The sequence below is a fragment of the Heloderma suspectum genome, chromosome 10, assembly GCF_057233095.1.
Source record: "Heloderma suspectum isolate Gila_16-S chromosome 10, 16-S_ref, whole genome shotgun sequence".
NCBI classification, from domain to species: Eukaryota; Metazoa; Chordata; class Lepidosauria; order Squamata; family Helodermatidae; genus Heloderma; species Heloderma suspectum.
Genome location: NC_139467.1, coordinates 13,904,158 through 13,971,250, shown reverse-complemented (window position 1 = coordinate 13,971,250; position 67,093 = coordinate 13,904,158). Strand labels below are relative to the sequence as shown.

General features: G+C 47.3%; 1 protein-coding gene across 1 annotated transcript; it reads right to left on the bottom strand.

The window, feature by feature from the left end:
* Nucleotides 1-35,223: 35,223 nt before the first annotated feature.
* Nucleotides 35,224-46,206, bottom strand: LOC146337747 (phospholipase A2 inhibitor PIP-like). The gene is made up of 5 exons (XM_084815211.1): nucleotides 46,075-46,206; nucleotides 44,937-45,056; nucleotides 40,362-40,508; nucleotides 39,393-39,542; nucleotides 35,224-38,143 (listed from the first exon to the last, which is right to left on the bottom strand). The coding sequence occupies exons 1-5, from the start codon at nucleotides 46,121-46,123 to the stop codon at nucleotides 37,938-37,940; spliced, it is 672 nt and encodes a 223-aa protein (XP_084671337.1). The 5' UTR covers nucleotides 46,124-46,206; the 3' UTR covers nucleotides 35,224-37,937.
* Nucleotides 46,207-67,093: the final 20,887 nt, after the last annotated feature.

Below are 67,093 nucleotides of genomic sequence, written 5' to 3'. Positions count from 1 at the left end.
ACAGTCACCCTCCATGACAGTCACCCACCCCTAGCCCGCACCCTCCATGAGAGAGTGCTTCTCTTCATGCATTGATATTAACCCTTTTTTGAATGCCTGAATTGGGGATGCTGGATAACTAAGCAGCAGTGACAAATGAGTTCGGATTTCTGTAGGATGTACGAAAGTCACTTACCTTTTCGACAGGATGATTCACGGTGGGGGGGAGGCGCTCCGCACCTCCCCCAAAAATCCTAATCCAGCCGGCTCTGCTCCGCAAAGTTTCTGTGGAGCTGCTGGCCGGGGCCACCCACAACCGGACATCCGGCTGCTGGGCAGCCTTCCGGAAAAACAAATAAACCGCGTATGCAAATGGTGGCGACTACGGCAGCCGCCATTTGCGTTCCCTTTTTTTCGCAGTTTTAGCTTACGTAAATATTTATGTAAGCTATTATGGCGAAAAAAGGGGAATGCAAATAGCGTAGTGGGCGCTATTTGCGTTCCTTTTTTTTCCGCCGTTTTAGCCTGCATAAATATTTATGTAAGCTATTACGGCTAAGGATGGACGAAAGTCCCTTACCTGGTCCCGCAGCTGTGTTTGGTGGGGGGGGAGACGCTCCGTTTCTCCCCCCGAAATTCAGGCCCAGGGGGGAGGTGCCCCATCCCTCGCCACCGAAATTCAGGCCGGGGGGGGAGCGCCCCATCTCCCCGGCCGTGAAATAAAAAAGTAAATTGAAAAAAAAAAACCACGTGATAGACTACGTAACAATTTACGTAGCCTATCATGGCTAGATTTTCAAAGTCAGCCGTGATAGGCTACGTAAATCTTTACGTAGCCGATCACTGCTGACTTTGGGGGGGGGGGAAGTGCGTACTCAAATGGCGGTGCCCATGGGCGCCACCATTTGCGTTCCTTGTTTGGGCACACAGAGGGACCCTTCCTATCATTCATTCATTCATTCACTCATTCATCACGCAAACAATACACATACTTCCCACACATCCCAAGGTTGCTCCCCAGATGCTCCCCACTGGCTCCCTCCTTGCTGGATTTTCTACCTTTCCCTGACTGTTCTTTCTAACCACCTCCCCCAGCTGCTGGCAAGCAGCAAAGCTCAGCCTGATGCTGTCCCACTGGCCTCTTCCTTTCAACTAAACAGCCTTCCTCAATGTGGTGCTGTCCAGATGTTTTGGACGATAACTCCTAGCATTCCTGTTGGCTGGGTCTGCTGGGAGTTGAAATCCAAAACTTCTGGAGGGCACCAAGTTAGGGGAAACTCTAGACCTATCTGGGCCCCAGAGGCTTTCTGGGTGAGGAGAAGGAAGAGACCACGGGGGGGGGGGGGTGGAGTGCTGCTGCTTTCAGTCGCCCAACCTAGAATAATGTAATTTTGTGCATATTTTCATGCATCTTTCCCCAAATATATGCCAGCCAAGACTCCTTCTTGCCGATCCACTGCCAACCAACCCTTCAACTTGCTTCTCCTTTGTGGGCTTCTGAACAGTTTCTCTCCAACCCCAACCAAGCTGCTGGACAGTGTCAAATAGCAGGTAGCTGCCACTCATCAAAGTCATCATGCTACACCAGGGCCTAGGGAGTCAGTCAGCCCCAGACATGACACTGTTGCACTGTTATTCCCATTTCAATATATTGGCACACAGAAATTACACAGTTGGAACCTTCAGAAGTCCAATAGCCTGTTTATGTTGGTGCCATTAGAATTCTAAGTCAAATGTCTGTTGAAGTTAATCAACACATGCAGCAAATTTTCTGAGACAATGGCAGGTGTGGAACCCATTCACCTCAGAAGCTTCTCAGTCTCATCCAATCACCTGTGCCTACAAGGACAGCAAGGAGGCAGATGTGCAGCAGGGTCTCCATAATTCCAGTTGCTGCTTGGGGCTTAGATCAGAAGTGAACTGGAAAGCCAGAATGAAGCAAAGTCGTTGATTGTGTCAAATGCAGCTAGTGTGTTCTAAGAAGAAAAGACAAACACTTTCCAGAAAGAGGGAGGAGACTTAGACAATACTCCCACCCCACTCTTTGTCCTGCCCTCAAGGTTAAAGGGACTTGAAACAAGTAAGTTTGGCAGCGGAGGGGGCGGGTGTGTCAAAGCAACTTTTCACAGTAGGCCTCCAAATAAAACCAATGTTCCCTTATGTAGTACAATGTTTTCCTGATTCTTTGTGAAATATTAGAGGTACTGTCATTTTTCACTCAGGGTAAACACACAACAAGAGAAATCTCCTTCCAGCCAGACCCAGTTTTACATATTGCCTTATAAGTCAGTCTAGACTTTAAAGTCATTTGCTTTGACACTAACAATTTTCCCCAGGACTAAAAAGCTTGGGAAGATAAAGAGTCAGGAATCAGAATGGCAACCACAGCACACCATAAAGCACTGACATTACACGATCAAATTGGCCACTCATACATCCCAATAATGGGGAACAATTCCCCACACTGATTTTCTTTGGCTAGAAGCAATGCTTCAAAGCAATCCACCATAGTGTCCTCTGTGGTTTGGAGCACCTTTTCCATGGCATAGGCTGGTATGTTAGCTACAACCCAACCTGGACAGAGAAGGCCTGCCTTCAGTGATCTCTGCCCAGGCAACAGGGCTGGCCCAAGACATTTTGATGCCTGAGGCAAAAGGCAAGATGGCACCCCTTCCCCCATGTACAGAAGCCAGCTGGGATGGTAGTTGAATCTTACTGAAACATTGGCAGTGAGGTAAGGTCCCCCACCACACCTGAGGCAACATGTTTGTTTTGGTGAGGGGTGGGGGACAGGTTGTGTGGCCTGCACAGCTCAGTCCTCAAGTAAGGGAATAGACAGGAAGTTCAGGAGGCTGCCACCACTGTCCCCTAGCATCTGCCAGCTGAGGCCGTTCCCTCAATCTGGCTAATGTTAGGGCCATCCCTGCCAGATAACTTCTCCTTTTACATTACTGCAATGGGTTGAACATGGGAATGCTTTTAAAAACCACCCAGAAACTTCAGCTGGTACAGAAGTGCTAACCAGGGCTGGGTGAAGCAAGGATATTACATGCAGAGGTGCTTTGTCACCTCCAGTGCCTCCCAGTCCATTTCTACACCCAATGTAAAGTGTTGTTTGCAAACTCAGTAGCTGCGAATTGCCTCTTCCCACATGTACCTCCCTGGCTGGGATGCCTTCATAGCATCCAGTTGCAAAACCTTCAACTGATTTCTCTTTCATGGGCCAAAATCTATACAAATTGACAAGTCATATTTTGCAAGGAAGTTTAGTCTGAAACATACTGTTTTACTATGAACCAAATCCAACACAGAACATTGGTGCTTCTGTCATTACATATTCAAAACCAGAGGAAGATATCCATGCTGATTTGTGGGCTCAGTTCCACAAGCTGGGCACAGATGTAAAAGCAATGAATAAACAGACATCCAAAGTATTAGAACAAGGGGTCGTTCCATTAGACCAGCAGCAGAGGGTTGACCTTTTACACAAACTTGGCCAGGAATGGTAGCAGCAGGAACTGCCACTCCAGGGTATATATCCGCATTTACGTATCCACAGTATGTACCAGATTAGAGTTGAATGGGTGGGGATGGACGGACTCGTTTGCACCTGCCAATCACAGGTGCTCGCTGCATCCCTGCTGCCCTCTGCCCCTGCAAGCTGGACTGCACAAGCCAGGGAGGGCTCGGCAAGCAGTCCAGGAATGCCCCTCAGCTCGCGCTCCTTAATGTGAGCTGCCATTGTTATCCTGGAAACCAGCTCGCTGAGAGAGAAAACAGACGGTATTTGCATTAAGTACCTGATTTTCTTCTCCTGCAGAACATCCGTTTTATTTTGAGAATGCGTTTTAATGTATTTTAAAACATACTGCAACTTTACCTGTGAGAAGACCCATCACCATAGTTACGGTTAAAAAACTACAGAGTTTTCCAGATACCATGCTTCTAGAATGCAAGACCTGAATTAAATTAAACCCAGCAAGCTTTCCATTAGTGACATCATCTACAACAAACCCTGTAAATTAAAGAATAACATTAATCCTAATTTTAGATGTAGAATGCAGCCACAGCGCAAGCAATGGACTTTTGAATGGTGTTATCAACCTTTGTGCATTGATAGAAGGGTTTTATACTAACCTACCCAGCAAACATCCAGGCTGGTGTTTTCTGGAGAACACCATGTATGTATGTATGTATGTATGTGTGTATGTATGTACTGTATGTCATTGTATGTATTTATAAATCTATTTATAAATATAAATACACTGTATGTATTTATAAATCTAGCCAGTGTAATCTTTAAAACAGTTCTGAATATATTACAAATTTAGCAGTAAGCACTTAGGGCAGACCCTTCACATTTGTGTATGTATTGCCCCAGCCGTGGGCTTTGAACTCTTAGGTTAAAAGTGCCAAAATAGCGATAAATCAGACTCAAAGGTTTGCTTACAAGGAGACTATTGAGTAACCTACAGCACACAGGCGTACCCAATGGTTGGATCAGACTGCTTCTCTGAACCACGAGCCATGGGGTCAAATGGGTTTTATGCAATACATGTCAGCAGTGAGGCAGCACGACACTAGCAATCGCCCTCTAGTGTTCATTCCCAGAATAGGATAGAAGTGTTTGGTTCTCAAGCACAGCCACCTGTAAACAGACTTCGTTTCCCAGGCAGAGTGCTTGATAAGGCTTTCTACTCATTAGTAAGGAATGCCCTGAGAAGGCTGTTATCAGCCTTTTGACTCATCTGCACATGCTCAGAGGCTTACTAGCATGGGAATTGCACCAATAATGAGCTTATGCAAGCATTATGTATCTCTAGCCCCCTCTAACACTATAAATGACCTGGTTATGATCCTGGGGCCAATACAGTGTATTTTCTCCACAGCTCAGTCCTCAAGTAGGGGAATAGACAGGAAGTTCAGGAGGCTGCCACCACTGTCCCCTAGCATCTGCCAGCTGAGGCCGTTCCCTCAATCTGGCTAATGTTAGGGCCATCCCTGCCAGATAACTTCTCCTTTTACATTACTGCAATGGGTTGAACATGGGAACGCTTTTAAAAACCACCCAGAAACTTCAGCTGGTACAGAAGTGCTAAGCAGGGCTGGGTGAAGAAAGTGTATTACATACAGGTGCTTTGTCACCTCCAGTGCCTCCCAGTCCATTTCCACACCTAATGCAAAGTGTTGTCTGCAAACTCAGTAGCTGCGAATTGCCTCTTCCCACATGCACCTCCCTGGCTGGGATGCCTTCGTAGCATCCAGTTGCAAAACCTTCAACTGATTTCTCTTTCATGGGCCAAAATCAATACAAGTTGACAAGTCATATTTTGCAAGGAAGTTTAGTCTGAAACGTACTGTTTTACTATGAAACCAAATCCAACACAGAACTTTGGTGCTCCCGCCATTACATATTCAAAACCCAGAGGAAGATATCCATGCTGATTTGGGACACACTGGGCACAGACATAAAAGCAATGAATAAACAGACATCCAAAGTATTAGAATGAGGGGTCGTTCCATTAGTCCAGCAACAGAGGGTCAACCTTTTGCACAGACCTGGCCAGGAATGGTAGCAGCAGGAACTGCCACGCCAGTGGCTGCACCTGGGCAGTCAGTCCACCAATAAGTGGCCTGTGTCTGCGATGGAATGAACGTGCAGATGTCTACTTAAGAACATACATTTATGGTGCAATCCTATGGCCGCTAGACAGCAACTAGATGGCCATAGGATTTTTTTGGTTTTCGGGAATCGGCCTCAGAGCTAGGGATGGCAGAGAATTCAGCCATGGATCTCGGTGAGGCTGAATGCCAGTGCATTCGCCCCCCCAAACTCCGTGGAGGAACAGCCTGCCACCCCCTGCCCCCCCGCCCACCCGCGGGACAAGACTTACCTGGGGTGGATCTTCTGGGCAGCGGCAGTGGTGGCTGGTCTTCCAACTGGCTGCCACTACTGCCATTTCCAGTCTTGTTAAAAAAAAAAAAAAGTGATAGGTGATACGTAAAGTGATCACCTATCACTTTTAAAGTAAAAACTTTACTTTAATACACTTTTAAAGTCTATTTACTTTAAAGATAAAGTAAAAAGTGATACGTAAAGATTAGGGATGTACGAAAGTCACTTACTTTTCCGCGGAATATGTTGATGGTGGGGGGGAGGAGTTCCGTCCCTCCCCCCAGAATCCTGGCCGGACAGCTCCGGTCCGCAGGGATTCTGCGGAGCCGCCGGCCGGCTCCGCCAGCAGCCGGACTGTTTGCGTCCCTGCAGTCAGCCGTGATAGGATACGTAAATTTTTACATAGCCTATCACGTCTGACTTTAAAAAAAAAAAAAACGCGTGTATGCAAATGGCGGCGGCCATGGCTATTTGTGTTCCCCGTATTTTTGCCGTCTTAGTCTACGTAAATCTTGACGTAGACTAAGATGTGCCAAAATAAGGAACTCAAATGGCGGTGGCTACAGCCACCGCCATTTGCGTACGTGCGGGTTTTTTTAAAAAAAAAAGTCAGACATGATAGGCTACATAAACATTTACGTAGCCTATCATGGCTTTTTTTAAAAAACCTAGCTGTGATAGGCTACGTAAATCTTTACGTAGCCTATCACGTCTTTTTTTTTTTTTTTAACTGGAAATGGCAGCGGTGGCAGCCGGTCGGAAGACGGGCTGCCGCAGCTGCCACCACCGCCGAACCCCCACTGGAGCCACTGCCAGAGCTGCCGCCGCCCGGAAGATCTGCCTCAGGTAAGTCTCATCCTGGGAGGGGCAGGCTGTTCCACCACCGATTTCGGGGGTCCGAATGCACTGGCATTCGGCCTCCCCGAGATCTGTGGTGTAATTCCCTGACATCCCTAGTAAAGACTAGGGATGTACGAAAGTCACTTACCTTTCGTGGATTATGTTGAGGGTGGGGGGGAGGGGCACTGTCCCTCCCCCCGGAATCCTCGCTGGCCAGCTGTGCTCCGCAGGGATTCTGCGGAGCCGCCGGCCAGCTCCACCAGCAGCCGGACATCTGGCCGCTGGCTAGCAGGGACGCAAATGGCGGCGGCCATAGGCGCTGCCGTTTGCGTCCCTGCGGTCAGCTGTGATAGGCTTCGTAAATGTTTATGTAGCCTATCACATCTGACTTAAAAAACAACAACAACAACGAGCGTATGCAAATGGTGGTGGCCACGGCCGCCACCATTTGCATTCCTTGTTTTGGCACGTCTTAGTCTACATCAAGATTTACGTAGACTAAGACGGCGAAAATAAGGGGAACGCAAATAGCGTAGCGTCCGTAAATCTTGACGTAGACTAAGATGTGGCAAAATAAGGAACACAAAAGGCGGCGGCCATGGCCGCCACCATTTGCGTATGCGCGGGTTGTTGTTGTTTTTTTAAAAGTCAGACATGATAGGCTACGTAAAGATTTACGTAGCCTATCATGTTTTTTTTTTAACCTAGCCGTGATAGGCTACATAAATCTTTACGTAGCCTATCACATCTTTTTTTCTTTTTTTTTTAACTGGAAATGGCGGTGGTGGCAGCCAGTCGGAAGACCCGCCGGCGCAGCCGCCGCCGCTGCGCCGCCGCCGGAGCCGCCGCCGCCAGGAAGATCCGTCCCAGGTCAGTCTCATCCCGGGGGGGCAGGGGGCAGACCGTTCCACCATCGATTGGGGGCCAAATGCGCTGGCATTCGGCCTCCCCGAGATCCATGGCGGAATTCTCTGACATCCCTAGTAAAGATTTATGTAGCCTATCATGGCTGGGTGGGTTTTAAAAAAACAACAACTGCATATGCAAATGGTGGCGGCTATGGCTGCCGCTATTTGCGTCCCTTATTTTGGGCCATCTTAGTCTACGTAAATATTTACGTAGACTAAGATGCCGAAAATAAAGGGAGCGCAAATAAAGTCCGCTACGCTATTTGCGTTCCCCTAGGGATGAACGAAAGGGACTTACCTGGTCCCGCAGCTTGTTCGCCGTGGGGGGGAGGCGCTTCGGTTCTCCCCCCGAAGTTCAGGCAAGGGGGGGGAGGCACCCCGCCTCACCCGGCCGAAATTCAGGCCGGGGAGGAGCGCCCCGTCTACCCAGCCGCAAAAAAAATATATGTGATATATGTGTGTTTAAGTGTGTAAATGGAATTGTGCCAGCTGTACGTTTGTCAAATATTGTTATGTAAATATATTAGGGATGTACGAAAGTCACTTACCTTTTCGAGGGTGACATTCATGGTGGTGGTGAGGCGCTCCGTCCCTTCCCCTGAAATTCTGGCTGGGGGGGGAAGCGCTCCATCCCTCCCCCCCCCAATTTTGGCCTGCCAGCTCCGCTCCGCAGGGATTCTGCGGAGCCGCCGGCCAGCTCCGCCAGCGGCCAGACATCCAGCCGCTGGCTAGCAGGGACACAAATGGCGGCGGCCATAGCCGCCGCCATTTGCGTCCTTGCAGTCAGCCGTGATAGGCTACATAAATGTTTACGTAGCCTATCACGGCTGATTTAAAAGAAAAAAACCCACGCGTACGCAAATGGCGGCACCCATGGACACCGCCATTTGCATTCCTTATTTTGGCATGTCTTAGTCTACGTAAACATTTACATAGACTAAGACGGCAAAAATAAGGGGATGCAAATAGCGTTGCATCTACGCTATTTGCGTTCCCCTTATTTTCACCGTCTTAGTCTACGTAAATGTTTACGTAGACTAAGACGTGCCAAAATAAGGAACGCAAATGGCGGCACCCATGGGCGCCGCCATTTTCATACGCGCATTTTTTTTTCTTTTAATCAGCCGTGATAGGCTACGTAAACATTTACATAGCCTATCACGGTGTTTTTAAAAAATCTAGCCATGATAGGCTATGTAAATCTTTACGTAGCCTATCACTTCTTCTTTTTTTCTTTTAACTGGAAATGGCAGCGGCGGCGGCCGGTCAGAAGACCGGCCGCCACTGCCGAACCACCGCCAGAGCTTCTGCCGCCGCCAGAAAGATCCACCCAAGGTAAGTCCCATCCTGGGGGTGGGCGGGGGGGGCAGACCGTTCTGCCACCGATTTTGGGGCAGTATTAAAAAATACTGTTAGGAAAGCATTTAAAACCCCATACCTGGGTAAAATGCAATGTGAAGAGTCAAAGAATGTGTGATTTATTTATTTTTTATTGTCTGAAAAGGAAAATGTAGATGGTTGGAACGGAGTCAGAAAGACAGTAGAAGAGTTTGGGGAGCATTAATTAAGCATTAAAAGGTGTTGGGGGACAGGTTAGAAAATAAAGAATTGCTTACCTATGAAGCCTTAGTCTGATATTTTGACATAAATAGTGTTATATTTAATTGCAATTACCTTAATAACAGGTTTACACTCCATCATCTCTTTGATAATGTCCAATCTGTCCTCAAATAAAACAAGGTCCCTGTGACTTATTTGGGGTTGGGGTCCTCTCTGCTGGAATGCTTTCTTTCTGTTTCCTCCTGACTTGGGATGCTTCAGCTCCCCCTCCTCTAGTCATAAGAGCCTTTCTCTTCCATGCTGGCAAAATATTATGCCTGGGTCTGCTTTTCCATTCCCATGCAGGATCAGGACTCTCAGGTCTCCCTCTCTCACCTCACATAGATCTGTAATCTGAGCCTCTGGGCTGTCTCTTTTCCTTACTACCTTCCACTGGTTTATCAGTTATTGCCTTTTCTAAGCTGACAAAAGGCATTTCAGCAGCTAGGTAATTGTCCACAAGACAGGTAGCATTTTCCAACTTGGGAGGACAAAGGCATATGACCCAGGAATGGCATTTAGGGGGCATGGCTTGTAAGAATCCTTCAATAAAACCCTTGTCAATTATAGCCTCCCCATCCGGACCTGCAGGTTTTAACCATTTCTGTGCTGATTCTTCTAGCACAGTGCAGTTTCATGGTGGGAGGTGTTTCTCTCCTTTGGCTCTGACATAGGCCATTTCTACACAAAGCATTTATCGTGCACTCATGATTGGCCACTCATGGAAGATTGCGGGTCCTTCACACAACGTCGTCAACCTCCAGGGCACATCCAGTGTTATTTCCCAGTTATTCCACCTTAAAAAGATCCAGAGATAATTAATTTTTTTAATTTATCATGGGTTTTCCCAATGTGTAAAGTGGGTGTTGCACTATTAAACAGCCGCTATATGGCGATGCTTCATTGAAAGCTATGGAGCACTGAAAATTGAAAACTTCCCCTCTTGGCAATCATGTGGTCAAGATCTGGGAGCCCATGGTAAACAGGGAAAGACTCCAGAATTAAAGCCTGGTAGGACTGCGGGTTTTTTCCTTTAATGTAGAGACATCTGTAGCTCCTAAACCTTTGTCTGTAAGTTTCTTCAGTTATTTGATAATTATTCAAAATGGCTGCTTTTACTTTGTCATGGTCTAAAGATCTATGACTGTTTGGGCAGGGTGTGCTAAATAAGGAGCTAGCTGAGATGCCCATTGCCTTCTAGGCCACCTGGCCACTGCAGATACATGCTCAAAGGACACTGGATAAGCTTCTATGTCATCCTCGTGTTCAAGTTTGTTAGCCTAAGTTTGTTGTTAGCCTGTAGAGGACAATGCTATCCTCTACAGAAAGATGTGCCCATTCTTATCTGATCTCGGAAGCTAAGCAGGGTCAGCCCTGGTTAGTACTTGGATGGGAGACCGCCTGGGAATCAGGTTTCCTGCATTGAGCAGGGGATTGGATTTGATGGTCTTGTAGGCCCCTTCCAACCCTACTATTCTATGATTCTATGCTATAAAAGATACTGCCTCTCAGTGATAGTTTAGCCTATCTCAGTTCTTTGAGAAAGCTAAATGCTTTTCCAGCTTGGCCTTAAACAAGAGATAGCTGGTTCATTATAGAGGCTGATGTTTGTTTTTTCATAGATAGTCCAAGGCTCAATTAGTCTTTCAAAACAAAACTTGCCTGTGTGTTGTACGCTTCACACACAAGACTCCTTGTCTTCTCCTCCTTCCACCAGAATCCTTTTCTTCTGCCTTTGGTCCGATCTTATATGTTTCCCTTTGTGGTTTGAGCTCATTAGCTGCACATGACAGCCAGCACCAACCTCCTTTGGGAATGCCACAATTACTTTCAGGTGGAGTAGTGAGGCTAGCCAAACTTCCACCCATAAATGCTGCCTCTCACAGATGATATACTAAAATCACACAGGGTTTTGATTCATCGGGGCAATTACTGCCACACTGGGTAAATGTGGAAAACTCAGCATCACAGTCCATTTTAGAAAAGGAGTTCTTCCACATCAATATACTTGGGATAAATGTTACAAACCATATGAATGGTTTATGTCTTATCATTTGCCTAAGATGTATAAATGAATACTTTTTTTTTCTAGGTTTACAGTAAAATGCTACAAAATTGTACAGCATTAATAGGAATTGCTGCTGTCTGCAAACACCTTGCAAGAGTACAATTATAAGGATAGGTAAGAGGGAATATCTGAAGGCAAAAGGAGAAGGGGATGGCAGAGGATGAGATGGCTAGATAGCATCACTGATGCAATGAATATGGACTTGTCTTGAGCATGCTCCGGGAGAGAGCACAGGACAGGAAGGCCTGGCATGCTATGGTCCATGGGGTCACGAAGAGTCGGACACGACTGAACAACAACAACAAAGAATGCTCCCACTTCCCTTCCATGACAAATGTGGTTTGAGTCAAGATAGCTGATCTAGGGATGGGGAGAATTTCATTTATTCCACATTTATAAACTAGAGGGAATATAAGGAGGAGAGTGAGAGAAGGAGTGAGCAAGGCAAGAGAACAATGTGTGTGTGTGTGGGAGGGGTGTTGAACTGAACTTGCCACTAAAACATGTGAACTTTTGATATATGTCAACGAGACCAATGTATTGTTGAATTTGGACCTGTGCTTATTTTGTTACAACATAAGCTATGTGGGACAGATGGCCCTGAGACTGATGCCAACAGGGACACTCGTTTCTGAGAGAAAACAGGAAGGATTCATCTTCGGTCAAGGTCTGAGGAAAGTTTGATAGAACTGTCATTGGCCATGCTCAGTCCAAATGTGGTGGTCTTTGGCCCGTTACTGGATTTGCTGGCACTGATTTCTTGCTCTGACCAGATAACACAGCAAGGAACAGCCTGTGCACAGTGGAGCTGGCAGGGACAGACTACAGGGCACAAGTCCAGGGCCCTCTGCTTGGGTTATGTCCCCCTGACAAGCAATGCTTTTGGCTCTTCTGGAAGGTCCTCCTTCTCCTCCTCTAGAATCACTAGTAAAAAGAAGCAGTGTGGTGGCCAGCAAGTGAAGGCTGCAAGTGACAGTGCATGATTTTCAAGGAAAGGGAATTCTCCCCCTTAACTCTGAATAGCAGCGAACTGAACCAAGCAGTCACTGCCTTTAGGAGGACACAGCTAATGAGGACACAGGATCCATGATAAGAATGGACAGGGATAGCTTGGGCAGAGAGGTGCAGGCAGTAGCAACCTCAAGGTTGGATTACTGTGCCTCCAGCAACACCACCAGACAGGCCACTTAACAAGATCAGCCTCGGATGACCTTCTCTCTGTGTCCCATCAGCCAGGGCAGATGGACTGGTAAAGACAAGGGAGAGGGCCTTCTCTGTGGTGGCCCCACCCTGTGGAAATCCCTCCTTAGGGAACTCCACCATGCCCCCTCTTTAATGAGCTTCCGCCATGCATTAAAAATGTGGTTGTTCAGGCAGGCATTTGGGGTGGGTTAGAGTATTTTTAGAATATGATGTTTTTAATGTAGAATTTTATTGTTTTAAACTGTTCTATTGTTGTACATCACCCAGAGTGGCTGGGTGACCGGCCAGATGGGTGATTAATAAATTTAATAAATAAATAAAAATGTTCTATGTGGGGCTGCTGTTGAGGCTGTTCTGGAAGCTGGAGCTAGTGCAGAATGCAGCAGCTCAGCCGTTGTCGGGAGCTGCCCCTTTTCAGCATGCAACTCCTTTGCTGAGGAAACTGCACTGGCTGCCTATTCACTACCAGGCCAGGTTTAAGGTTCTGTACCAGTGTGTAAAGCCCTAAACAACTTGGGAGCAGGCTAATGGAGAGAGCACCTTCTCCCTTATCGACCTGCCTGGTAGTCACTGAGGTCATCAGAGGGCATGCTCTTGGTGGTTCCTCGTGGACCTATAGCCCGATAGGAGTACACCCAGAGAAGAGCCTTCAGTGCGGTGGCTCACTTTCTGTGGAACTCCCTGCCTCTGGAAGTCAGGCAGGCACCAACACTGTACTGTTTTCAGGGCCTGCTGAAAACATCTTCATTTCAAGAAGCCTTCCTTGACTGACCAGCCATGGTTTTTATTGGCATGGGTATTGGCTGTTTAGTAGGGATGTCAGAGAATTTCTCCACGAATCTCCAGGAGGCCGAATGCCAACGCATTTGGCCTCCCGAAATTGGTGGAGAAATGGTTTGCCACCCCCCCGCCACCCCCCCGGGATGGGACTTGCCTTGGTCGCATGTCCCTGGCGGCGGCGGCTCCCAGCGGCGGTTCGGTGGCAGCGTGGTGGCGGCGGCCGGTCTTCCGACCGGCCGCCACCGCCGCCATTTCCAAGTAAAAGCAACAACAACAACAACAAATGGGATAGGCTACTAAGGATGGACGAAAGTCCCTTACCTGGTCCTGCAGCTTGCTTCGCGGTGGGGGGGAGGTGCTTCGGTTCTCCCCCCGAAGTTCAGGCCGGGAAGAAGCGCCCCGTCTCCCCGGCCGCGAAATACAAAAGTAAATGTAAACACACACACACACACACGTGATAGGCTACGTAACAATTTACGTAGCCTATCACGGCTAGATTTCCAAAGTCAGCCATGATAGGCTACGTAAATCATTATGTAGCCTATCACGGGTGACTTTGAAAAAAAAAAGCGCATACGCAAATGGCGGCGCCCATGGGCGCCGCCACTTGCGTTCCTTATTTGGGCCCGGGTAGTCTACATAAAGATTTACTTAGACTACCCAGGCCCAAATAAGGGCGCCGCCATTTGCATACGTGCTTTTTTTTCTTTCTTTCAAAGTCAGCCGTGATAGGCTACGTAAAGGTTTACATAGCCTATCACGGTGTTTTTTAAAAAACTAGCCGTGATAGGCTACGTAAATCTTTACATAGCCTATTGTCAAGGGCTCCTTGGAGGCCTCTCTCACTCTAATCCAGTAGCCAAGTCCAGACACAGACAAAGGGATTCCTTTCAAAGCTTTATTCTTCTTTTACAACTTAACAACTCTACCGTTTGCAACTAGATCTGAGCAGCAGAGTACCTATGCCCTAAGTTGGAACAGTTGGTCCCCGTTTGAAGGGGAATTACTGGCAGACCCCTGAACTTAAGGACTAGGGAGAGTCCCTCCCCTTTTCCCTTGGATCCTCTGGGCGCAGCCGTTGTTTGAGCGTCAACCGGGCACTACGCCTCCTTTCCACGCCCTCCATCTGGCGCCGCTCTCTGTGTCTGCGCTGCGCATCCACCACGTCTCCTATCTGTGCTCGGTCACTCCCTGGACTGCTTTCTAATCTAGGAATGCTGGTGGGAGGAATCTCCGTCAGCTGCGGGCCCTGGGAAAGATGAGCGCGCTCCTCTCCCAGGAGCGACTGCTGTTCCTCCGAATCAGAACTACTCTGGGATTCTATGGGCTCAGTGTTCACCCTGACACCTATCACGTTTGTTTGTTTTTGTTTTTGTTTTACTTGGAAATGGCAGCAGCGGCAGCAGCTGGTCAGAAGACCAGCCGCCACCACCGCCAAACTGCCGCCGAACCGCCGCCGGAGCCGCCGCTGCCGCCAGGGACATTCGAGCAAGGTAAATCCCATCCCGGGGGGGAAACCATTTCTCCACCAATTTCGGGGGGCTGAATGCGCTGGCATTCGGCCTCCCCGAGATTCGTGGAGAAATTCTCTGACATCCCTACTCCCCCCCCCCCGGAATCCTGCCCAGCCAGCTCCGCTCCGCAGCAGCTCTGCAGAGCAGCTGGCCAGGGCCGTCCGCAGCCAGATTGCCGGCTGCAGATGGGCTGCTGTGGACGCAAATGGCGGCTGCCATAGTGGCCGCCATTTGCGTCCAGCCATGCTGCCGTGATAGGCTACATAAGTATTTACATAGCCTATCACACTAAGCCAAAAAAACCCACAAAAAACCAGTGTACGCAAATGGCGAAAAATAGGGAATGCAAATGGAGAAAAATAGTGAAACAGCGAAAAATAGGGAACGCAAATGGCAGCTGCCATAGCCGCCGGCCGCCATTTGCATTCCCTATTTTTCACCGTTCTAGCCTACATAAATATTTATGTAGGCTATTACGGCGAAAAAAAGGGGAACACAAATAGCATAGTGGGCACTATTTGGCATTTGCGTTCCTTTTTTTCCCCTCCATAATAGCCTACGTAAATATTTACATAGGCTAGAACGGCAGGAAAAAAAGAACGCAAATGGCGCCCACTATGCTATTTGCATTCCCCTGGTTTTTTGCTGTAATAGCCTACGTAAATATTTACGTAGGATAAAACGGCAAAAAATAGGGAACACAAATGGCGGCCGCTGTAGCTGCCGCCATTTGCGTACACTGGTTTTTTGGGCAGGGGGTTAGCCGTGATAGGCTACGTAAATACTTATGTAGCCTATCACAGCTGCAAAGACACCAATGGTGGCCGCAGCAGACCGGCCACGGCCGGCCAGGAGACCAACCGCTGGAGCTGCCACCGCCGCCGGAACCTCTGCCGCCGGAACCGCCACCGCTGAATCCACCACATCCGCCCCAGGTAAGTTCCGTCCCAGGGGGATTCTGTGGGGGGGCAGGAGGCCGTTCAGCCACGGATTCCGGGGGGGCTGGATTCTAAAGAATCCAGCCTCACTGGAATCCATGACAGAATTCTCTGCCATCCCTACCCTGCCCCTGGCTTTCGTGAAATCCTCCCCTCTCCGCAAAAGAGGCATTGATTTTTCTCCCTCTTTTGCAGGGAGGGGGAGAATTTTGAACAATGTTTGAGTGGGAGTCGGGAGGCAGGGATCCCCTCTACCTTATTTAGTGTGCGAGGTGGCTCAGGAGGCTTCTACTTATCCTTTTTTACTTCTAAAACCTCTCCCGTGCACTCACAGCATCACGGGGCTCTTCACAGCTGGCTTTCAGTTCAGCAGGAGTTCTTGGAATTGCCAGTGTCACATGGTCTCATGGCAAGGCCAGGAGCTGCTGCAGCAGAGTTGTTGCAAGCTAGGGATGGCGGAGAAATCCGCCATGGACTCCAGTGAGGCTGAATTCTTTAGAATCCAGCCCCCCGGAGTCTGTGGCGGAACGGAATCCCCCCCCCCCGGACTGACCCTACCTGGTCGTTGGCCGTCCGGTCCGTCCTCAGCTGCCTCAGCGGTCTGTTGCCCCTCCTGCGGCTCCGCGGCCTTGCTGCAGAGCAGACCTGACTGGAGAGGATTCCTGGGGGAGAGGGACAGATCGCCTCCCCCCCCCAAGCAGACGCCTCCCGGCGGATTGGTGAGTGGGGTTCGTACACCCCTACAGCAAGCAGAAATGGGACTCATTTTGAAGTTCTTTGAAAGCAGGAATAGGACAATGCAGGAATGGGACACGTTTGCAAGCTCTTAAAGCCTTAGAAATCTCCCTTTCCTGCTTGCCACATGGGAAATTCTTGTTTGCAGCATTAGAAACTAGTTACCAGTTGTTTTCCAGACCAAATTCAAGGTGTTGGTTTTGACCTTTAAAACCCTATATGGCTCCGGCCCAGCCTATCTCAAGGAGCGCCTCCAGCAACACCAGATAGGCCGCTCAACAAGATCAGCCTCGGATGGCCTTCTCTGTGTTCCATCAGCCAGGACAGCTAGGCTGGTGAGGACGAGGGAGAGGGCCTTCTCTTTGGTGGCCCCCACTCTGTGGAACTCCCTCCCTAGGGAACTCCACCATGCCCCCTCTTTAATCAGCTTCCACCATGCATTAAAAACATGGTTGTTCAGGAAGGCATTTGGGGTGGGCTAGGGTAATTTTAGAAATGTGATGTTTTTAATGTTGAATGTTATTGTGTAAACTGTTTTTATTGTTGTACATCACCCAGAGTGGCTGGATGACCGGCCAGATGGGCGATTAATAAATTAAATAAATAAATAAATAATAGAGATGGGCAACCCCTCCAACGTCTGGTCTGGGGGGGGTCCACCACGGGGAAATCTGAGTCACTTTGAACTTTCCAGATTTCCCCGAGCCCCGGTGCATCCACCAGATTTTTGGGGGCATCTTCCCAGATTTTGTGGGGCATTTTTTCAAAAGGCAAGATACGCTAAGAGCAGCTGCCATTAGCCTATTTTGGCTCCAGTGGCAGCTCCAGGTCATCTTCAGGGCTGCTGCAGCCGCAAATGGTGGCCTTCACAGCGGCCGCCACTTGCGTCCCTGCTTTAGCCATGATAGGCTACGTAAATGTTTACGTAGCCTATCACAGCCTAGCATAGGGATGCAAATGGCATCCCCTACGCAGGACGCCATTTCCCCCAGAGTTCCCGTAAGTGCTACTTTATCCACTAAGTCATCTCTGTTGGTTAGGATCAAGTCAAGGATACCTGATCTTCTAGTTCCTTCCTCTACTTTCTGTGGGAGGAAGTTATCCGCCACACAAGTCAGGAATTTCTTGGAGGGCCATGTTTTGCAGAATTTGTCTCCCAACAAATATTGGGGAAATTGAAGTCCCCCATTACTTCTACATCATGCTTCCTTGAAACCTTGGCAATTTGCTTTTCAAAAGTTTCATCCTCGTCTTCTCCTTGATTGGGTGGCTGGTAGTAGACTGCAACCACCAGGTTCCTTTTATCCTTTGCTCCATTTATTTTAACCCAAATGCTCTCAATGGGGTTACCAAGCTCATCCTCCTGTATTTCTGTGCAGAGGTATTATTTTCACATATAGTGCAACCCCACCTCCCTTTCTGTTCCTCCTGTTCTTTTTGAACAAGTATTATCCTTCAATTGCTGTATTCTAGTCATGGGAGTCATCCCACCAAGTCTCAGTTATACCTATCAAGTCTTAATTTCCCTCCTGTATTAAGAGTTCAAGTTTGTTCTGTTTGTTTCTCATACTCTGGGCATTAGTGTATAATCATTGAAGACCATGTGCTTTATAGTCTGGCTTTCTTCCTACATGTTTCTGAAGACTATTATTGGGTGCTATTAGAGCTGCTGTCTCCGTTGTGGTGCATGAGCCTTCATCCATTGTTAATCCCAACTTTACATCTCCCTTCCCTGTAGGATTCAGTCTAAAGCCCTCCTGATGAAGTTCTTCTTAATGTGGCCAAACACATTCTTCCCAGCCTTTGTGAGGTGCACAAAGATGGACTTGCTAACAGTCCATCTTCCAGCTCGCGGTCCCCAAATCCAAATCTCTCACACCAGCACCACTTTTGTAGCCAGAGTATTTTTCTTTCCCTTTCTGTCCCTCTTCTAACTACTGGAAGGAAGGATGAGAAAACTATCTGGGCCCCAAAGTTCTTGAGTTTCCTTCCCAAAGCTTCAAAGTCTGACATGATTTCTTCATAGCTCCACTTGGCAGTATCATTTGTTCCCACATGGATGAGAAGAAAGTGATACCTGTCAATGGGGTTTATGAGTGCAGGCAACCCTTCAGTCACATCTCTAATCTGTCCTCCTGGGAGACAGCATACTTGGCGAGTACATGGGTCTTCATGACATGCTTGGGTTTCGACCCCATGCAGCAAGGAGTCTCCCACTACTACTACGCTTCTCTTCTTGTTGTTGTAGGCCTTGGTTCATCACCTCTGCTTGACTGACCTTAAGCCTCTTGCTCACTCCTATGCAGGTTCCCCTGTATAGTTCTTCCTATGCAGACTGTCCTCCAGTCTCATCCTCAAGTACCTGGAAATGGTTCCATAGTTCCACTGCCTCCACTGGCGCAGTGTGGCTTTTAGTTCTTCTGCTCCTGTCACTCTTTTCCAATGAGTATGCTCTACTTCATTTTTCCTCACCTCAGCATTTTCCTCTTCTGCCTCAGCTTGCTATTGCTCTTCTAGCTTCTGTTCTTCACTCTGCTGCTGTAGTTCCACCATTCTGTCCAAGAACTCTTCATGTTCTCTTATTCCCTGGAGGGTCGCCACTCACCCACTCCAGTCCTCTTACTTTTTCTTCCAACAGCGTGATCAACTTGCACTTGTTGCACGTGTAGGCCATGTTGATCTCAGGCAAGAAAACAAACATTGCACCAACATTGCAGGTCACCACCACTGGAGAGTCTTTTCCTTCCATAGCCTCTGTTCCCTTTTTGTGTCCATCACTACATCTTGTGGAAGTGAATTCCCTAATTTAAGTATGCACTGTGGGAAGAAGTCATTCCTTTTATCTGTCCTGAATCTCCCTGAAGCTGAATCCTACGGGGAAGGGAGATGTAATGTTGGGGGTAACAATGGACATAGGCGCATGCACTGCAACGGAGAGAACAGCTCTGATAGCACCCAATAATAGTCTTCAGACACATGTAGGAAGAAAGCCAGACTATGAAGCACATGGTCTTCGATGTCTATATACTAATGCCCAGAGTATGGGAAACAAACAGAACGAACTTGAACTCTTAATACAAGAGGGAAATTATGACCTGATAGGTATAACTGAGACTTGGTGGGATGACTCTCATGACTGGAATACAGCAATTGAAGGATATAACTTGTTCAGAAAGAACAGGAGGAACAGAAAGGGAGGTGGGGTTGCACTGTATGTGAAAAATACATACCTCTGCACAGAAATACAGGAGGAGGAGCTTGGTAGCCCCATCGAGAGCATCTGGGTTGAAATAAATGGAGCAAAGAATAAAAGGAACCTGGTGGTCAGAGTCTACTACCAGCCACCCAATCAAGGAGAAGACAAGGATGAAACTTTTGAAAAGCAAATAGCCAATGTTTTAAGGAAGCATGATGTAGTAATAATGGAGGACTTCAATTTCCCCGATATTTGTTGGGAGACAAATTCTGCAAAACATGGCCCCTCCAGGAAATTCCTGACTTGTGTGGTGGATAACTTCCTCCTACAGAAAGTAGAGGAAGGAACTAGAGGATCGGCTATCCTTGACTTGATCCTAACCAACAGAGATGACTTATTATGCAAAAAGGAGAAAAATGTCTCCCTATCCACATTCTCCACACCAGGCATAATTTTGCAGACCTCTATCATGTCTCCCCTCACCCTCCTTTTTTCCAAGCTAAATAATCCCAGCTGTTGTAATCCTCCCCATAGGGGAGATGCTCCAGCCCCTTGATCATTTAAGTTGCTCTTTTCTGTACTTTTTCCAGCTCTACAATATGTCTTTTTAGGTATGGTGACCAGACCTGCACAACAGGGGAGAAGAGCATTTCCAAGCACAGGCTATACTGTACATGGAATGCAAAAGGAGGAAACACACACACACACACACCCCTCAGCCATATCCTAATATTAATGTGTCAAAGCCACACACCCTGAAAATTTCTCAAAAAATGCTCACACCTTCCCACAATGTTTGTACGAGATTTCTTTTTGACCCCCCCCCCCACGAATGGTAAAAAAAAAATGATTGAAATATTTGGCACAACACTACTCCTAACCATTTCTGCAGTCCCAGGGCAATGGAGTGTTCTTTCTGGCTGGAAGTGTAGGCAAAGTCTTTGCAGCTGCTCTTTCTTTGTCTGATAGCTGGGGCCACACCACTCCTGGACTAGAAGAACCAAGCCTATCTAGTCCAGCATTCTATTCCCCCTGTAGCCAGCCAGCTTCCCCAGTGGGGAGCCCACAAGCAGGACACAGGTGCAATACCACCCTCCCACTCATGTTCCCCAACAACTGGTATTCAGAGCCATACTGCTTTCAGTACTGGGGGTAATATATATTGCTTTGAACTACAACTCCCACAATCCCTGATCATTGGCCATACTGGCTTGGGCTTATTAAACTGTAGTCCAAAACATCTGGAGGGCATCAGGTTACCTACCTTTGCTTCAATGGATCACTATTTCATAATATAAATTGCAGGCACAGCAGCCCTGATCCAGATTGGGACCACAATAGGATGAAAGCATTAAAGGCCCCCTAGCCCCCACAGTACTGAGTTCCAATACAGATTGCAGCCCCTGCTTTTAACCTAGAGTTGGGGATGTACAGGTTTTGTTAAATCTGTCTGTGTTTCATGGATTGGCAGGTCTCTTTCTTTCCATTGTCCGCTTTTTGATGGAATCCAATTCTTTTTAACCTGGGGCATTTGCAAAATGCAAAGTGGGGCATTTGCGGGGTGGGTAGCTCAGGGGAATCTTAACAGCTTGTGAACCCTGACCCCAGTAGATCCATTGCTCAGGGTAAGGATGGACAGATCATTCTATATCTTGTCTGTGTCAGCTTTGCAGGTGTTCAATCACATGTCCATCCCATCCCATTTTCTGCTAAACCTAACCTTATGGAAATTTGCATTTACATTCTACACATCTTCCCCCAAAATGCATTTATGTACATATTTTTAATGTGCATTTTTGTATGCATTTTCCCCTAAAATGTGCATTTCCAAATTATGCATTTTTATATGCAAAGTTTTTGCATTGCAAAATTAGGCAAAGTGTGCCATCTAAAGGATAACTGCAGAAAGTGCTGAGGGTGGAGGGCAGGACTATACCACAGAGTAGAGCTACATACATGACAATTCCCAAAATGGTATCTATTTAAAAAAATACACACAGAGAGACACACTAGAAATGGTGCAAACATCTTTACTCAGATGTAAGCCCCACTGAGATCAATGGGGCTTACTCCAGGGAAAGTGAATTTTGGATTGTAGCCAAAGTGCTTATTTTTGCTGCGAGAGCCTGGCAAATGTATGAAACATATAATGTAGGTAAAAATAAATGCTGGATCCTTCAGGATGTTTTTTTAAAATGACATTTTCTAATTAAAATCTTGAACCCGAGCCAAGGTTAAATTTATTGAATGGTTATTCCCTTTGCTGTAGAGGAGCCTGTGTTACATTAAAAATACTCCAGGTGAATGACTGGCTACGAAGGTGGTGCCGACAAGAGAGATTTGGATTCTGGGACCACGGACTATACTTTCTGGAAGATGGGCTGTCGGCTAGGGACGGGTTGCACCTCACAAAGGATGGGAAGAATGTGTTTGGCCACAGCATGAAGAACTTCATCAGGAGGGCTTTAAACTGAATCCTATGGGGGGGAAGGGAGATGTAAAGATGGGGGTAACAATGGACGTAGGCGCATGCACTGCAACGGAGAGAACAGCTCTGATAGTGCCCAATAATAGTCTTCAGACACATGTAGGAAGAAAGCCAGACTAGGAGGCACATGGTCTTCGATGTCTATATATACTAATGCCCAGAGTATGGGAAACAAACAGAACGAACTTGAACTCTTAATACAAGAGGGAAATTATGACCTGATAGGTATAACTGAGACTTGGTGGGATGACTCTCATGACTGGAATACAGCAATTGAAGGATATAACTTGTTCAAAAAGAACAGGAGGAACAGAAAGGGAGGTGGGGTTGCACTGTATGTGAAAAATACATACCTCTGCACAGAAATACAGGAGGAGGAGCTTGGTAGCCCCATCGAGAGCATCTGGGTTGAAATAAATGGAGCAAAGAATAAAAGGAACCTGGTGGTCAGAGTGTACTACCGGCCACCCAATCAAGGAGAAGACAAGGATGAAACTTTTGAAAAGCAAATAGCCAATGTTTTAAGGAAGCATGATGTAGTAGTAATGGGGGACTTCAATTTCCCCAATATTTGTTGGGAGACAAATTCTGCAAAACATGGCCCCTCCAGGAAATTCCTGACTTGTGTGGTGGATAACTTCCTCCTACAGAAAGTAGAGGAAGGAACTAGAGGATCGGCTATCCTTGACTTGATCCTAACCAACAGAGATGACTTAGCGGATAAAGTAGCAGTTACAGGAACTCTGGGGGAAAGCGACCATGTTGTACTTGAGTTCTTGGTTCTAAGGGAAGCAAAAGCCGAGTGTAGTCAAACGCGTACCCTGGATTTTAGGAAAGCTGATTTTCATAAACTCAGAAAAATGATCAGTAAGGTCCCATGGCAAGCGATGCTAATGAGAAAAGGAGTCCAAGATGGGTGGGAGCTTTTAAAAAAGGAAATTCTCAAGGCACAATTACAAAGAATTCCAAGAAGAAGAAAAGGTGGAAGACAACAGAAGGAGCCAATGTGGCTTCACAAAAAGCTTAGAGATGCCCTGAAAACAAAAAAGGACACATATAGGAAGTGGAAAGAAGGCCAAGCAACAAAGGAAGAGTACAGGCAGGTAGCACAGAATTGCAGGGATGGCGTCAGGAAGGCTAAAGCTGAGAACGAGCTGAGGTTAGCGAGGGATGATAAAAACAACAAAAAGGCTTTCTTCAGCCACGTGCATAGTAAAATGCAGAGGAAAGAAATGGTGGTTCAGCTATTAAATAAGGATGGCAAAATGATAACAGAGGACAAAGAAAAGGCAGAGGTGCTCAATTCCTACTTTGGCTCAGTCTTCTCCCAAAAGAGGGTCTATGACCCCCCCTGGCAAAGGCGAAGTACAGGCTGAAGGGGCAGGATTGCAGCTTGAGATCGATAGGCATATGGTCAAGGAACACCTCATTACTTTGAATGAGTTCAAATCTCCAGGGCCAGATGAACTGCATCCTAGAGTAATAAAGGAACTGGCAGAAGAACTCTCAGAACCGCCATCTATTCTCTTTGAGAAATCATGGAGGACGGGGGAAGTGCCAGATGACTGGAGGAGGGCTAATGTTGTCCCTATCTTTAAAAAGGGTAAAAAGGAAGAACCTGGGAACTACAGACCAGTCAGTCTGACATCAGTCCCTGGGAAAATTATTCTGGAGCAGATGATAAAGCAATCCATCTGGAAGCACCTTGAAAACAATGCAGTGAGTACTCAAAGCCAACACGGATTTGTCAAAAACAAGTCCTGCCAGACAAATCTGATCTCATGTTTTGATCAAGTAACCTCCCTTGTGGACCGTGGGAATGCTGTAGACATCATAGACTTCAACTTCAGCAAAGCTTTCGACAAAGTGCCCCATGATATCCTATGAGCAAACTAGCTCAAAGTGGGCTAGATGAAACAACGATCCGGTGGATCCACAGTTGGCTACAGAATCGGACTCAAAGAGTGCTTATCAATGGGACCTTCTCAAACTGGGGAGAGGTAACGAGTGGGGCACCGCAGGGCTCAGTCCTGGGCCCAGTGCTCTTCCACATTGTTATTAATGACTTGGAGGAGGAGGTGCAGGGAATGCTGATCAAATTTCCAGATGACATAAAATTCGGCGGGATAGCGACTACTTTGGAAGACAGAAACAAAATTCAAAGTGATCTGGATAGACTGGAGCGCTGGGCAGAAAACAACAGAATGACATTTAATAGGGATAAATGCCAAGTTCTGCACCTAGGAAAAAGAAACCAAATGCACCGTTACAAGATGGGGGATACGTGGCTCAACAACACTACAAGTGAGAAGGACCTTGGAATTGTTGTCGATCACAAGATGAATATGAGCCAACAATGTGATGTGGCTGCAAAAAAGGCACATTTTGGGCTGCATTAACAGAAGCATCGCTTCCAAATCCCGGGAGGTACTAGTTCCCCTCTACTCATCACTGGTTAGGCCTCATCTGGAGTACTGTATCCAGTTCTGGGCACCACACTTGAAGAAGGATGCAGACAAACTAGGGATGGCAGAGAATTTCTCCCCGAAACTTCAGGGGGCCAAGCGCCAATGTGTTCGGCCCCCCGAACAAGTTTTGGGGAGAAATCCTCCGAACCCCCCCGCACCCCGCACCCCCCCTGGACGGGACTTACCTTTCCCGAATGTCCCTCCCGGCAGCGAGTCCAGCCGGCGGTTCGGCGGGTGTTCGTGCGGGGCGGGAGCGGCAGCCGGTCTTTCGACCAGCTCCCGCCGCCGCCATTCCAATAAAAGAAGAAAAAAAAACTGCCCCCGTGATAGGCTACGTGACGATTAACGTAGCCTATCATGGCTAGATTTGCAAAGTCAGCCATGATAGGCTACGTAAATCGTCATGTAGCCTATCACGGGTGACTTAAAAAAAAAAAAAGCGCGTACGGATAATGGCGGCCCCCATAGGGAGCCGCCATTCGCGTTCCTTATTTGGTTGCTGTAGTCTACGTAAAGATTTACGTAGACTACAGCGACCAAATAAGGAACTTGAATGGCGGCTCCCTATGGGGGCCGCCATTAGCGTACGTGCTTTTTTTTTTTTTAAAGTCACCCGTGATAGGCTACGTGATGATTAAGGCGGGAAGCCTCCCCCCTGGCCTGAACTTCGCGGGGGGAGCAGCGAAGCGCCTCCCCCCCACTGCGAACAAGCTTCGACGACAGGTAAGTGACTTTCGTCCTCCCCTAAGACAAACTTGAGAGGGTTCAGAGGAGGGCAACAAAGATGATCAGGGGACTGGAAACAAAGCCCTATGAAGAGAGACTGAAAGAACTCGGCATGTTTAGCCTTGAGAAGAGAAGACTGAGGGGAGATATGATAGCGCTCTTCAAGTACTTGAAAGGTTGTCACAGAGAGGAAGGCCAGGATCTCTTCTTGATCATCCCAGGGTGCAGGACATGGAATAATGGACTCAAGTTACAGGAAGCCAGATTCCGGCTGAACATCACGAAAAACGTCCTGACTGTTAGAGCAATACAACAATGGAACCAATTACCTGGGGAGGTGGTGGGCACTCCCACACTGGAGGCATTCAAGACAAGGCTGGACAGCCACCTGTCAGTGGAGATGGACGAAAGTCCCTTACCTGTTCTCGAAGCTTGCTTCGCAGTGGGGGGGAGGCGCTTCAGTTCTCCCCCCGAAGTTCAAGAGAGGGGGAGGAGGCGCCCCGCCTCGCCCGGCTGAAATTCAGGCCGGGGGGGAGGCACCCCATCCCTCATCGGCGAAATTCAGGCCGGGTAGAAGCGCCCCGTCTACCCTGCCGCAAAAAAAAGTAAAAAAAAAACACACACACACACCCGTGATAGGCTACGTAGTGATTAACGTAGCCTATCATGGCTAGATTTCCAAAGTCAGCCATGATAGGCTACATAACTTGTCACGTAGCCTATCACGGGTGACTTTGGGGAAAAAAAAGAAACATGTACGCAAATGGCAGCGGCCCATGGGCACCGCCATTTGCGTTCCTTATTTTGACACATCTAGTCTACGTAAAGATTTACGTAGACTACGGCGAAAATAAGGGCAACGCAAATACCCCTTGATTTTCGCCGTCATAGTCTACGTAAATATTTACGTAGATTAAGACGGTAAAAAGAAGGAACGCAAATGGCGGCGGCTGTAGCCAGGTAAGTCACGTCCCAGGGGGGATCCGCGGGGTGGTGGCAGGCTGTTCCACCACAGATTTCGGGGGGCTGAATGCACTGGCATTCGGCCTCACCAAGATCCATGGCAGAATTCTCTGACATCCCTAATAAAATGGAGATCTGCAAACCGGCCCGACTCGATGCAGATTGAGTCAGGCCAGCTTGCAGAAAACAAGACAAAGTCCTGGGGCTGCGCTGGTGAAAGCTTGGCAACCTCCAACCCCCATATGGTTTCCTCCAACATCTGTCGCATGAATAGGGATGCAAATGGTGAGTGCTCCATTCCACCACAGGCCCCAACAGGGCCAGATTCTTGGAATCCGGCCTCATTGGGGTCTGTGGTGGAATTCTCCCCCATCCCTATGTAGGTCTCCTTTGTCTACATATTAACATTTAACGTGATGGGGGGGGGCTTCCCTTTCACGACCCCATCATTGACATGCTGTCCCATGTGATCTTCCTAGGGGTGTCCATTGTTGGGAAATCTGGCCCTCTTTTGAGCTCGCTGGATTTCCACAGCGTTCCCAACTTGGCTTGCATTTGAGAGTCAAGCCGCAAGTTTTTCCTGAAATCCAGGGACTTCCTCTGTTTTCCCCCTAATTTGTGTAAGTAGAAATTTGCACAAATTGCAGTCAAAATTTGTGCAAATTGCACCCATTTCTAATTACACAAATTTAAAAAATGGAGATCTGCAAACTCGCCTGACTCGATGAAGATTGAGTCAGACCAGCTTGCAGGAAACAAGCCAAAGTCCTGGGGCTGAGCTGATGAATGCTTGGAGACCTCCAACCCCGATATGGTTTCCTCCAGCATCCCAAGATGTTCCTTCAAGCATTTCCTTAAGACACATCTGGTGCTGAGCAAAATTTTCCCCAGATTTACCACATTTGCAGATGGTGAATTGGGTAGGGATGTCGGAGAATTTCTCCACCAATCTCCGGGAGGCCGAATGCCAATGCATTCGGCCCCCCGAAATTGGTGGAGAAACGGTCTGCTCCCCCCCCCGGAATGGGACTTACCTTTGGCGTTATTTGCATTGCCCTTATTTTCGCCGTAGTCTACGTAAATGTTTACGTAGACTACACATGCCCAAATAAGGAACGCAAATGGCGGCGCCCATGGGCGCCGCCATTTGCGTACACACTTTTTTTTCCCCCCAAAGTCAGCCGTGATAGGCTATGTAAGGATTTACGTAGCCTATCACGGCTGACTGCAGGGACGCAAACGGCGGCGGCTACGGCCGCCGCCATTTGTGTCCCAGCAGGAGATGAGATTTGCGGCCGGAGGGACAGGGCGCCTCCCCCCTGGCCAGAATTTTGGCAGGGAGGGATGGGGCGCCTCCCACCCTGCCCAGAATTTCGGGGGGAGGAACGGAGCGCCTCTCCCCCACCGCGAAGCAAGCTGTGGGATAAGGTAAGGGACTTTCGTCCATCCCTAGAATTGGGGGAGGGGATTTTGTTGTTGTTTCTTTCTTCAGGGAAAGTGGGGAACCCCTTTCAGCCTGAGGGCTGAATTCCGTTTCAGAGAATCATGGGGCAGATTCCGCTGGTGGGCAGGACTGAAGACAAAAGGGGTGTGGCCAAAGGCAAGAGAGGTGGGTCCAATAATATTAAAACATGCCAGCATATTTTAGCTTAAATCTCCTACTGCCAGTAACTAAGCTTTCGGCGAGCCATTTAAACCTTTTAGAACGGGTAAAAAGACTGCACTAAAGCTGGGAAACCACCATGTGATCAGTGGTTGGGGAAGGATATGGAGCCAGGGGAAGGGGGCGTGGTCATCTGGGCTGGATCAGGACTCCAAGCAAGCCAGATCTGTCTCCTGGGCCTGAAGTTCTGCACCACTGCACTAGATACATGGTGGAGACATCTCTAACCCATGCTGGGGACTGCTGACCAGTTCCCAGCTGCCACGTTGCACCTTTCTACTGTGCAGCAACCGAGAGTGGCAACTGCCAGGAAACACGTCACAGACCCAAGTCACTCAATCACCAATTGGTGACAGCACCCCCTTTGCACATGAATAGAGGCCATTAAAAATTAGGGATGTCTAAGAATTTCATTTTGCTTCATTTTTTACTTGAATTTGCCCCATCTGCTGGGCTATTCTGGATTAGTTTGAAGTTCGAAACTTCTAACTACTCCAGACTTGCTATTTGGGGCTGCATTAATAGAAGCATAGCTTCCAAATCCTGCGAAGTACTAGTTCCCCTTTACTCAGCACTGGTTAGGCCTCATCTGGAGTACTGTGTCCAGTTCTGGGCACCACACTTTAAGAAGGACTCAGACAAACCGGAGAGGGTTCAGAGGAGGGCAACAAAAATGATCAAGGAAACACAGCCCTATGAAGAGAGACTGAAGGAACTGGGCATGTTTAGCCTTGAGAAGAGAAGACTGAGGGGAGATATGATAGCGCTCTTCAAGTACTTGAAAGGTTGTCCCAGACAGGAAGGCCAGGATTTCTTCTCGCTCATCCCAGAGTGCAGGACATTATCTAGGGAGATGGTGGGCTCTCTCTGGTTGGACTCGATGGACTTAGGCCCCTTCCAACCCTAATATTCTATGATTCTATGACTTCTAGTTAGAAGTTTGAAATGATCTATCTTTGCCTCAAAGGGACCAACTACATGCAGCCTGTTTCCTTAGAGCCCTTACCCCTTTCTCCAAGTGGTAGAATTTAAATTCTCTTCCTGTGTCAGAAAAGGTTGCTAGCTCTTGGGCTGAAAAAGGATGCTGTCCTTTGTGACTTGTGAGTAGGGATGGTGGAGAAATCTGCCATGGACTCCAATGAGGCTGGATTCTTTAGAATCCAGCCCCCTGGAGTCCGTGGCAGAACGGGCTACTCCCCCCCCCCACCCCACGAAGTTCTGTCAGGATGGACCCTACCTGCCACCGGCCAGGTCCGTCCTCTTCAGTCCGCAGCCATCCACTGCCGGTCTGCGGATGCAAATGGTGTCCAGCATAGCGGACGCCATTTGCATCCCAGCTTTCACCATGATAGGCTATGTAAATATTTACATAGCCTATCACGAAAAGAGCAGGGACGCAAATGACGACCGCTATGCCAGACACCATTTGCATCCACAGACCGGCAGCGGGCAGAAGTCCGGCTGAGGACCAGCCCAACCGGCGGCTCTGCAGACTTGCCCATGGAGTGGAGCTGGCCGGGAAGGATTCTGGGGGGAGGGACGGATCGCCTCCCCCCTCCCGTGGATGCCCCGAACCGGACCAGTGAGTGGGGTTCATACACCCCTACTTGTGAGTTTCCATAACTTTAGACTCAATCAGGCTTTTCTAAATGTATCAGCAAGATCAACTAAATGAGTACCAATTCCTTCTATACTGTCCATTCTGATTCCTCCCCACTTCCATCCAAAGGAAACCAAATGTGGCTTTTATTATAAGTATCACTGGAACTCCTTACCAGTGAGGGAAATGGGGAGTGTACATCTAAACCCGTGGAGCCAGCCAAATATTTTTCCTTGCCAAACAAATGCCAAACCTCCACCTTATCTGGAATGGCTGATATACACAAGATTACAGGCATAAATGGGCCATTTATGCCTGTAATCTTACATATATTGGCCATTCACGGCACCATTTTGCATAAAATCAAATTTGCCCATTTTCCCCATCACCTTTTTTCACAAAATGGCAGTTGCAGAGCTCGCTGGACAGGCCCGGGGGCTGGGGGGAGCTTTGGTGGGCTTGGTGGGTACACCTTGGACAGTGGACAGGGGAGTCTGCTGGGTTCCTGGATCCGATCGGCAACTCCGTCATCTCTACCTCTGGCACAATGCTAGTAGTATTTGCTGGTGTGACAAGTTTCCCAAGAAAACCCCTCATGCCAGCAAATGCTATTAACATTGTGCTAGGGCGTCTTCACACAGAGCATTTATCCTGCTATTAAGATTGGTTACTCAGAACATTGAGGGCCCTTTAGGTGACACCGTTAACCTCCAGGGTCTTTATTCCATTTTTTAAAAGATCGGAGATAATGATCTATCAAACTGCAGCGCTTCAGTTCCACTTGAGTTCCCTTGTGAGAAGAGGGAAACCTGCAAGAAGAGGAGCTAGACCACAGTGCCATCTAGAGGCTGTATAATGAAACATATGGAATCATAAAATAGTAGGGTTGGAAGGGGCCTATAAGATCATCGAGTCCAGCCCGTGGACTCAGATAAGGGGGGAAAGGAGGGGAAACAGGGGGAAGGAAGCGCAACATGGAAAGGGAGTTCGTCATGATCCTGCAGTTAAAATGGAAGCAGAAAGCCCCATTTTAAATGCAGGATTTTAGGTGGTGTAGACATGCTTTTAGAGGTCACTGATGCTAGTGCAATATCATTTATGTTAGCAACAGTGTCAAACTGGATACTGCCCAAGGTCTTAGAAATACCATATTTAAGAGATCTCTTTAAAATAATAGATAACAGGATTATCTATTCTTGGAGTAAAAGGAGATAGATGGAAATATGCCATGGACTCAGCAAGGCTTATAATCCTCAAAAACTCAATCATCAATTGCAATGACACTCATCTATATTTACTTCAGGGATGGGCAGACTTCAGGCTTGTGGGATCTACTCTGGGTTTTTTCTTTTTACTAGATGCTTGAGATCAGTCTAGTACAAAAGATATATACAAAAGATTAATGAATTCTGAGCCCAGGAAATTGTTCTGAGTACCAGAAATGACTGGAGCTCACAGTCCTTCCATACAAAAAAAACACTTCTGAATACTAGGGATGGTGGAGAATTTCTCCACGAATCTCTGGGAGGCCGAATGCCAATGCATTCGGCCCCCCGAAATTGGTGGTGAAATTCTCCGCCACCCCCCGCCACCCCCCCCCCAGGATGGGACTTACCTCCTTCGAATGTCCCTCTCGGCGGCGGGTCCTGGCGGCGTTTCAGTGGCGTTTCAGCGGGGGCGGGGGCTGCGGCCGGTCTTCCGACTGGCTGCCACCGCTGCCATTACGAAGTAAAGTAAAAAAAAAAAAGTGATAGGCTACGTAACGATTTACGTAGCCTATCATGACTAGATTTTCAAAGTCAGCCGTGATAGGCTACGTAAATCTTTACGCAGCCTATCATGGGTGACTTTGAAAAAAAAAAGCGCGTACACAAATGGCGGCGCCCATGGGTGCCACTATTTGCGTTCCTTATTTGGGCAGGGGTAGTCTACGTAAAGATTTATGTAGACTACCCGGGCCCAAATAAGGAACACAAATGGCGGCGCCCATGGGCGCCGCCATTTGCGTACGTGCTTTTTTTTTTTCCAAAGTCACCCGTGATAGGCTACATAAAAATTTATGTAGCCTATCACGGCTGACTTTGAAACTCTAGCCGTGATAGGCTATGTAAATCGTTACGTAGCCTATCACGTGTGTTTTTTTTTAAAAAAATACTTTTTTTATTTTGCAGGCGGGGAGACGGGACGCTCCCCCCCAGCCTGAATTTCGGCGGTGAGGGATGGGGCGCCTCCCCCCCGGCCTGAGTTTCGGCTGGGTAGGGCGGGGCGCCTCCCCCCCGACAAGAACTTCAGGGGGAGAACCGAAGCGCCTCCCCCCCACCACAAAGCAAGCTGCGGGACCAGGTAAGGGACTTTCGTCCATCCTTACTTAATACCCTCAAGCTTTCTTCATTTCAGCAGTATAAAGAAAATAAATAAATAAAATATTGGTGCCTGCAAGCACCACATTGCCTGCCACTGTTCTAGGTCTTCTAACAAAGGCCGCAACCCTCCTACTCTTCCCATCTTTTTGATCTGTAGTCACTTACATACCCTTGTGGGTTTTCTGAAGTATTGGCAACAGGGCCAGCCCTATTATTAGGCAAAGTGAGGCAGTCTCCTCAGGTGGCAGATATTGGGTGGTGGCAGCAAGGCCATGCAGCCTGTCCTCTGGCCCCTAGGCTAGCCTGCTGTCTTCAGGTCAGGTGCAATGAAGGACATCCCCAGTACTGAATTAACATTCAGCTGCCAGCCCAGTCAACTTTTGTACAGGAAGGGGGGGCACCATCTAGTTCTTTACCTCAGGCACCAAAATGTCTTGGGCTGCCCCTGGCTGCCAGCTTTCTATTTCACATATTCTAGGACCGAGCCCCAGGGAGTTTAATGCATATTTCAAAACACATCAATGGAAAATGTCCACATAAAGGCAGGAAAGTCATTTCCCATTTGGATGATGCTAGTCATAATTTTTTTAAATGCTTTTAAATGCTGCATAGCCCTTCATGATTTCCCAGTTCTCATCTGCTCTCTCATCACCTTGCTGGGTAATAGCCAGCACTGTGTCTATTCCACAATTCCCTCAGCAATGCAGAAGTAAAGAATGATGGATGTGTTCAACATCCTGATGATGTCATCTTTCTTTCTTTCTTTCTTTCTTTCTTTCTTTCTTTTTAAATTGTGCAAGGTTCTAGCCCTTATGGCCATGAAGGTAAGCCTGAAAGTATGCAGATAATGCCTGGAGGCATTTTGTAAGGCAGAGGAGGCTGGGAAGGATGGATTCCTTGCAGCCCAGAGAAAGGGTTACAACCACCTGCAAAGCTTTATTCTTTAGAATTGTCATAAGGCTACAATACTTTCCCCACTTACCAGGAAATAAGCTCTATTGAACTCAATGGACCTTACTTTTGAGTAGGCATGTATAGGATTATGCTGTAAAGCAGGGGGGGGGGACCATATGGACTGCAAATCTCATCAGCCAATGGTGACAGATGATAAGAATTTAACACAATTCACAAAATTCTTCATAAACTGGACAAAAAGAACGTGAGAGTCTTGGGTTGTTGTTGTTGTTGTTGTTTAAAAAAAGAAAAAAAACTGAATGTGGGGGAAAGCAACAGATTCATCCATTTCTAGGAGGGGGGAGGTGATTTTTCCCCCCAATTCCCACTTCCCTGCAGCACCCTGCCCCACCTTCCACACTGGGGCAGAATGCCTATATACAGTAAGGCTGTATTCCTATGTATAGGCAGGATGCCTGTGTGCACCAATTGCTGGGGAACATGGGTGGGAGGCTGCTGTTGCACTGATGTCCTACTTGTGGGTTCGTGGTCGACATCTAGTTGTCCACTGTGTGAACAGAATGCTGGATGAAATGGACCCTTGGTCTGCTCCAGCAGGGCTCTTCTTATGTTCTTATGTTCCAAAGGGTCCTCAGATCCTTGGCAGCGATATTGGTGGGGACAACAAGAGGAGGGGTAACGGGAGAAATTCACCTCCCTTCCCCTTCCACTGACTGAGGGAAGCCCCTGCTGGATGAAAGAGGTTTCCATCAGCAGAGGGTCACCACACAGTCAACCAACTGAGATTCGGTTTTTTTGGCAGGCAGTCCTAGTTTGTTTGTTTGTTTGTTTATGTTGATACGGGAGCTGGAGGTGACTCCTACTTTTATGCAGTGCATTTCCAGTAAGTTCATTTGATGCTTGGAAGGGAGAAAACCACGACGACTCAAATTACCCATTTATTGTGCCAAAGCCATTGTGCCTCTGCCTCCACTGTACAATTCCACAGTCAGGAGCACAAGACATAAATGCATAAAGAAATCCACAAAGCACATCCGTGAAAATGATCTCAGCACATGCTCCTAGGAAGGTTTTTATAAAAACAAACACTGTTATATTGTTTTAGATATATATAAGGTTTTTAAGGATATATATAAAACAGAAACCTTAATTACTATTCAAAAACTGTTTCCACCTCAGCATTATCAATGCTATAGTGTATGTGTGTGTATGCATGTGCATGAATTGTTCTTCCAAAATATAATAAAGGAGCACTACTTCCTCTGAAGAAAAGCAAAAAATCCTTGGATTGGATCAAGACTTAATCATACTTAGAGTAGATCCATTGAAACATATGGGACTTATGTGAGTCATAACAAACCTGGGTCCCATTGCTTTCCATAGGTCTACTCTAAGTATGGATCCAATCAATTGTAAATTTACCTCCCTTATTATGCAATCCTAAGCATGTTTAGACAGAAAAAAAATCCTACAACTTCCAGCATGGCTGGCTGGGGCATGCTGAGTGTTGTAGGACTTTTTTTCCTGTCTAAAGTAAACATGCATAGGATTGCCCCTTAATTTCACAGAAGTTCTTTGTTCAATTGTTACAGTTGTGCACTGACTGTTGACTTCCAACCTGGATTAGTGCAGTGCTCTCTGCAATGCTTTCCTGGGGAAAGTTGGCAAGCATACTTTTAAAAAAACCACTGGTTTAAGAGGGCCTTTTCTGGTTAAGGCAAATAAATACATACATACATACATACATACATCAATAAACATACCTGCAACCTTCCACAACTTAAGCAACCAGTTCTTCATGCTTCACATATTTGGGCTTTTCCACAGCCCAGCTATGCACGTGTTAATTGCCACAATCATTAGAACTAGAATTTCCACATCCTGATTTATGATACCTTGAGTGTTACCCAACACCAATAATTCAGGAGCATCTGGCACTATAATCCCATTGATGTTCTGAATAATGCACAAGTGTGTGTGTGTGTGTGAGAGAGAGAGAGAGAGAGAGAGAGAGGGAGAGAATTAGGGAAGAGCTGAAAGTTTATCCTCAGTTCCAAGACTCCACTCTCAGGCCAGAAAAGCAGGGAGGTATGTTGGGTGGAATACAATCATTTTGAATCTGGGTAGCTGGTTGAGGGTTCTTACTTATAGCAGCAGCAGTGACATCTTTTCCCTGTCCTTTCTTTTTAAAAATATTGTTTGCTGTTGTGCCAAAAAGCAGCAGTAATCCAAGCATGTCCTTGTGGCCATTTTTCTTACAATGCCTCATTAGGCCACCATCTCCCACTGCACACACAACAATGCCTCTGGAACAACGCTATTTCCTCCTGTGGAGACTGGTGACTCTGATTTTATTTATTTATTAAATTTATTTATTTATTAAATTTATTAATCGCCCATCTGACTGGTCACCCAGCCACTCTCAGTGGGACTGTGAATCCACTCTGAGTTTTAGTTACATCAAGCCAAAACTGGTATCCTATATTTGGGATATGGTTTGGCACCTTAGATAGCTCCTTTAGAGTTCTGGCTGGTTCTGACTGAAACCCAGAATGGATCTACAGCCCCACTGAAATGGAGCCACCAGCCTCCACTGGATGTAGTACTGTTGCTAACCAGGTATTGTTCCAGGACTATGGTGGCAGCTGGGATATGGATAATAAGTCTGTTGCTATGGGCAGACTGTAGCCAAGCTGAGTTTTATGGAATAATAAGAAAAATGTCACTACCGAAAGCATTGATTGTTTCCCCACACTCCTGAACATTTCTTTTATATTTTTCACCCCACCCTGCCCCAATATATGTGTGTGTGTGTGTGTGTGTATATATATGTTTTTCTCTGATTTTTCTCTGATTTTTGGAGAAAACCTTAGCTCAGCTCTAATTTTAAACAAGAGTCTGTTCAAAATATTGTTAGGTTTGGGTTGGGGTCAGTCTAAATCACCTTCCAGGATCCCTTACAACTCCATGCCTCTGGTTACAAAAAGGTTCAAATTCTCCTTCCCCAGTTCTGTAATTCTTGAGCAAAGGGGACCAGGCTAGGAAGGCCTCTATGTATTGCATGCTATGCTGTCAGTGGATCTAAGCAGGAGGAGGGAGCTGATCTTGGCTCACTGCAGGAAACTCCTAGACAGCTGAGGAAAAGCAGTGATCCATAGGAGTGGTAATGCTGTGGACCCTCATCTTAAGTGTCATGTGAATAAAACTTATATGAGAGAAATCCCACATGTTTCCAGTGACATCCTTCTAAAGAAATGGAACTCTGAGTACAAGCTTGAACCCCTGAAACTTCCCACGACTCTGATGTGGAGGTGCACAAGCATAACAATATTTTTTTTTTTGATAAACCAAAATTCTGAATGGACAGCCTGAAAAGTGCGATGAATTTTAGCCAATGGAGGGTTGGCTCTAATAGAAAGTGCTTCTGATCATGCAAGGCGAGGCTCCCAATTTTTTCCAGTCCTTTCTACCAAGCACCCCCCCCCAGCTCCACCCCAAAACTGGGGTGTGGGGGACTTTCCAGAACAGAATGGGATGTGGCATGGATGGATGCAGTAGGTAAAGTAGATTGCCTTGTGAAAGAGGGAATGCTTTCTCCTAGCACAAAACCACCATTGGATACAACTCCATGGGTATAACATTGGAATTCATTTGCAGCCTTCATGCTTAGCTCTCAAAAAGGATACTAATTATCCAACACTGTCTATGCCAACCTAGTCCCCTCCAGGTGTGTCAAGCTACAATTCCCATCATCTTCAGTAAGCATCACCAATGGTGATGCTGATTGGCAATGGTGGGAGTTGTAGTCTAACACATCCAGAATGCCCTGGGTGGGGAAAGGCTGATCTATGCACTTCATGGGTTATACGGTCTCTTCTTGCAAAGAGATGTGGTGCTGGGACTGGGAGCACTGTTGGGAGCTTGTTTGGACTTTTTCCAGATCCTGCTCAAATTCTTGCAGTAATCTGTGAAACTGATTTGTTTCATGGGGTGGAGAGTGGAGGAGAACAAGACTTGGCAACTGAGGAGTGGGAGGATGGTGGGCAGCAAGCTTACTGACAGGCATCTATAGGGAACAGCAGAAAAAGAAAGGGAGCACAGACCATAGCCCAGTGCCCCATAGTGGTCCAGCACATGCTTTTCATGCAGGAAGCCCCATGTTCAGCCCCTGAAACCTAGGTAAAGTATCTGAGAAAGCTGGGCAGAGCGAGAGACCTTGGGGAGCTGCAATCACCAGTCTGAGTAGACCACAGCTGAGCTTGATCTATCAGTGGTCTGGCCCAAGATAAGGCAATCACCCATTCAAGTGAGGTGATGCAGGATTCAGATTGGAGAGAGCACCCAATATGCCCACCATGGGCTGATGGCATCTTTGGTCTACACTGAGCACTGCTGCCCGCTCCACATTATAGTATAACTCCATCAGTCCTGTGCTGTCTGTCCCAGCAAAGTCCCTTCATCTGCCATCAACCAGCGGCATCTTCTGGTGAGCACATCCAACCCATGCCTCTTCTCATCCCTGTTTGGTCACAGCCTACAGAGCTGCCACCAGCACCAGCTCCAGGGTACGATGTGCTCAGTGGGCCCATGTCCTCCTAGCTGCTGTTGCCACTGCCCATTTACTTGATGTCTTTCTTTGGGCCCAGTCTGCACAGCTGCCCAGAGAAGGAGGCAAGGTGAACCAGGGCTGCTGCTCCTTCTCCTTGCTGCCATCGCTGCTCACTTGCTTGGAGAGGGCAGGCAAACAGGCAACAACAGTGAAGAGGAGGCGCAGCAGGGCCAGGGGGATTCAGAGGAGGGAAGCAGGACCCCTGCTGGAGCAGGGGCCTTGGCAGGGACCCAGTCATGCCGACCCATGCCCTGGCTACCACATATTACTATGGAAACTATGATGATACATCAGAACATAAAAGAAAGAAAAAGAAAGAAAGAAAGAAAGAAAGAAAGAAAGAAAGAAAGAATCCTTGTACAGTGGGCAACAAGAGCTCTACATTCTCCAAAAAGCCTATGGTCTGTATAAGGCCTAAGAGCCACAAGCAAGGGGGGAGGAAGAATTGCTTAAGCAGGATCCCCGAGTCTCAATGCTGGGGAGATATCAAAGGATGACTGCCACAAGCAGGAGCCCAGCATGGGCCAAGAGGAAGGGTCCACACAGTCCTGGGATGGTGCTGGCTGAATCCTTGGCAGGCTTGCACTGGCTTGTGGAAAGTACCGTCGTGCCACTAGGGGCAAGAATTGTCATACTATCACAGAAAGCCTTGTTTGCGCATCCCTTCATAGTGGTGGTTGTGTTTTTTCCTCCTGCAGAGAGAATGGCAGGAGACAGCAGTCAGCACCGGTGGATTGGCAGTGTCCTGTGATGGCCTACCCACTTCTCCATGGGATGTGCCAGTGCCAATGGCTTGATGCCTGGCTGAGAACCAGATTCAATGAGTGGGATGGAGAGAGGCCAGGACCCTGAGGAGCCTTCACTGTGTCCTGTCCTTGCTCATCGAAGGGCGAGGCTGGGCCTGTGGCCTATAAAGGCTGTTGATAGAAGTAGCCAAGGAGGGAAAAGAGACTCAGTACAAAGCTCTGCTGGCTAGTGGAGGGGGCATTCCTCCGTTGGGCTGGGGATAATCCTGACCCATTACAGTTGCTGCCACTGGGAGGAGGCAATGATGCAAGTGAGATGGAGAAAAGGCTGGGGTTCCAGAGCCAAATTAGCAATGAGGCAAGTTCAGGACCATGGACAGGGACAGAGATGCTGGTTAGAGTTCAGGACCATGGGCAGCGATCCTAAAGCTGAGATAGGCAAACAAGTTGCCCCACCTCTAGCCCGAAAGCAACTGACAGAGCTTTATAGTTTGGTCTAGAGTGGCAAGACTCAAGACTAAACCCAGTTTAGACTAAACTCAAGACTAAATCTCTAACTGACCATATGAGTACTGCATCTGGCCAGTTAAAGGGCCAGTGTCTTTTTATGGGGACATGGGCTGTGGAGTGAATCTGTCTCCACCTTCAAGGTTCTGTTATCTGAGGACTCCTGGTCCAGAGTCATGATGGGGGTGGGGCAAATTAGACAAGAAAAATCCAGGTCTCTCTTGCAGCTCTTATAGCAGGTCTGGGTAAGCTGTGGCCCTCCAGAAGTCCTTGGACTCCAACTCCCATCAGCCCCAGACAGCATGGCCGGTGGACAGAGGTTATGAGAGCTGTAGTTTAATGATATCTGGAGAGCCACTAGTTCCCCAACTCTTCTTTATGTGCTGCAATGTTTTCTACTTCCTTCTCTCTCTCTCTCTCTCTCTCTCTCTCTCTCTCTCTCTCTCTCTTTTTGCTTGTTTAAAGTTGGTTTTAAAAGGACTGGTTTGTACCAGGGGAGACAGAATGGGGAAGGGGGAGCATCATGGATAGAGTATCATAGGTCTGGCTGGAGTGGGAAGGTTTTCAGAGAGGGCATCATCAATCTCCCCTCCACCCAAAAGAGATCTGATATTTCAAATAATGCTGTATCCTACATGGGTATGGGTGTATGTGTGTGAGAGAGAGAGCTGGAGTCAGAATGTGTTACCTGCACCTTCCAGGTGATGAAAAACCTCAGCACATTGGATCATATCATGTCCAGTGCATTCAATTGTGTCTTCCTTGCACGCATTTTTCTCAGAGTAGCAAGCTGGGCATATCTTCTTCTCACCGGATGATGTGGTGTTTCTGCTTGGGACTGCAAGGGAGAGGAGATGAAAGAAGAAGACCAGTGTGGCCAAGGTGATTCAGGGAAGGGAGAAACCATGCATATCAACAGACTACTTCACTGGGCCACTTCCGAAGTCCCTTCCAATGCCTCTGAGTGGCAAACAGCTGATGTGTTGGTCTGCTTATCGCGAGAGCCACTGTCTGGTTTTCCATGTTACCTGGAGGAACCACGGCCAGGACTCCAGGAGGTGGGGTCAAAGCCATCCCTAGCTTACTTGGCCAATGTGGTATCGCCACACTGATTTTAGAGACATCCAATGTTCAGAGAAAACATGGTTTGAACTAGGAACCTTTCAGTGGGCTCATGCCTCAAAGGTGTCCCTTCTGCAAGTGCAGAAGAGAATAAGGTTGTTTAGCATCAGTCCCTGTTGTTGGCAGGCAGAATGAAGCCTTTGGGTTGATCTGGCCTAATATCAGTCCTAGGAACCTGGCCTTCTGCCCACCTGATCAATGGAGTAACATATTTTCAGCCCCTGACTGCAGGGAGTGAGGTCATGTATAGCTGCCCCTTCCTTTGGCAGCCTGGAGCTGGTAGAGATACATGTATTTAATTCCTAAAGGCAGCGGGGGGGGGGGGGGTGGAATAAGGATCCATAAAATCATCACAAAGGAGCAGTGGAGTTGCTTGTCTGTTGAGACAAATGTTGTTCAATTGATCAGAATGTGCACCAGTACAATCCCAGTGGATTTAAATGGTGGGGAGAAGACATGTGATAGGTGGTTTCCAGACAGCTGAATAATGTAAGATACAGTGGGGATAGGAAAGAGGGGAACAGTAGTAACATACTAGCAGGAAGAGCCTTCTGGCAGTCATCTCCTGAGCAGCAGGAAACCTGGCTCACTACGGTTCCATTCTTGCCCATATCTATGACAGTGATCTCCTTGTTGCACTCTTTTGGTTGGATGCATTTCTTCACAATGCTGTACTTTGGTCCTGTCAGGATCAAAAAAGGAGACATAGTATTTGAAAAAGTGGAGATGGATTGAGGGTGGGTGGCTCCTAATCACACTGCTCAGCATCCCATCCAAATGTCATCTGACCCAGCTTATGGACAGTCAGGCCAATGACGGCAATAGGTCCATTTACCCTACTTGTATCTATATATCTCTCCAGGGACTCAGACAGGAGTCTTTCCTAAATCTGTCTTTCTGTTATCCTTTGAGGTGGAGAAGCCAGTGACTGATTTCCATGCTGTGCATTTGCTGTGCATTTGCTATGTGTTTGCTGTGCAATTGGGCTCTGACCCTTCCCCTCGTATGGAACTGCCTTATATTAACCCATTGGTCTATCTCGACCAGCCATCCCCAAGCTGGTGCCCTGCAGAAGTTTTGGACTACAACTCCCAGCATTCTGATCAACCTAGTTGGAGCAGATGGGAATTGAAGACTAAATCTTCTGGAAGGCACTGGGCTGCGGAAGGCTGACCTATCCCAATATTGTCCAGTGGAGGCTGGTGGCTCTGATGTCAGTGAGGTGGTGAATTCATACCAGAACCAATCAGAATTCTAAAGGAGCTCTCCAAGGTGTTGAGAGTGGACCACACTGGGGTCTTTGGCAGAGATTCTTTCCCAAATCTGCTACCTAAAATCCCCATGGGACAGACAGCAGGAATTTCCCCTAGGGACTTCAGCCAGCCAGGCATGTGCCACAGAACTTTCAGCCCTTCTACCATTGTCGCTCTGCTACTGAAAATCCACATTGATCGGTCCTGGTAGCCTTCAGCAAACCATCTCCTGCTATGCCTTAAGAGAAGGGTGGGAACCCCTTTCAGCCCAACAGCTGGATTCCATTTTGGAAAAGCTCTTAGGGGCTGCATTCCAGTGGTGGGACCAAAGACAAAAGGGAGAGGAGCAAAATTGCCAGTATACTTTAGCTTAAAGCTTTTATTGCCAGTAACTAAACATTACCTCTAGAAGCACTTTGACATTGCAGAGTGGGATAAAAGAAAAGAAAAAACACATGCAAAAGCTGGGAAACCATCAACTGATCAGCAGTTGGGGAAATGGGATGGGGCCTGGGAAATGGTGTGGGGCAGGGGAAGGGGTGGTCATCTGGAGACCCCAGAGGGACACATTTGGCCCAGGGCCTGAGGTTCCCCACCCCTCCGTTAAGACACACAACCTGTAGCTTCTTATTGGTTGCTGGAATTCACATGCAAAGGCAGCTACTGAGAAATACACTGCCGCTGTTACCTCAGGATGGGTCGATCTCAAGTTCTATGTCTCCAAAATATGGACTTCATGAATTAACTCATATAAAAAACAAACTGAAATGAGTTTTTCACCTGTTTCATGGCTGTTAAGATGAGGAGTCTGTCAGAAGTGGCAGCCTTAATTAAGCATTAACATGGCTGAATATGGGATTCAAACACAGACTTTGAAAATACAAGCACTCAAAGCCCTGGACGTCAATCGATGAAGCAGTTTTGGTTTCTCCCACATCCTTTTTTTTTTTTTTAAGCTCAAGTTCATTTTGTTCCAAATATGGAGAATGTTGCAAATTTTGGTAGACTCTTATCAAAATTAGGGATGCACGGATTCTGTAAAATCCATTCCGTCTGTGTTTTGCCGGTTATCAGGCACCTTTTGTTCTACAGTCTGCCCATCAATGGAATCAGATTTTTTTAAGTTCCCAAATTGGTGCAGAGGGCACATTTGCACAAATTTGCAAGCACAAATATGTGCACATTCCCACAAAATGTGAAAAATCCCCCCAAATGTTCATTTTCACACTTTAGCCTATATGGAAATGCACATTTTGGGGTGCTTTTTTATTTTTTGCAACAACAACAAAAAATACAATGAAATTTGCGCAAAATCAGAAAAGTTAGAAAATTGGTCCACAAGTCAGCAGAATCCACCCAACAGGGGGAAAGACAGTCCGCTGTGGAATCCACCAGTCAGATTTATCAAAATCTGAAACCATTTAGTTCCATTGAGGAATTCTCTGACTTCCCTAATCAAAATCAAACTGAAACCAATTTCTCAATCATCCCTACTTCAGAAAAAAGAACATCTCTAAATATCAACATACTAATTGTGACTTTGGGTAGTTCCAAGCAGATGTCCAGAACTCCCCAAATTCTAAATAAGTGGGACAGGTCACAACTGGATTCCTGACTCGGATTCCTGCATTGAGCAGGGGGTTGGACTCGATGGCCCTGTAGACCCCTTCCAACCCTGCTATTCTTTGATTCTATGAATTGCTTCATGGTAAGAGAAAAGGTACTTCCAGATGAGGGTCTAATTGTGCAATTAAGTGAAGCACCTTGGATAGCTCCTTCAGTATTCTGATTGGTTCTGACTGAAAACCAGAAAGAATTCACCCACCACCGCACAGACATCAGAGAAACCAGGCTCCACTGGCATGTACCCTGATTCATTCACAGAATTTTACTTTGGGGTGGGCGTAGTCCAGACAGCATTGTCTTCAATTTATAATCCAGTTTTCCTACCATTTCTTCTGGCTTTTCTCTTGGCACGCACGCACACGCACTAGGATGGATGGATGGATGGATGGATGGACGGATGGACGGACGGACGGACAGACAGACAGACAGACAGACAGACAGATGTATGTGGGTGGGTGGGTGGGTGTAAGAGAAAAAGACAGATAGCTGCACAAGAATAAAAGAGCTGTTTTCTTACTGGCAGCGCCAGGATCTGTCTGTCTGGAACTACCCGAAGTCATTGTGTAGTCTGATGATTTTCAAAAAATATGACGGACAAAAATAGAAGGGCAGGGCTTAATGGGTGTGGTGAAAAGAAAAAGAGGTTTACAAAGCTAGGTTGTAAACTACTGCATATATTTCCCCTGCTGATATCACTGTGAACATTCAAGCCTTCCTGCTGATCAAGTTACCTTGACTTTGAGTTTGGGGAAATGGACTTTGCTTCTCTGCATTATGATGAAAGAAAACCTGGATATTCTGAGATGCATAGCCTAGGTGTTGGCGATTTGATTCCATCAAAAAGTCATGAAAACTGAGACTGTCATTTGATGAGAAATGTTTCTGGGGCTTCTCAGATTCATTTCCTGGCCATTTTGCTGTTTTGTAAACATGTATCGCTTGGGGGCATGTCTAACAGTTGACAGTTTGGGAAAGTTTCATCCCTTTATGAGCATCACATGTTCAGAAGAGGGATGGGAAAATCTGTCAGACTCGATCTGGATGAGGTTCTCGTTTTTTCCACTGCTGAGCTTGTTGGGGCTGCATCAGACTGTGAGCCTCTCCCTTTCCCCCCTTCCTCCTGCATGGAAATGCATCCACATTTCTGTAGTCATTTTTGTAAATGTATGCATTTATGCCTTTTTTTAAATGTACGTTCTCCCACCCCTCATTGAGATTAGTGGTTTTGCGCACGTTTTCAGATGTATGCATTCTTTGTGTGCACATTTCAAAGGTATGCATTTGGGGGTATGCATCCCCCCCAAAAAAAATCCCACAAACTTATCACAAGCCTCAGAAATGTATGGATTTCTTTTGCAAGATGCATTCCATTCCGTGGCCAATCTCAGGGCATGCCAATTGGGTACTTTTGCATAAAATGGTAACCCCAACTAATTTCTCGCCCATCCCTAGTTCAGAATCAGTTTGCACTTTGAATAGCTCCAGGGCTGCTTTATAAATGCTTGGGTCTTTGTGCATGCACCCTATACCCCTCCCCAGCCAGCCACTGCCCCTCTCTGCTCCTCCTAGACTCCTCTGTGCTCTCTGTCACCTTTCCTCCATCCATTTCTCACCACACTCCTCCACTGCTATGACTCACTCCCTGGCACTGAAACCTCAGAAAAACTGGAAATTACCTCTCCTTGGCATCTGCATCTCCTTCCACCCTCCCAGCTCTTGCATGAGTGGGGGTTTCTGTGCTGCAGCAAGAGGATTAAAGGTGTGGCAGCTCACTGAGACAATTCCTGCTGACTCCCCAAACCCCAACCCTGCTCCCAGGACCTTCAGTTGCTGCCACAGAGACAGCAACAGGCAAGTCTGTCACAGCTCCAATTTTCAGCCACCCTCTGAAACATTTCTCTCCCCCTCCCCTCAAAAAAAAGGGTGGATCCAAACAATGCTTTTTGAGCCAAGTACAGCATTTCCAAATTGCTCGTTGGCATTTTGGACCAGACTTAGCAAAGACCTTTAAACGGTAGCCAATATCTGGGAGCAAAGCAGGTACGCTTTTCACAACTGGAAGCCCCAGATAAAGAAACCACAGCAAGGACCCAAATTCCTCTCAATTACTAATCTATAGAGCAGTTTGTGTGAATGATATAACCGGCCCAGCCCCTGAAGGGGAAAACGTCGCTCTGCATTTGCCCACATTCGCTGAATCCCGTTGGTGGCTTCAGGTCTTTTGCACTTACCAAATGACCTCTCTGACTGGATGATGCCACATTTGTCATTAGCGCTGTGGCATTCCTTCAGCATTGCCTCACAAGTCTGCCCAGCTGGGTTACTACAAGTCGGACATTTCACAGACGCTCCTAAAAGCCAGGGAAAAGACATGTCAACAAGATTCATTTTCTTTTATTTCATTTTCTTTTCTTTACCAGGGCTAAAAAGAGAGTTGCCATGGAATTTCACCAAACCCTAACATGGTTTCTCTGTAGATATACCCCAATACATGGGAACTATCCAGCATCTCACAACCACAAGCCATTCAGCTACTCAAGACCCCAGAGCCACAAGGGAATGACCCAGTTTGTATGACATGAGGGTGGTTAATAAGCCATGTTGGCTTCTTAACCACCCCCATTTGTGCCAGTCATGTGTCAGCTCATTTCCCTAATTACCCTCACTGGGCATGGGTTGCCATGATGTCCAAACCCAGCAAGGGTGTGTAGTTTGGGGAAGGGTGTTAACAAACCACCAAGGACTCGCAGTCAATTGTAGGGTTGCTGGTTGGCTTGTTAACCACCCCAGCCACCACCCCTGACCTGGTTCGGACATCACAACAACCCACACCCAGCAAAGGTAATTAGGGAAATGAGCCAGCTCATCACTGGCAGTGTGGGGGTGATTTACAAGCCACTGTAGCTTATTAACCCCCCTCGTGTCATGCGAACCCAGTCAATGTCATCCCTTCATGTGACACAACACTAATCATATTCCTATTGCTGACCCAAAACATTCTGCTGCCTGAAATGGAGCCCAAATGATGCCCCCCACACACGCACACACTAATTAGGGCCAACAGTTAAAAAAAGTCTTGCTGCCCCATTTAGACAACAGTTCTTGCCTTCATCTGTTTTTGCCCCCCACCCACCTAGTTCTGCCAGAATCAAGGCTCTTCACCCTGCTGCATAGCAGGGCTGGCCCTCAGCATTCCCATTTCAATACATTGTCAAAGGAGGTTATTGCCTATTTCTACCTGCTGCAATGGGTAAGATGACAATTCCAAAGAAAATATTTCAAAGTTAGCAGACATACGCAATTCTTTCTTTCACTCTAGGGAAGGCTTGGACCTCCTGAAACAAAATCATCCCAAGACAAGATACTCACCCCTAGCTATGAATATAGTGAGGAGACAGATGGTAAGAGGGGTCTCCATGGTATCAGATCTTGCCTGGGGCTGGAATCAGAGCTGGGCTGGAGAGCTTGTTGCATGCAGCAAAGTCTGTCTCTGATCTAGCTGGGGTTGCTTGACAGAGAAAGCAGCCAAACATTTCCCAGAAAGAGGGAGGAGGCATCAAAACAACTCCCCACCCCATCCGCCTGGCTCCCCACCCCCTGTCTAAGGCACTGAGGCCAAGGTGACAAAGCAGCTTTTCACAGAGAAATCTGCGTAACCCGCTCCATTTCAGTTTGATGGTAACCAAATCCTTGTAGAAAAGACAAGAAGAACCCTCCAAGTTGGGATGTTGTAGGGGAAAATGTTGGCCTTTGTGAAGGGGAAAATATGCCAAGCAACAGCTAACCTTCCAGACAAACCCAGCTTTGGTCAGTTTGCCTACATGTCAATACAGATGGAGCTGCTACATTTGCTTTGCAATGCCTGAGAGAATTTGGAAGCATCTCATGCACCTTGCTGCTGGTTGTAGATAACTCAGAAGAATTCACAAGCCCCTGTTTTGAAAGAGTTTTGCAGTGTTGAGGGTACAGTACTCTATTCCAATTTGCTTCGGTTAAATCATAGATAGGTTTGGGGGAGGGGGCTGTTTGTGCCCTGGGCTCCCCTGCCAAATAATGGTCTGTGCCTACTGGGATGCATGGCCATGGAGTGGGCAGAAATTACATGATACATGTCTTATCATCTCTATTTCCCACCAACAACAACTCTTGCAGAGAGGGCCATGCTCCTCTGTATCTCAGTCAGAACTGTGTACGAGAAGGGAATGTTCTTTTAACATCAACACCAGCATTCCAAAACCTGGTGGCCTCCAGAAGCGTTGAACTACACCTATCCTCATCCAGCATGCTGGCTGAGGATGATGGCAGGTGTAGTCCAACTCATCTGGAGGCCATCAGGTTCTGGAAGGCCAATCTATGCAGTTGGGCAGTTTTGAACAGGAGCTCACAAAGGAGGAACAAACTGAACATATTTTTTCAACTGGATGACAAGAGCGGAACCTTTGGCCAGCTCCAAAAGTATGTTGTTGCTTTTGATCTCGGTTTGTTTGCTTTAAAATCCTGCCTATTCTGTCTTTCAGCCTTAAACTTAGGCATTCAGAGTGGCTCACAACAAGCAATCCAAAGTATAACAGTGATCTGAAATTGCTTTACAGCAGCCTTCCCTCAAGCTCCAGATGTGTTGGACTATGACTCCAATCATCTCAGCCACCATAGCCATTGGTTGTTCTGGTTGGAGGTGATGGGGATTGGAGTCCAACATATCTGGAGAGTGCCAGGTTGGGGGAGAGCTGCTTTACGTGTTGGCACTTCCATTTGGGTGTGTCTCTTCTGTCTCTCCCTTCTCTCTCTGGTCTCTCCCTCTCTCCTGTCTCTCCCTCTCTCTCCTTTTCTCCCCCCTTCCCCTCCCTCTCTCTCTCCTTTTCTCTCCTCTCTCTCTCTCTCTCTTGTTCCTGCTCTCTCTCTTGTCCCCTTTCATACATAGATACACACACACACACACACTGCTGTAAATTTCCAGTATTCTTTTTTCACAAGGGAGTTGACCCTATAAGCACCTGTCCTGGAATCTCATGCAACTTAGAGGAGGGAAGGAGTGGGGAGAAGCAATATGCAAGTTTGTCAATGTGGAGTGGGAAAAGCTGGGAGACTGCATGAGCGCAGAGAAGGGGAACCCTGCATCCCTTTAAATAAAGTGTAGGGGACAACTTGGGGTCTCAGCTGCCTGAATTCCATACTTACTAAGGGTGTGTGCAGACATACCTTCAGACCTGCTGGGTGGGGCTGGCACGATGGGCGTCTCCTGGAGGCCTCTCCACTGACAGGGGGCTCACTGCCAAATGCAATCCATCACTGATGCAGCAATCTCCCCACCCCACCCCACCCCACCCCCCACACACTTCCACATCGAATCTGCCCGCAATGGTGTTTGCTCAATGGAGAAGATCCCCCCTGCTTTGCCGGGGCCTCATCAGCCAGTCGGATGCGCTCAAGATGGTTGGTAGTGGCGACAGTAATTTGAAACTGACGCAGCTATAGCATCCAGACTTTCCTGCCACCAGCCAGCCTGTCTTGGTTAGAAGACTCCATATGGAGCCAGTAAAGGGAGACCTGCTGGTCAGCAGCTCCTGCCCCCTCCCTTCTGCCTGTGGGTCTATGCCCTAAACAGCTACACATATTTGCTTGCTGGATCAATCTCACTTTATTTGTTGCAGCAGCAGACAGACAGACCAGCCACCGGTAATGCCACTGTTTCTTCTCTCACTTTCTCTTTCCTCCTTCCCCTCTTAATGTGATATTTGTCGTTGATTGCATGCCTCTTTTCCCTGCCTTATCTTCCTCCATGTATTCATTAGAGGCTGACGTGCCATTCTCTGCTACTTACACAGCATTCCTTTGCTTTTCCACTGTGTGTGTGTGTGTGTGTGTGTGTGTGTGTGTGTGTGTGTGGCTTTGTGGCCCTGTGTCGCTGTCTGTCTGTCTCTGTCTCTCATATACACACATATTGAATACATCTGGGATTTTTGCCAGAGGTGAATAGTGCTCTCTAAACCCCGGGTGGGAAAATGTCAGACATCCAGGCCTTATTTGTCTTTTTACCAGAACCTCAAGGTCCACAAACTGAAGCCAGCTGAATCAAGGAGCAGGATGCCACTGGGCACGTAGCTCAGAATAAGATGTTGTTTTCAGTATCAGAACTGAGCTTACAATCCTTTCAGACCCAATCCACTCCTGGTTTTCCCTTAAGCGTTCTTCATTTAAGAAGATTACTTGAGGTGGGTGGGAGGAGAGGGAGAGAACATTTTTGTCAGTGCTGTTGTTAAACCGTTGGGGGTCAGAAACCCTTCCAGCTCCACTGTGAATCACCCAGGGATCTACCAATGGATCCCCATCTACCAATTCTCTGTCTCAGTGTAAGCCAGCTCTCTATGTTCCTATATGCCTGTATTGCCTATGTTCCTCTGGTGTACCCTTGCTCTAAACCATGGGTGGGGAACTCAGGCCCAGGGGCCACATCCAGCCCTTCTGCAGTCCCAGTCCAGCCTTTCAAGGTTCCCCATATGGACCATCCCCTTGCCCTCAAACACCAATCATTTAGTGGTTTCCTGGCTTATCTGCCATTCCCCCCCCCCATTTTAAAAGCTTGAAATGCCTTTCCCAAGGCAGTAAGAGCTTTCAGCTAAAACATGCTGGGTATGTTGTTGTTTTTTGTCCCATCCCTTTTGCCTTCACCCTGGCCTAGTAGTGGAATGTGGTCTCCCAGAGCTTCTTTGAAATGGAATCTGGCCCTGGGGCTGAAAGAAGTTCTCTACTCCTGCTCTAAACCAAAGCTTAGTACTCTATCCATTGTTAGGTGCTCTCGATTTGCAAACATACATTCCCACCAGCAGCACCCCCAGACTCAATGTTCCAGTGAGCAAGCCCTGTATCCCTGTGAAGTAGGAGGAGACATTGTCCCATTTTTAAGACATAAAAAGTGCACTTTATTCTGCAGCATACTTGCACATGGAGCAGGTAATGGATGTGCAGTGCATCGCCTACTCAGGGTCAGTACAGGTGACATTGATGGAGTGATCACAATGCACGTGTCTAGTTTTTAAATTCCAACAGTAAATGGGAGGAAGATATAGGATTATGGTGGGCGCCATGGTGCACAGGGAGTGGCTTAACCCTTCACACTGCAGTCCTGATAAATTCTGCCCCCCGCCCTTTGAAAAGAAAACCCTGCTTTTCACCCTTTTGATTGGGTCTCATCAAAGCACAGTCTGTGACTTTCCATGTGTTCATTGAGTACTTGGTCACAAGCCAATAGGCCCTAAATAAGATGCAAACAGTTTGTATTCAACATGCTGCCCTCATTGATAAGGGACTGATTTTACAGGCTTGGAAATCTTGCGTCCTGACATAGAAGAGTGGGTAGCAGAACCCCCTGAACTGGCATCTCAAGAGCAAGTGATCTACATCCAAAGGAATACATTCCCCATATGTAGTGATGTTTAGGAGTGCCCATCTGGAATGTTTCAGTTACCAGAATATTGCCCCAACTCAGCAAATTGTGATCTCCTGCTAATCTGACTCCTTGCTCAGTGAACACACAGGGCTTTGGTACATGAGGCTTTTAACCCGCACCTTTATCAAGGCTTCTGCTTCCAGATTCTTTCTGGGATTACAATTGGTTCCTTTGCATGTGCTGTTTTCCAGGGGGTTTCTTTCTCTGCCTTTCTATATATTTTATTATACAACCACTAGATGGCACTGTAGTACAGCAGAATAGCGCAATTACATGAGACTCTCATTCTGTCATTTTGACATAATATCAGACTTTCCTTATTATTTATTTATTTATTATTACATTTATATCCCGCCTTTTTTTTCCTCCAAGGAACTCAAGGCAGCATACATAATCCTCCCCCTCCTCCATTCTATCCTCACAACAACAACCCTGTGAGGTAGGTTGGGCTGAGAGTTTGTGACTGGCCCAAAATCACCCAGTGAGCTTCCATGGCTGAGTGGGGACTAGAACCTGGATCTCCCGACTCCCAGTCCAGCACTCTAGCCACTACACCACACTGGCTCTCTTAGGAAAAGAAACCCTGTGATAATGGTCGCAAAGCATGGGAGAGGCCCTGGAGATTGACTTCAGCATGTAAAGGACCTGCAAGCTACCATAGGTGAGCGATCACTAGCGTACAATAAAAGCCTCATGTAGAAAGGCTCATACACAAAAAGTAATCTTCCCACTGCGCTGCGCATCCTCTACTTTATCCTTCTCTATCTGAGCATTAACAAAAACATCTCACAGAAAACAAGTACTGGGTTTTCTATGATTACACAGAGACCAAGAGAGACATAATCACATAATCTAATAATTACAGGCCTCTTTAGTTCCAGTGGTTTTTGATACCATACAATATATTTGCTGGGGGAGGGGGGTAGTTTTTCTTCTTCTTGTAACCATTCTCTTTTTCATTATACCCAGCTATTCCATTTTTGTTATTGTTTATTTTGATTATTATAATGACCCTAATAAATGCCTAGGTTGACCATTTACATGTGGCCACTTACACGATGCTAACCATTGGTGCTAACTGTTGATGGGCAACCTCACAACCCCCTTTATTATGCTTTCTTTTATTATGGGTCTTTATTGTTAAACAGTACGTGGTCAGGACAGCCTTCAAATAAAGGACACTTTCAAACAGAGGACAGTCCTCTGTAAAGCAGGACACATCACCCCTTAGATTATTGGCAGTTCTCTCCTGCCCAAACAAAAACAGAGCAGAACAGCAAGAGTCTGCTAGGTAATTAATTGATGAGAGCTGCATGAAAAGAGCAAAGGAGAGTGCATAATTAGCCTATCAATTGGAAGGCAGCTAACAAAAATTGAGCTTTTGCACTCTCATAGCTTTTATTGTGTCGTCCTTGGGCACTTTTTAAAATGGAGGATGATTCAGAAATACAATCAACAACAATGACGACAGATGATGGTGGTGGTAGTGGTGGTGGTGGTGAACTGATCCCAGAGGCCAATTTCCTGCTAACATTTTAAGGGGAGGAGGGATGGAACACTCCCAGACAGTGGAGTGGAGTGAGAGAAGGGAGGTCTATCACCCTGTCAGTTTTAGCTGGCTTGCCAACTTGTGGGTTAATAATATTTACCATTTGTTGCACATTAGATTTCTCAAAGCATGCCACACACGTTGTTTTTCTCTGTAATCATTTCAATAACTCTGTAACATATGACAGCATCATCACCTCCATATTTCAGATAGGGGTTGGGAGAGGAAGGCAGATAAAACATCTGTTTTGCTCTCTTTTTCAAAACTTCTACTTCTGATAGAATAAAGCTGTGCCAGATTCTGACACCCGACCTCCAGATTACATTGCAAGCCCTCTTTCTCAGCCACCCCTTTGGTGTATGAAATTCTTCCAGGCACTGAGCACCTTATATGGTTTCTTTCTTCCTTCCCTTCATTACAATTGAGAGTTTCAGGATGTTGACCCAATCCAACCTATTGGCCAGTGTCCAGTGGTTAAGTGCACTGCAGTGAGAGCAGATGAGGGGGAAAAGTCGGAGCATTAAGTGCTGTGCAGCACTTAAACATTTTAAAATATTATGCTTAGCATTATCCAAATGGGAAAAATCTCATGATGAGCCAAATGTTCTCCAACAATAATGTTTGGCTTGAATAAGGGGCAATTGCCCCATGCCTCTTGGCTTGAATGAGGAGTATTTGCCCCATACCTGGCACTGTAAGGCAAATGTGGAGGTCTACCTCTCTCAGAAGACCCACCATGCCTGAGGCAGGTCTCCCTTTCATTATTATGTTCTTTTGCAAACATGTTTTAGGCTCCAGTGCTCGAAGGAGAGGCACGAGCCAAGGAGGTGGCAACCACTATCTTGATTTCCCCAGACACTAGGAAAAATAACATGGTGATGGCTGCTGCAGCGGATGTCAGAGAAATCTGCAATGGAAACAAATGAGTTTGGATTTTTATGAATCCAGCCTGTGGATTCTGCAGCAGAATGGCTTTTCCCCAGTTGGGTGGAGAATTTTTTCTAAATTTCTGGAATTTTGCGCAAATTTAGTAATAGAAAAAATACACGCACGCACACGCAACCTGCTGAAAATGCATATTGTCCCACATGGGCTATAACATGAAAATGCACATTTGGGGGGGATTTGCATATTTGGGGGGATTTGCACATTTCCAATAGTAAATTTGCGCAAGTGTGAATTTGCGTTATTTCAGAAACTACCAAAAAAAAATCTGTTTCCATCAATGAGTGGACAATGGAACAGAAGATGCCTGCTAATGCATGAAACATAAAGGGAATGTATTTTACACAATCCATACATCCCTAGCAGCAGCTGCTTTCCCCAGTGCTTCTCTTGAGATTGTTGGGCTGCCCACCACTGCTTGTCCCCTGTGCAACCCACCCTTCTGCCCCCTTGTAAGTTCTTCGGAGTGGCACAAGGGTGGTGCTTTCCCAGGGCCCTCTCAAACCTGGCTCTAGCATTTATGGGGGGTTGCTGTCCCTCTGCAAAGTGGTGCCTATTGTGTGCATGTGCGTGTGAAAATTCTGACACTCCCCTGACCCTGAATGTCCAGACATAGCATCATTCCAGGGCATTCTGGGGAGGGGGGAAAGGAGAGAGAGAGAGAGAAGGAAGGAAGGAAGGAAGGAAGGAAGGAAGGAAGGAAGGAAGGAAGGAAGGAAGGTGGGCGGGCGGGCGGGCGGGCGGGCGGGCTGGCAGGCAGGCAGGCAGGCAGGCAGGCAGGCAGACAGACCATTTTTGATGGTATGGAAGGCTATGGAGAGGTCCAAAACAACCAACAGGGTCACGTTTATGTTTCAAGACAGATAAAAGGAAGGACTTCTTCACACAGCTATGGAATCCACTACCACAGGATGTAGTGATGGCCACCGATTTGGATGGCTTTAAAAGGGGGGTGGACAAATTCCTGGAGGAAAATGCTACTAGTCTTGATGGCTATGTGCTACCTCCAGCACCAGAGGCAGTGAGCCTATGTACACCAGTTGCTGGGGAACATGGGTGAGAGAGTGCTGTTGGGCTCATGCCCTGCTTGTGGGTTCCCTGTGGGCAGCTGGTTAGCCACTGTGTGAATGGAGTGCTGGACTGGATGGACCCTTGGTCTGATCCAGCAGTGCTCTTCTTATGTTCTCATGTTCTTATGTTCCCCCTGTCCATCTCTTGGCAAAGGTCATCCCACAGGGTGACCAAGGCAGTTTCCACTTTCCATTCCCGAACCAGGCTGAAAGCCCAATTGAAATGAATCTAGATAAAGAGTTTCATTCAAGACTGCCTGGAGATGGCCAGCATATCTGCTTGCTACATCTGCCAGTCTGACCATAACACTGCAAAGGCAGCTGGGATGGGGGGTGGGGAGGGAAAAAATGCTAGCACAGATTGTTTGTTTGTTTGTTTGTTTGTTTAATAGCACCCATATGCATTGCACATTTCAGTGTTCAAGAAGACAGTTCTCTGCCCCAAGGAGCTTACAATCTAAAATTTGAAAATGGGGAAATATAAGAGAAAGAGGAGAAAGGTGGAGCCAGAGGTAAATGGGGAAGCAATATGCTTCAGTTACTCATTCTTAGGCTCAGTTACAGGCTTAGCTGCATGAGGATGTGGGGACTCAGGGGCTGAGCCAAAGACCTCATGGAACAGGTGGACTTTGAAGAGGGATTTAAAAGAAGGAAGGGTAATTTCCCATCCTGGGAACATGAACTAGACATGTCCGGTCTAGTCCAAAATTCACGAGTGGCAACAATCGTAAATGAACGGCTATGTTGTTGCTTTAAAACACAATAACAACAACAACAACAACAGCTCTAAGCTTCTAGAATGTTGCAACTTAGGGGTAGGCAACCTGGTACCTTCCATATTTTGGGGACTACAACTCCCATGACCCCCAGCCAGCATGGCCAATTGTCAAGGGAGTTGTTGTGCAAAATATCTGAAGGCCTCAGCTTGCCTACCCATATTGTAGTCAAAGGATTTTATGAAGGGGCCCTGTTAGGATCATGCCCTTTGTAGGAGAGAGCTTCTCCCATCAGCCAATCAATGTATTGGCCCCAGAAGCATAGCCAAATCATTTGTAGTGTTAGAGGGGCCTAGAGATCCATAATGCTTGCTTCAGTTCATTATTGGTGCAATCCTCATGCTCGTAAGCCTCTGAGCATGTGCAGATGAGTCAAAAGGCCAATAACAGCCTTCTTGGTGCATTCCTTGCTAATTAGGAGAGTCTTATCTCTGATGTCCCTGGGAAGCAAAGTCTGTTTACAGGTGGCTGTGCCTGAGAACCAAACACTTCTAGCCAATGCTGAGAATGAATGCTAGGGCCTATGCTGCTGTCATGCTGCCTCATTGCTAACATGTATGGTATAAGACCCATTGTACCCCATGGCTCTGGGTTCAAAGAAGCTGTCTGATCCAAACACTGGGTGCGCATGTGTGCTGTAAGTTACCCAATAAAGTACTCTTTGTAAGTAAACCTTTGAGTCTGATTTATCACTCTCTTGGCACTTCTAACCTAAGAGTTCAATGCCCATGGCCGGGGCGACACAATCGCCAACCATGATCAACCTTCAAACATTATCTCCAGTGAAAATCAGCCACTGCAACTCCGCAAGAGGGGAGGAAGTGGTATCTGAGAGGCAGCTTCTTGCATAGCTTGTGCTTGCAGGCAAGGCTGAAACAAGACATTATACCAGTCACGGAAGTGCAGAGAAGGGAGGCCACGCTAACTGCATTTTGGAGGAGTGGAACAGGAAATAGAAGGAGGACATCACACAAAGAGCCATGGTGTTCTGAGAAAAAAGGCCTCCCGGGTGTGGCGGTGAAGGCAGGCAGAATTAGTGGAAGGGGAGGCTGGATGGCATTCTTTGACCACAGACAGGGTGTAAGTGAACGCACCCAAAAAAACAGACACCCCCTTGCTGTGCTCACAAACACTTGGTGTGCCGCAGCCTCTGGCAGCAAATCTCGAGCTGATGGCAGCTGCAAAGAGAAATTAATGCATCTCATTCCAAATGAGACCATGTCCGGTTGCACTGATTCTGAACTCAATTTAGATTTAGTTTAATTTATTGCATTACTCAGTATTCTGTTCTTAGCACAATTAAGCTCCAGTACAGCAAATACCACAGTGCAAACTGACTGCCTTCGAGGCGAGTTCAGTCTGATTTACTCTACGGAAAAGCCATTGACTTTTGGTTGGGTTATTTCTGATCCTTGTAAGTGCTGCTCTGTCTCCTTAATCAAGCCCTTCCCGATCAGTCCCAAACCTCACAGCACACTGCTTGGCATCATTACTCAGAAGTAAGTCTTGCTATGTTCAATGGAGCTGACTCCCAGGTAAGTATGCATGTGATTGCACTGGAAATCTACTAATACCCACTGGAGGCATTCCAAATTTACCCAAGAGTGTAACCCAAACATGGATTGCTTATATATTTCTTTATTTTTTGCCTGATATTGTTTAATGTGTTTAAATCCTGCCTTCCATCCAGATGATCCCAAGACAGCTAAACATGCCACTTCTAATTTAAGGTGTGCTCCTATGCATGTTTAGACAGAAAAAAGTCCGACAAGTCCCAGCACGCCCCAGGAACCCATGCTGGGGAGCCTTATGGCTTTCTTCTGTCTAAATATGCATAGGATGGCACTCCTAGGGAGCAATCCTATGGTCTCTGGGTGCTCCAACATCAGAAGGGTGGGTTGGAGGTCTGACTCCAGACCCATCCCTCTCACAGCCAGTACAGAAAGAACCACACCGGCTGCCTCTCTGAGGTCAGAAACTCCACCTCAAAGAGGGGGGAAAGGGGGCATCCTGGTTTGCCAGGGAGGGGAGGAGACTGGAGAAGCCAGGATATGAGATATCCTGAGTCTCTTCCAGCCTGCTTCACTCCCCCTCCAAAGCTCCCTCATTAGATGGGCTGGAAAGCCTGTATAGAGAAAATACCAAAGATCAGGGGAGGGGGAGATGAAGATCGCCTCTGCTGCTCCTCCCATCCTGCTGACTTCAGTACGGCAGGGCATAGGAAACTCAGAAGCCTCCATATTTGGGGGCTTTCTAGGAGCAAGGGTGCGTGCAACCAATAGGATTACACCCCCTGATTGCCTCCCATTTTAGGACTGGCAACACTCCTGAATTACAAAATCCATTGACACCTAGTTGAGTCTACGGATGACTGAATCGGTCTGTTTCACTTTCTCCTGGATACAGTTATTTTTTTAATCTCATGTTCTTTCCATCCCAAATATGAAGAAATCTGAGCATTTTGCTAGATTCTTATCAACTGAAACAAAATTCTCACTCATCTGCACCAGCCATTTTTAATAAGTAAACTAAATCCCAGGATGGGGATAAACCTTTTGTACCTGCCTGCTGTACAGCTGTTAAAGATGTGGCGCATGTCAGGAAAAAAAAGAGAGGTGGCAACCCTAATTCAGCACTAACATGGTTGAATACACAGGGATTCATACAGGGATGTCACGGGAGTCCAGGAAGGGGGTGGAGTCTGGCGGACATCCCCCCACTCGGTCCCCTGGACTCCAGTCCACATACCCCCACGCTTGCCCAACTCAGCACATGCCAAGTCAGGCAAGTGTGGGGATCCCCAATCCCTTGCCAAGCTGCTATTTTGCGTTAAAATGGCAGCTTGGCCTTTTTTGTAAATGCCCATGTGTGCAAATGACAGTTGTAAAGCAGCCATTTACACAAAATTACAGGCATAAATGGACCATTTACGCCTGTAATTTTGCATAAATGTCCACTTTATGGCTGCCATTTGCAGAAATGGGTCTTTATGGAAAAGGCTGACCTGCCATTTTTATGCAAAATGGTGGCTAGGTGAGGGATCGGGCATCCGCAACCCAGACTAGGGTGAGTTTGCCCATATCTAGATTCATACATAGGGATTCAGGCACTCAAAGCCTGGGACTGGATGGACAAATTTGTCAGTTTGGGTTTCTCCCTCATTCAGTTAAAACACACACACACACACACACACACGAATTCTTTCCATTCCAGATATGAAGAAATTTGTGAATTTGGGGAAATTCTAATCAAAGTCAACTGAAACAAAATTCTTACTCATAAACTGAGTCACTCTGGATTAGATTTCTGTAGTCCTGTTGATCTCTAGTTGAGTCAAGCTGCATTCATATGAATGCAATTTTACTTTTCCTATACAGGTATGTTCTGAGTTTTCCTGGGAGTGGAGAGCAGAAGGGAAGCACATTCTGGCTTCTGCCATCAGCCCCCGACCATGAGGCTTCACCCCCTGCCTGGCTGCTTCCCAAGAATAACATCAAGCCAAGGGGTGGCCAGCTTGGTCCATCCATCAGCCAGAGAAGAAGCAGTTGCAGGGAGCTCACTTCCCCCTCCCTGCCAGCAATAACACTCAGCTCCAGATTGCGAGCTTTGGTGTTTGTTTGTTTGTTTGTTTGTTTCCCACATGAAAATCAATGCATAGGTTTTCCAAGTGTACACATCAATTGTGCGCTTCTTTGAAATGTATGCATTCTTCTCCCATTGACTAAAACATATTTCTGGGCATTTTTCAAAAGTACACGTTTTCATCTGCATTTTCCAAATGTATGCATGCACGGTCCTCGAATCACATTACAAGCTCGGAAATATACGGCCTTCAACCATAAGTTGAATAGGAGTCCGTGCTCAGTTGGGAAGATGAGAACTGGGTAAATCCTGATACAAAATGAACTGAAACAAATGTCTCACACATCCCTAGCTCCACTGGCTGTAGCTAGGGATGTATGAATCCCTTACCTGGTTCCGGTTGGGGCATCCACTGGGGGGGGAGGCAATCCGTCCCTCCCCCCAGGAATCTTCCCCAGCCAGCTCCGCTTACATAGCCTATCATGGCCTAAGACAGGGACGCAAATGGCGGCCAACATAGCGGCCGCCATTTGATTCCTCAGCACAGCAGCAGCAGCTGGAAGTTCGGCTGTGGCCGGTCCTGGCCAGCGCCTCTGCGGCTTTGCCGCAGAGCGGAGCTGGCCACAGAGGATTCCGGGGAGGGAGGGATGGATCACCTCCCCCCCCCCTCAGCAGATGCTCCAACCAGAATGGGCACCATTTGCCTCCCTGCCCTTTGCTGTGATAGGCTACGTAAATATTTACATAGCCAATCACGGCCACGGGCAGGGACACAAATGATGGCCGCTACAACAGCCGCCATTTCATTCTGCAGGTGGGCTGTGGAAGGAGGACAACCCAACCCAGAGCGACCCAACCTGAAGTGGATGTTCCACCACGGACTCTGCCACGGAATCTGGTCTCACTGGAGTCCGTGGCAGATTTCTCCAACATCCCTAGCTGTAGCCTTGGAACTACAGAAGGAAGGGGAAAGAAGACCCTGGCACCATCCATCAGACAAAGGAACAAGAGCCACCAATTACTATTCAAGCAAAAACAGCAGCAAAGGAGATCTAACTGACCTGAACTGCACTGAAGTACCTGCTTCTAGCTCATTACCTTGTTCTGGCCTTGAGAAACCCATCTCCCTCCACTTCCTTTTTTATCCACTCCCCTTCCCTTGCATGTCTTGTTTCTTTCTTTCTTTTTAGTTTGTAAGGTTGATGGCAGGGCCTGTCTTTGATTTTGACTGATGTGAGCTGCTTTGGGGGGAAATAATGGTCTGAAAAGCAGGATAAAGGTTCATCAAATACATAAATAATACATCTGCTGGTGTTCCTCACAGACTTACTGATATTTACTAATGACTCCAGCATGCCTATGAATGGTTCTCAGATCCAGTACAAGCCAAGATCCATCTTTTCGGCTTCACACAAATGTGACTCTTGTGCATAGCAAGCTGGGCAGCTGAACCCATTCCACAAAGTATTGACTGGAGGTACTGAAAGAAAAAAAGAAGGGAATAATCACAGGAATGAGGACAAATTTAAAAGAAAATAAGTGTGAGTGAAGTAATCATCCAAAGCCCACATTATACAACTCTCCTCGTATACTCTTCATGTACTTGCCTCATGTGTGCAGATATCAGTATATGTACTGTCAGGTTGGTGGTGGGCGGTGACCTCAGAGGCTGGCAGAAGATTTCAGGCTAACAGGACAGACACAGACAGGCTTGAAGCAGGCCAAAAATAAACTGGCTGGGAGCCAGAAATCTGGCAGCATGGAGAGAGAACTGGGCTCTAAATGATATGGGATCTGGTTATTTGAAGGACCACATGCACCATATGAACCTGCCCAGGCCTCAAGATCAGCTTCAGAAGCCTATTCATGGGTCCACCATCAAGGTCCATATGATTGGTGGATACTAGATACAGAGCCTTGTCAGTGGTGGCCCCATCTTTGTGGAATCCCCTCCCTAGGGAGGTACATGTGGCTCCTACTTTATGGGTTTTAAGAAGACCTTGAACACCTTAAAAAAAAGTATGCCCTGAAAGGGAGCATACAAATTCTAAAAGAAATGAATAAGCAGCTGTGGCTCAGTGATAGAGAGGAGGCTTTGCATGAAGGTCCCAGCTTCAATCCCCACACACACACCTCCATTGAAAAGGATCAGGTGCCAGACAATGGGAAAGGCTGCCTGAGGCCATGGGGAGAATCTACTGCTCACAGTAGATAATAGTGGACTTGGGCTAGAACAGGGGTGTCGAACGAACCTCAGGCTAAATGTGGCCAGCTTGGCATCCAGGGTTATCCAGATGGCCACGCCCACTTCCTTTGGTCTCACCCCTTTCCCCTAACTACTGATCATTTGGTGGTTGGCCAGTTTTGGTACATTTTTCCCCATTCTAAAAGTTTGCAATGCCTCTGTGAAGGAAGCCTACAGAGGCAAAGGGGAAAATGGTCAGGCTCAGATGCCTGGAGTTTTCTGCTGGGAGGGGGTAACCCTGCGTAGTTTCATTTCTCCTGTTAAGTGTCAGTTTCTTTTCTCCACTTAAGTTTCATTTCTTCAGGTTTGAAGCAGTACTTTCGGTTTTGAGGGAGGAGGGTAAATAAAGAAAATGAGAGAGCCAGGAAGAGCAGAGACAGCCAGAGCCTGAAGTGAGAGCAGAGTCTGAAGAGTGAGCAGGAAGAAGCAGCCTAGAAAAGTCTAAAGACAGCTAGGGTAAAGGGACTTGCATTTTACAACTTTTATTTTGTCTTAATGCCTTTTGTATCACTTAACCCTATTGTGAAAATAACTTTGGTTGTATTTGCTTTAAATCTACTAGTAAACTGTTGTGGTTAAACTCTGTGTCTAGAATGTGAGTCACCCCACATATACAGCCTAAACCCCACATTACTGGAAAGGGGAAGGTAAAAAGAGGAAGGTGGGGCTCTTAAGGAGGCAAGAGATCCTTAAGGAGTTACTCAGGGGGTTCAGGTCATAAGGGGAACCTTGAAAGCCTCTCCTAAGGCTTAGTTACTGGTACTAAGACCTTGAAGCTAAAATGTGCTGGGATTGGGGGTATTTTTTTTCAGCCCCACCCTGTTTGCCTTTGGCCTTGTGCTTTTGACCCTATCCACATCTGGAATGCAGCCTCGAGGAGCTTCTCTGAAACTGGATTTTGCCCTCCAACTGAAAGATGTTTGACACCCCTGGAAAAGAGAGAGCAATGGTCCGGATTTATATAAGCCGTGTTCCCTATGTCTTCTGAGACTTAATGTGCATGGTTGGCCTTTGAGCATCCTCTGAGTGACAGGACAGTGGTCTCCAACCTTTTTGAGCCTGTGGGCACATTTGGAAATTAGGGGAACTATTGTGGGTGCCACCACAAAATGGCTACTGTGGAAACCTGCTTAGTCACAAAATGGCTTTTGCGAGGGCCAACCAAGTCACAAAGGACAAAAAGCTTCCACAAGCAACTGAGTACAAGGCAGAAGGTTGAGTTTGAGTCCCAAATACCAAACCACATGCTTGACCCCATGTGGGACCCAGAGGCATTCTGGGAAAAGGAAAAGAAGAGGGTGGAGTGGCTGGAGTCTGGTGATCTGCTTTCCAGCTAATGAGGATTTTTAAAAAAACATAAACTCAAGAGGGGGGAGCAGTGATGATCCCTGAGGCATACTCCACAGTTACGGACTAAAGGTTCAGGCTGGGAACCGTGGTCAGAAGAGGGTCGTTAACTAGACCTTGACTAGTATTTAAACTGATGAGACCTCACAGAGATAAACCTCCTTAGTGCTTGGATATCTATCAGGTCTGAATTCTCTTGGTCACCCTATGAACTCTTGTTTATGACCATTTAATATTGAGTTTATGCCTGTCAATCTTTTGCCAAGAACAACAACACTGAAAAGATTTTAGTGTAAGATTGTCTTTCCAGATCAAGTTCAGGGACCCTGCTGTGAAAAGGGCAATTGTTTGGGCTGTGGAGTTAAGTGCTGCAAGCTATTTCATAAGTCTTTAGAAAGCGTATCAGTGTAACCTGATGTATAGAAATAAAAGCCTGAATGCAAAAAAAGACTCTCATGTTGAATTGCCTGAGGAGCTGAGGAGCCAATGTCTGACATTTCAGAGCTCTGGGTTCAAGTCCTGGAATCTACTCTGCGCATCTAAATTGGTTATAACCTAATGTAACCAAAGGGTTTTCACATTAGGAACTCTTGTGAGGTTATTAAGCACATTCTCTGTCAGACACTCCTACTATTCATGGAAAAATTCTTCAAGAGGGGAAGCCATAGCAGTGTAATCCATTTAATCCAAAATGCAGACACATACCCTGTTGGTCGCATAGCCTGGTCATGTACATGCATGGCCTCTTTTTTCTTTTATTTTCTTTTTACAAAGCTTTGATATCTTCAGTGCTTAAACTATGGTGGGAAAGATAGGGAGACCCTGAATGAAATCCATAAGTTTGACCCCCTGACTCTCCCTCGGTTCCAAATCATGACACCCCACCCAACCCTGCAGCCTTCAAAAAGCAGTAGCTGAAAGCACTGGGCCAATCTGGGGGCCCTGTAATTCAAGCACTGGATTCCTTCTCATTGTTGAACCTACTACAGTTGAATCAAGAGGTGGCTATGTGTCCTCCTTTACAGAAGACAATCCTCTATTTGAAGGGTTGCCAAAGGACTGTCCTCTATTTTAAGGCATCCTCTGTTTGAAAGTCTGTCCACTTGAAAGAGAAAGAACCATAAGAATTGTTGCACATCAGCAACTTGGCATCTAGACAGGTGATGGAACAAGCATAAGAACATAAGAAGAGCCCTGCTGGATCAGACCAAGGGTCCATCTAGTCCAGCATTCCATTCACACAGTGGCCAACCCTTGGGATGTCAGAGAATTCCGTCATGGATCTTGGTGAGGCCGAATGCCAGTGCATTCGGCCCCCCGAAATCTGTGGCGGAACGGCCTGCCACCCCCCTGCCACCCCTGTGGATCCCCCCCAGGACAAGACTTACCTGGGGCAGATGTTCCGGGCAGCGGCAGCTCCAGCGGCAGCAGCTACGGCGGCTGGTCTTCCGACCGGCTGCCACCACCACCATTTGCAGTCTTGTCATTTTTTGTTTTTTGTTTTTTTACAAGACAAATGGCAGCGGCGGCAGCTGGTCAGAAGACCAGCCGCCACCGCTGCCTCCACCGCCCGGAAGATCCGCCCCAGGTAAGTCTCATCCCGGGGGGGATCCGTGGGGGGGCAGGGGGGCAGGCCGTTCCACCACAGATTTCGGGGGGCCGAATGCACTGGCATTCGGCCTCACCGAGATCCTTGGCGGAATTCTCTGACATCCCTAGAAGGACTTCCTTTTATCTGTCCTGAATCTCCCACCAATCAGCTTCATGAGATGACCCCACTGGGTTCTAGTATTTTGAGAGAGGGAGGCAGGCACACAGGTTGCCTGATCTAGGGTCGGCGGAGAATTTCTCCCCGAAACTTCGGGGGGCTGAGCGCCAACGTGTTCAGCCCCCCGAACAAGTTTCAGGGAGAAATTCTCCGCACCCCCCCGCCCCCCGCACCCCCCCCCCCGGACAGGACTTACCTTTCCCGAATGTCCCTCCCGGCAGCGGGTCCCGGCGGCGGTTCGTCGGGTCTTCATCAGGGGCGGGGGCGGCAGCCGATCTTTCGACCGGCTGCCACCGCCGCCATTCCAATAAAACTAAAAAAAAAAAAAACGCCCCCGTGATAGGCTACGTGACGATTAACGTAGCCTATCACGGCTAGATTTGCAAAGTCAGCCGTGATAGGCTACATAAATCGTCACGTAGCCTATCACGGGTGACTTTTTTAAAAAAAGAAAAAGCACGTACGGCTAATGGCGGCCCCCATAGGGAGCCGCCATTCACGTTCCTTATTTGGTCGCTGTAGTCTACGTAAAGATTACGTAGACTACGGCGAAAATAAGGGCAACGCTATTTGCGTTACCCTTATTTTCGCCGGAGTCTACGTAAATCTTTACGTAGACTACAGTGACCAAATAAGGAACACGAATGGCGGCTCCCTATGGGGGCTGCCATTTGCGTACGCGCCTTTTTCTTTTTTTAAAAAAGTCACCCGTGATAGGCTACGTGACGATTTATGTAGCCTATCACGGCTGACTTTGCAAATCTAGCCGTGATAGGCTACGTTAATCGTCACGTAGCCTATCACGGGGGCGTTTGTTTTTTTTTTTACTTTTTATTTCGTGGCCGGGCGAGGCGGGAAGCCTCCCCCCGGCCTGAATTTCGGCCGGGCGAGGTGGGAAGCCTCCCCCCCCTGGCCTGAACTTCGGGGGGAGAGCAGCGAAGCGCCTCCCCCCCACTGCAAAAAGCTGCGAGACCAGGTAAGTGGCTTTCGTGCACCCCTAGCCTGATCCCAGTCTTCCGCACTATGGTAAGAAGTACTGTCTTTCTATTCAAATTAAAATTATTTCTAAATTTGCATCTATACATATAAATCAGGATATGTACATTCTATGCAAACTCTTGTAGTTCTCTTTTTGGGTGATGCATTTCCACTTTTGGGGGGGGGGATTCATAAGTGGACACCGTACATCAGTTGGGCCCCAGTGTTCTAGCCTGGACACAAACTGCGTATTGTTATGTACTGTCCAAGGTAACCAAGTCCAGTGAGTAGGGCAATGCAAGCGTCATAGAGATATGAGTATAGAGCAACATCCCATACCACCCGTGCTGTGCTCCTGCTCTGCAGCGTAGTAGTGTGAGTGAAGGGCTTTGCATTACTCTAGCCTGCATTGCCTTTTGATGCATGATTCTATGGAGCCAGGAGGCCCAGTCTCAGTCAGAAGGATCTGTGAGATACATGCATTTAGCCGACTCCCTCTGGCAGCTCTCTTCTTTGTAGCACTACCCCAGGGCCAATTGTCTGCAGCATTAGCCCAGGGCCAATTGTCATAGTCTGGATGCCAGCTTTGCAAGCTCTGTGCTCGGTGCAGGTCTTCAAGGCACCAATAAATCCCCCTGGGCCTTTGCCAAGAAGGAAAGAGAATGAAAACGGAATGATTTACTGATGCATTACAGGACACCTTTGCGCAAGGGAGGGCCTTCTTTTCCATGCAGCCACAAGGTCACTTCTGACATAACCCACTGCAGTGTCATCCCTGTGTCTTGTGACAGAGCATGCCAAAAGTGACGTCAGGCCTGCATTGCTCCACATCAGCGCTCCTGTGTTTTCACCAGCAGGTGGCCCTGTTGGCTCTGTAGCACACATCGGGATCAATGTGCATGTGCATGAACATCATGCAGTGCACAGCTTGGTACTTTGTACACTGCAGCTGCTGAGGTGTATTAAGAACATAAGAATTGCCCTTCAGATCAGACCAAAGGTCCATCTAGTCCAGCATTCTGTTCACAGAGGGGCCAACCAGCTGCCCACAGGGAACCCACAACTAGCAGGACATGAGTGCAACAGCACCCTCCTGCCCATGTTCTCCAGAAACTGGTGTACATACTGCCTCTGATACTGGAGGTAGCATATAGCCATCACGACAAGTAGCAATTGATAGCCTTCTCCTCCAGGAATTTGTCTAACCCCCTTCTAAAGCCATCCAAATTGGTGGCCATCACTATGTCTTGTGGAAATGAGTTCCATAGTTCAACTATGTGCTGTGTGAATAAGTTCTTTCTTTTATCTGCCCTGAATCACCCACCAGTCAGCTTCATGGGGTGGCTACCAGGAAGAGGGCCTTTTCTGTTGTGGCACCCCAGCTGCGGAATGAGCTCCATAGAGAGGTTCGCCTGGCACCTACGTTATACTCCTTTCGGCACCAGGTGAAGTCCTTTTTATTTTCCCAGCTTTTTGGAACTCTAGTCTTTTAGCTTGGCTGTTTTAAATCAGTATTTTAAATCTCTGCACTGCTGCTAGGTGTTATTCCGGTTGTACTTTTATATTTTAGTTTTAAGCTTTCATATTTTATATTGTTTTATGCTGTACTTGTAGTTTTAATTTTTGTGAACCGCCCAGAGAGCTTCAGCTATTGGGCAGTATAAAAATGTAATAAATAAATGAACATAAATAAATGGGATGACCCCACTGGGTTCTAGTAGTATGAGAGATGGAGGAAAAAGTCACCCTGTCCACTTTCTCCGCACCATGCATAATTCTGTGCACCTCTATTGTGAACTGTTGATAATATTTCAGGACAATTGCGGCTTCTCCCAACCCCCTTTAACCGCTGGGAGAATGATAACCTTCTTGGCTTTTAAATCAATAAAGGAAATGGCTAGTGCAGAGTAAATGTATTCAGTATACAGCAGATGGCATACATCCTTCAGCAATGTGCAATACTGGAGGAGATGGGGCTTGAAATCTATCTGTCCCTTCTTGATATGAGGATGTGGTAGAGACTCAGTGGAAGATCACATGCAGAACATTTCTAGTTTATTCTTGGCCTCCAGGGCTGGGCCTGGGAAAGTCTCCTCTTGGAGAATTTCATTTGGTCCTCAATTTTAAGTGAACCGACCTAATTTGTATTAGTGGTGGCGTGGAAGTCAAGGGTTTGAATCGTGATTTTATTTTACTTATGTTGTGGACTACAACTCCCATCAGGCACAGCCAGCATGGCCTATGGTCAGGGATGATGGGAGTTGCTGTCCAAAACATCTGGAGACCACCAGCTCAGAGTAGGCTGGTCTATAAGAACACCAGAAGAGCCATGCTAGGTCAGAGGAAAGACTTATATTTAGTCCAGCATTCTGAACCCACAGTGGCTAACCTTTGGCAAGCCCACAAATAGGATATGAGCACAATAGCACCCTCCTGCTCGTGTTCCCCAGCCACTGGTACTGACAGGCATACTGTCTTTTTCTGATAGGGATGTTAGAGAATTCCGCCACCGACTCCAGTGAGGCCCGGAGTCCATGGCGGAACAGAGCAATCCCCACCACCACCCCACAGAATCCCCCCGGGACAGAGCCTACCTTTGTCGGCCGTCCGCTACCCTGCGAATGGCTGCCCCAGTCTGTGGCCGCCATTATCATTCCACTTTAGCCATGATAGGCTACATA

Bases quoted from the DNA above. Each gene is read 5' to 3' on its own strand.
- LOC146337747 (XM_084815211.1), bottom strand. From the start codon at position 46,123: ATGGAGACCCCTCTTACCATCTGTCTCCTCACTATATTCATAGCTAGG. The intron at 39,543-40,361 runs GTATGTTACTAC...TCTCCCTTGCAG, and splicing joins CCAGAAGGCTCTTCCTGCTA to TCCCAAGCAGAAACACCACA. The intron at 38,144-39,392 runs GTAACACATTCT...TTCTCTCTGCAG, and splicing joins TCATCACCTGGAAGGTGCAG to GAGGAAAAAACACAACCACC.